Consider the following 72089-nt stretch of genomic DNA (forward strand, 5'->3'; position numbering starts at 1 on the left):
TTTTTTTTGAATTCTTATTTCTTCATTCTATTTCAGTCAAATATTTATTTCTTCCTTTTAATCCAAATTGTTCACTTGAATCCCAATTTCCTTCCCTTCATTGTTAGTTCTCTGTATATTTTTCTTTATTTCACTTTGCATAGCCTTCACTTCTTCCTTTATTTTGTGACCATACTCAATTATTTCTCTGAGCATCCTGATTACTATTGTTTTGAACTCTGCATCTGATAGGTTGGCTTCCTCTGTTTCATTTAGTTCTTTTTCTGGAGTTTTGATCTGTTCTCTTATTGGGTCATATTTCTTTGTCTTGGTGCACCTATTACATTGTAAGGGGCAGAGCCTTAGGTGCTTGCCAGGGCAGGGCAACTGGCTTTACTGCTTATGACACTGTATGTGGGAGAGGGGTCAGAGAGGGAACAATGCTGCTTGATGACTCTTGTGCTTTCAGTCACTTTTCTCACTTCCTGCATTCAATTGGTGTCCTTCCAGTTGCTGCCCTGGTGCTGATTCCCCAAGTGAGTGGGCTTGCATACATTCACCCTCCTGAGAGACTATCAGTTTCTACCACTGCTGTAACTGCCACAGGTTTTTACAGCCAGAGGTTATGAGGAGTGGTCAGAGAGGCAACCATGCTACTTGCTCTTGTTCCACTTTCAGTCACTTCCCCTGCTTTCCACAAGCAAATGATGCCCTTCCAGATGCTGCCCTGGTGCTGATTCCCAGATGGGTGGTCTTGTGTACATTCTAGGACCCCTTGGGAGCCTCCAATTGACTCTCCTGAGAGACTAGTGGTTTCTTCCACTGCTACAACCACCACATGTTTTTACAGCCAGAGGTTATGAGGCTTTAATTTTCCCAGTGCTAGAACCCTGGTTTGTGCAGTCTGTCCTATGCTGGGATTGCTTGTTCCTCAATTGTGCCTCCTGGTTTTTATATCCACACAAATGTAGGACTACCCAGTCTGCCAGCTGCTGCCCTGCCAAGTGTCATCTCTGCCCTGGCTGCCTGTCTCCACTCTTGCTACCAGTTTGGATGAATGTTTTTTCTTTAACTCTTTGGTTGTCAGACTTCCATACAGTTTGGTTTTATGGCAGTTCCTGGTTGTGTTTTGCTTTTAAATTAATTGCTATCCTATTTTGGTTATCCAAGAAGGTAAAGTGTATCTACCTATGCCTACATCTTGGCCAAAAGTTCTTGCCACATAGTCATTTAAAAGTTTCAAATTTGGAGATGGCTCAAGCTGCCAGGGTGTAGTACAATGTCTCCTCTGGCTTCTACTACTACCATTCCACCTCATTGTGGTGCCTCTTATATGCTTTCATATACCTGTTGTCTGTTTACAGTGCATACTTTTGACTTTCTTACCTTGATGAAACCTAGTTTCCTTCTATCCATCTCTTACTCAGTCTCCATTTGGTTATTAAATTTCTTTATAATACATTCAAAAGAGTTATCATTCAGCCACTCTTTTGCCATTTCTCTATCCCTAACCCCCACAAAAAAATTAAATAAAAACATGTACATGAAAGAGGAAGTGGTATTGGAATTCTCTAAGTCCCATCATCTTTTTCAAATTTCTATTTTTACAGCCTTATCCAAATTCTCTCCCCCTTTAAGTCTTATGCCATCCTGCTGCACCATTTTCTTCTTTCTCACAAAATCCTACCAATCCTCAAGTCTAGTATTGGCTCACATTCTCTACATCCCATCTCCTAACATCAACTTAATAGATTTTATTATGCCTGCAAGTAATACATTTAATAATTTCTTATCAAAATTTCTGGAGCTTCTGCACTCAAAAGGCCTTATTCCACCATCCCACTTACTGCTGTAGTAACTTTGGATTTTGTTATTACTTATGTCTGTCACACCTCTGAAATATTTTATTCCAATATTCTACTCTGGTCATGACCTGTCTCTTCCAATTTTCTCAATTCCTTACTTTCACTTTGCCTGCTCACAATTCACTAAGACATAAATTTTGAACCTCTATTTTTTCTCAGTCTCTCGTCCTTCACAACCTCTAGTTTCATGTGTTTTCCTCTAGACATCACATTCTATCATAATACCTTTATCACCAAATGTTATTTTGCTGCATCTGCCACAAAACCTCACTCTAGAATCAATCCAAGTATTTACTTTGCGGGGGATGGGCACCAACAACAGTCTCTGTAAGAATGAAACCAGTAATGAGAAGACTGGGATTTGGGGAGCAGAAGATATAGTGAGCATATTATTTTTTCTCTTACCAATTATTTCTTCATTCCCCAAGTTTGTCAATGGTAGCACCATTTTATTAATAACTTAGGTGGTGAATTCAGATTCACTATTGACTCCATAATTTTTTCTATTAAATTAAATGGTTTCACATGACAATCAATATTAACATTTATTGATTCATTTTTGTTTTTCTTGTTATCACTGAAATTTGTTTCTATCATTTAATATCTAAATTATCTCAAAATATACTAATTCACTGCTTTTTCTTGCCTCTTGCTACATTAAATCTCTTAAAGAAATACCTTATTCATAGTGCTATAAAATTCCAAAGTCTATTATGGATTTATTTTGCATTTAGAATAAATTTCATAATCCTTAGCCTCACATTAAGGAGCTCCATAGTCTACTCAATATCTACATTCCAAGCTGTACTTGTGCATTATGCTCTTATGTATTACCTATAGCTTTATTATCGTAAGTTTTTAATCATTCCACAACATGCTTTTCATTTATTTTTCTGACCTTCAAATCCTTACCTATGCCTTTTTGCTACTTGAATTGCTCACTTCACCTCCTCCTCCTCATTTCTGACTTGTAAATTCTACCTATCATTCAAGGACCCTTCCAAATGCGCTTCTTTTTTAAGTTGCTCCCACACTTGAACTCTTCCTCTAACCTCTGTATCCCTATAACTATTGCTACCCAAACTGTACTCCTTGAACCAGCATCATCAAAATCATCTTAGAGCTTATTAGATTGCAATTTCTCAGGGCAAATCCCAGAACTACTGAATCATATTTTGAATTAAAAGAAAATTCCTGGGTGATTCATAGGTACACTAAAGTGTGAGAGGCACTGCTATAGTACAACTCCTATATGCCAGCAATTACAATGTTGACTTGCATTGTTTTGCATATATAATTTTATAAAAATTGTTAGGGCCTTGAGGTTCCAAAATTCATCACCCAGCTTGACTCCGCCTACCTGTATTATCTTTTTGGGGAAATTGCTTAATTTTACCAAATCTCATTTTCCCCTATAAAAATGAAGAAAATAATACACAAATGGAAAAGGTTTTTGAGAGTTGAATGACATTACCATTGTAGAAGCACATTGCACAGGCTCTGGTACATAAGTTTAATCAAAGTTGATTTGATATCTTCCTTTCCTTCTTGCTAGTGTAAAATTTGTTGGGGAGGGAGAATTGTGTCTTATACATTCTTCAGTTTCCTTAGTGACTTGGGACAGTGTCAGGACCCTATCAGAAAACCAGCTCCAGGAAATCAGGAAGCTTGTCTTCTTGTTTGCTATTTATTTCCCACCTACAATATTCTCTATAAATAAATGAATATATATGTATATATGTATATGTATATACATATATACACACACACGCAATAATAATCTGCCCAGAAAAAAAATCCAGCCATTATTAATATAATGAGAATGGTTAGCGCAACATTAATATAATCTGGTGGACAAGGAGAGTGAACTGGAATGCACATGTGTGAACAATCACGACTTCACTGTATTAGTCAGTGGGGGTGGTAGACCCCATTGAGCAAGCATGTGTACTGTGTAGTTGTCACATTCAAAATGACTGAGTGAGTAGGGCAATAAATCTGCATCAAATTTTGTGTTAAGCTTGAACATTCTTTTGCAGAGACTATTCAGGTGATTCAGAGGTCCACAGTTACAGGCAATTGGTGATTGGAGGCTTCATCACAACAATGTGCCCACTCATGCATAACATGTCCTGCAGTTTTTGGAGAAATATCAGATCACCCAGGTGACTCAGCCCCACTACAGCCCTGATTTGGTGGCCTCCGGCTTCTGACTTTTCCCAAAACTAAAATCACCTTTGAAATGGAAGAGATTTCAGACTATCAGTGAGATTCAGGAAGACACAATAGGGCAGTTGATAGTGATTGGGAGAACTGTGTGAGGTCCTAAGGTGCCTATTTTGAAGGGGACTGAGGCATTATTGTCCTATGTACAATGTGTCTTGTACCTTGTGTCTTCTTCAGCAAATGTCTCTATGTTTCATAGTAGATGGCTGGATACTTTCTGGACATACATATATTATATAGAGGGAAATTGGTGTGCTTTATTGTAAGTGATTATTATTAGAGAAAGTCATTGCAATATAATCCTATAAAAAAGTTTAGAATCATAGATTAGTTCATCTGCAAAAGAAAAGCATAGGACAACTTGAAAAAAATTAATTCTAACATAGTTATTAAATAAAGAAGAATTGTTATTTCTCATGAAGTATATCATAAAACTACACATTTTTGAACTGTTACAGCCATAATATAAGCACTTATGTTTTTTTTTTAAAAAAAGAGGATTCACACAAAACTATAGTAATAGGTTAAAAGTATGGCATTGCTTCTGTGGCACTTTCTGTTACCTAAATGTAACTCTGGAGATGGAGCTGAGTTGAAGTTACCCATGAGGTCAAGAGAAGATGGGAGGGATTTGTTTTTCTAAGGAATTTCCTTAGAAGAATAAGTAATTCCCTACACACTAAATTTTTCCATTGAAAGAATTATTCAATGTCTCCTAATTTTGACCAAGTAACTCTTCAAAATAAAATCAAAATAGCTGAATGATGATAAACCCCTATTACATAAAAAACTAATTTTAATAAGGGTTGTTTAAAAAGAGGTCACAATAAAAAGTTGTGGTATTTTCTTTCCTGAGGATATTTGTTACCAGGACTTTGACAGATACAGAATTGCTGTTAAGACTTAAATCCAGCAGGACTACTCTGCAGACATTTAAAAACATACAAATAAATAAGTTGGTTCCCTTATTTTTGTGCCCCCATACAACAGACACCAGTAATCAACTTCATTCTTATTCTCTAAAAGTTTACTAAATTTCATGACTGTGAAAGTTCGCATCACATCCACTGTCCTAAGCATATCCTTAACCCCAAATCAGTGTATTTTCTCCTATAGTCCACTGGGGTTTGATATGTCATTTTATGCAATATAATTTTAGATACACCATAAATGACCTTTAATGCTCCAGTGACTGCATCAAATGTTATGGTAAGCTTTTTAATGAATTAATAACTTGGGGACCACTGTAGAAATATAAAATAATAAAATGATGTGAGAGGAAAAAATGAGTTAAAAGGCTTTTTTCTCCTTGTGGCTGTGAAGCCTGTCTGTATCTTCCTAACCTCAATTTTACCTGTCTTTTCAGCATTTACTATCACATAATATACAAAAAGCAAACTGCCTGGACATCTATATCTTCTCATTATCACCCACTCCCCAGATTCCACTAATTCAATTCTAAAACTTGAAGAATGATGTAGAGCTTTATCACAGATTTTCCTGGAGGGGAAAGCAGGGTTTACAGAAAGAACTGAGCCTTTCTAAACCAAATGTGCTGAGCACATCATCAGTCCAAGCTCCAAGTCCCCGCAAGGCTGCTCTGAAATCACTGCCCCCTTGTAAGCACAGCCTCTCTCTCTCCTGCAGCCTCTTGCTGCCCTCTCTTTCGCTTCCACCATGCCCCGCCCCCACACACTGGGGGTCCTCTTTGCTGACCCAACCCTCTGTGAATGTAGTGGTGCTTACACTCTGACTCCTCCCTATCAAGGACCAGTTTCCTGAAGAGCTGGAAAATACCCTTTTGGTACATTTCAATTTAATTAAAAAAACTAGGAACATTTATGTGTAGTCTGTGTTCAAGGGCCGGGGCTAAGTGCTAGGAAAATCAGTTGAGGAACAAAGATATCTGTAAAATTTTGGCCCTCTAAGAGTGTTAAGGACTACATGTTTGTGTTCCCCCCAAATTCATATATGTTGAACCCCTAATCACGCTATGGGATTGTTTTAGGAGGCGGGGCCTTGGGGTTGTAAATAGGTTTACATGAGGTAGTGAGGGTTTAGCCCCAATGATGAGATTAGTGCCCTTGTTACAAGAGAAAGTGACTAAAGTTCTGTGTTTCTGTCATCTAAAAATACAGTGAAAAAGCAGCTGTCTATAAACCGGAAACAATAAGAAACAAATGTTTGTTGTTTAAATTACTCAGCCCACAATTTTTTGTATAGCAGCCCAAAGACAAAGCTCACTGACAAAATGCAATATGGTTAAAGTAAAACAAGAGAGAAGAAAAAAGTGCTAAAGATACAATTAAATCTGTAGAAGTGATGTGAAAGAAACAATAAATTCTTAGAAGGGGGACTAGAAAATGAATATCTGAGACCAAGGTATTTAAGCTATGGGCATAATTTCAATGTGCATCAAATGCATTTCAGACTGAAGAAAGATGGTAAAAGTAGGCAGATAAATGTGAAAACATCTTATGTGCTTGAGAGATATTGACATTAAGATAATTGGAAAACAAAGAGAATTAGGGGGATGGAAGAAAGGTAGAAAATAAATCTGGAAATTGACTTTGAGCCCACTCAGTCTTTAAACAAAAAATATTTGGTCACCTACAGTGTGGGAAGCATGAAATGCTAGGTGGTGGGGTAGAGGTACGTAAAGGTACTCACATAGTCCCTACTCTCATGTGATTATATCATAACATAGTATCATAAATAAATAAGAATAAAAACTGTGACTTGCAAATGAAGGAGTAGTTAACAGTATGAAGGCATATCTCCCTGGGGGCCTGAAGGCTTCCTTGAAGAGGGATACTAGGGTGAAGAGCCAAAGGATTATGTTGCACTCAAAAAAGAGGTGACAGGACAAGAACATTCTGGATTAAAAAAATAGCACCTTCAAAGGACACAATATGAGGATAAAAATTGAAAGCTAAATCTGGAGAGGTAAACAAGAAGCGAACTATGCATGGCCCAAAGTCCATCATCAGAAAGTTAGGAAATCATCGGAGGTAAGGGGTAGTATTGATCTGAAAAAGAAACTTTTCCTGGACCAGGGAAGTCTATTAAGCTAAGATCTTGGCATGTGAAGGATATCCTATTGAGCATACTGGATGCAGTTCTAGAAATGGGACAACTGAATCGGCAATAACTGAATAGTCCTAACAGAGATATATGCTTTCAGCATCATCTAGACAAACAGAGAGATAAAGTCATTCTCTTGTCCTCTCCAAATTTCCTGAAATCATGGCATGCCTCCAGCTATATGTGTTTGCAACTACAGTTCGTATAATGGATGGTCAATACTCCCATGCTGTGCTGATGCTTTTGATGGCCTTTGTAAAATCAAAGCACCAGTCCTTAATTGCCTATCATCTCTATCTGGCACTCCCTACCATTTCATTAACTTCCTTCAGCAACTTGCAAAAATTAATCTTTATGTTTGGAAATACAGCTTTTACTTGATTTGGGGGGGTAGGCAGATCCATCACATTTTCTGGCAGCCATCCTGAGTCAAAATTATTCTGAGTTATATAATAATGGCAAAAAGAAACACTGAAATTGAGAGTATTTGCTGTATGGTACACTGACACTGATTGGCTGAGACAGCAAGTCTAGCACAGAATGTCACACTAGTGCTTATTGGCTGAGAGACTCTGCTGCACACAAAGCATAGACAGCTATATCCAGACAGTTGATGGTTGATCATATATGAATGTGTGTGCGTCTAGGTTATTTTTAGAAAATATATTTAGAGATAAATAGCATTATAATATGCTAAGCCCTTATAACAAACTGGGACACTAAATTGAGCTTATCTATATTTGGATGGGAATTTTGTAATGATACAATCATTTAGGGGTTTTTATGATTGGCAATATTTTGTGTAATGTTAGTAGAAATGTTAGTAACTAACCTAGTGCATTTACGAGCACATTTTTGTGCACAAAATATATTAAGGAAGGTAAGCTAGAAAAGGAAGATACTATATTCCGCAACCACAAAAATGACAGCTTCACATTGAGAAAGGTTCTTGCTGGAAAGAACTGCACAGTGTCACTCTTGGTAACTTCTGTTACAAGGTCTGTTCCTCCAGCTAATAACATTGTAATGAGCAAACACATATGCAAATGTGGTAACTAATAATCAGAGGAAAAGTAACATGTGGTCTTGTGAGATTCACATTGCAGGGGGGAGTGTGGTTAAGATGTAAGGACTTTGGATAAAAAGAGGACAAACACTAAGATTACAAAACAGGGAATGTTTTGAGTGATAAATATAGATGAATTCACAGAACCTGCATTCTTGAGAACTTTGGGGGGGTTTTTTACACAGAATACTAGTTTGTTCACTTTCAGTAAATGGACATATGCTAGACAGAAAGACAATGAAATTCATTCGATCACTCACTTTTTGTTAACCAGCTTAAATTATAGCAACTGTGGCATTTTCTCTTTTGAATGTTCCCCTTGCCCACTGATATCTCCAAAGAAGACTGATCCAGGCTAGGAGAACTAGCATAAGAAAGTGAAGGAGAGAACATTAATACAGTGATATGTGTTTTGAAAAAAAATCTAGCTTTAGTGTAGAAGGGATTTAGGAGAAGGCAAGAATGGATTAAAGGAGACCAGTAAAAAGATTAATTCAACCACATAACCCCCCCCCAAAAAAACATGGTTGCTTAGACTAGATCATTTCCCTTCATTAGAATCAGTTCTAGGCTTATTCTGTTTTCTCTGATCAGTCATTTTGAAGCTCCAGTGCACGGCAAACACAGAACAATTTCTTCTTGACTCAGCATAAGGTCATGAGAAACATCTGCTTCTTTTCCCCACTCCATACTGTTCCAACGCATTGCCCTCTGATATTTCTAGCAGCATGTAGAATCACATTCTCCCCCACCATTTCATTACATACTTCCAGATCTGCCTAGCAGATCTCTAGCTCCAAAACCAGTCCTGGACAGCTTTCAGGGCTCAGGTTCATGACCGTTTTTACAGTAGGTGTCAAGCAACAAGCGATTATAAAATGCCTGTGTGTACCTTGCATTGCAGAGTGCTATTTCAGGCATTTTCTCAGTAACTCTTTAAAGAAAGCCATATGCCCACTTCCTAGATGAAAAAAAAAAAAGGACTCTTGAGGGAGTAAAAAGACCAGTGTCAAAGTCACACACAATTAGTCACTGACCAGGCTGATTTGAACCCAGGTCTTCGCTGACCTCGAAGTCAAGACATTGTACTGCCTCCTAGTGGAACAATGGCCTTTGACCGACTTCTGCACTATTGCTCAGTACCAAATGGGTTAACACTATTTTTGAAGTGTTTTAAAAATAAAAAGACTATTGATATCCAGCTCCCTGTATAGGATATACTATAGAGCTTAAAAGATGATTTACTTTTTCCTTAGATTTTCAGTCATTTATCATTGCCAACAGAGGGTTGATCAATAAGCTGTCTACATCATGCCTTACAGTTAGTTTTTGTGGGAAATAGCACATAATTTTTTACAGTTCTAAAAGACTGTGTTACCACTGGTGATCACAGCAGCAAATATAATATATCATATGGAGATCACTGGACATGGCTTTAAAAAATGAGCATAGGACAGTAGATATTCAATAAACACTGGATGAAGGAAGGAACAGAAGCTCGAAATAGCAGTGTTACTGAAATAACGGTAACAATACCACCTACTCTCTGCCAGCAGTGTTTGAGTCACTTTTCAGACTTGAGTCCTTTAACCTCCTATGAGAGGGAGGCATTGCTATTTTATAAGGAGAAAACTGAGGCTTAGAGACATCGAGTACCCTGAGTACCCTGTCCGAGGATGCACTGCACACCAGTGGAGAAGCCAGATTCACGGTTCAGGGATGACTTCCCTCCAGACGCTTGCTTTTTCCACTGTGTAACCCTATCTCTCTGCTTAGAAATCTGTCTGGGATAAATTAAGGAAGAATTTTAATTTATTTATGTAAAGCACTGTGAGGAAAAACAAAGATATACAAGACAAAAATAAATTATGGTGTCTCCCCTCCAAAAGCTCACCACCCAGTAAGAAACCTCTAAAATATTTATTCAGCCTTTCCGATAGTTCAGTGGTCTAACCATACCTTTAAAAATCTATTTCCCGTATGCCAGTAAAGTGTACTTTCCTTTTTATGTACTTTCCATTTTAAGTTGAACAAGCCACCTGTTCAAAATAGTGATCAATATTTTAACTTAACCTTTCTAGCCATGTATCTATGTATAGATAGGTGTATCTATAAGTACTGCTATATATAAACATATACATTAGACAAAATCTAAAACCTTTTAAAAATGTATTAATTACACAAATTGGGAAACTGAGCTACACAGCTGCTTTTGTTTTGATATAGTCAGATGAATACATTCAATGCTGTTAGCATATAAAGCATTTTCAGTATTTTCTTACTTTTCATTCAGTTTTCTAGTCACTGAATCATATGTCACTCAGAAATATGCACAAGTTAATCTGATATATCCTATTTTTTAAAAAATTAACAAGATGCTAGAACATTCTCACACATGATTCCATCACAGACTAGATCCTTTTTTCAAAGTGATTAGGTAGGGAGAAAACAAAAATGATGGCTTCTATATCCCAATTATGCTGCATATATAAGTAGTAATTTTGATTACTGAAGACAGATGGGAACTGAAAATAAGACCAAGATGATTACTCATTGGACCTTGACCACCAAATGTCAGCCAACAGACACCGACCAGTACTCATCAGTGACTAGTCCTGGATTTGAACTGGTGACCTGAAAGTAATTTCCCTTTCTTCAAACCAATCCCTAAATACATATAGTCCCCCTAGTCTGACATCCTCAGATTAGTAACAGAACATATAACAAAGCAACAGATGGCCTTTAGACTTCCAAACATGTAAAGTTGAAATGTTCGGTGTTTTCATTAGGGTCTTTCTTTGCTTTTCTAGTTTGACAATTTTGAAAAAAATTTCTGTAGCACTCTGTTTAGATGTTCTAAGCTGACTTTTGCACAACCAACCATCAAACATGTTTCAGACAGAGGAGAAATGAATCCTTTCTGGAGAGTCTTTGCTGAGTAATGCAATCCCCAGAGAGCCAGAGCAGCACTCAGAGACAGATGCTCAGTGAACTAACTGTCTCCTAACTGCAGGGGTGGCCTACCTCCTCTATAAATGTAAAGCTCCATGAAAACTAAAAATAAATGGGAACATAGGGAAGTAATGTAATGTGCTCACCATTTTGGGCTTCAGAAATGCACGGCAAGATTTCCCCTTGGGATCACTTGGCTTTGTAGTTTGTTTCTCTCTATGTCCTACGTCATTACCTTCTTGCAGACACCTGAACTATTCATGTTTCCTTAACTGGAGCTCTGCTCTTAAAAGCAACCCCCCAAATCCTTCATTGCCAAGAAGGTCATTACATAGTAGATAGAAATCTTAAGAGGAAAAATCCTATATCAACTGGTGGTATAATCCCCAAGGGGAAACAGACTTTAGTTGAACAATCAGAAACCTGGCCTGCTTTATGGTGTTTACACTGCTGCTTGCTAATGGATCACCATAAAGGAAGCAAAAGGGCTCTTACACCATTGAGTAGGCTATCATGGGAGTCTTCTGAGTGTGCCTTTTTTATTTGCTGCAGTCAGGTTAATGAGCTCACCAGCCCACTTGATGTTGAGGACTTTGTAACAAAGCAATCTCTCATTAAATGCTGCCTGGCACCACTCTCTTGAAGCAAAGGGACATTCAGATTATTGAATGCCTTTGTACTCCTCATTCCTACCAGGCTGTGGAGTCCAGCAGTGGCATCAGTCCCACACACTTCCTGGCAGGCATCCAGTCATCTGCCTGCCCTCTTCAAACGGCATGGGCATTTGCCAATCTAAGCAGCACTGGTAGGCAAACAAGCATGGCACACGACTCCTTTGGCTGAGAGCCAAATATGCAGCTGAACAATCTAATTTGTTTCCACTCTAGAGGGAAACATTCTTCCCCATTCTTTCCTATTCAGTTGAATTTACATGTAAAAGTTTTGTTATGGTACAAAGGAATGTGCATTTATCTACATTTCCTTTCTGCTTTTACACCTTTTTAGTCTCAACAGTGCAGGTCATGATTTTGTCTGTGGCTTTATTTTAAGTACCTCCTGGCTGACAGTTTCTTCAATGAAATGACCCCAGAGTGTTATCAGCTAGCTAGCAGGTGTGTCTCTATTCAGAATCTTGCAGACACAAGTGCATCCTGGGTAAAGAGCAATCTATGCACAATCCAGCTTTTTGCAACAGTACTCATGAGATTTAATGGTTCACTGCCATATAAAACATGAAAAAGTTTTTTTAATTTGATTTTTAGAATGTTAATAATGCCCTAAGATACTGACCTAAATTGGATCACACAATTATTTTTAAAATGCATTTTATTATAATTCTATAAACAGTTAACTTTTGCCATTAATAAGTGGTCTTTCCAAGCTATAACATGCTCACTTGAAAATTTTGGGAGGCCACAGAGAACCAATGCTCATAAAGTAAGTGTAATCTTGGCCCTGGTATTATATTTAGACATGGGTAAACATGTAGTGGTATTTTTAGATAAACAAAGTCATCATAATAGTTACACATTCTAATTCTATTCAGTTTTTAAATAAAATCTCCACACAACTTTTCTCACTATTCTAGGATGACTCTTGGAAAAACTAATTTAAATTATAATAACCTGAAAAAGCCAGAACATTTTGCAGGTTTTCACATATGTAGAAAGAAGCTTATGTATCAAATCAAGTAAAAATAGTCCACCTATATTCTTAAATTTGTTCGAGAACATAAATAAGACAAATGCAAATTCAAAGCTGCTTTTGAAAAAACTGAAATAACTCAAGTTTAAAACCAGAGTAAAATCAAATAAAAATGTATAGTTTGAATACAGCACATAGCTCTAATAAAGAAATCTTAAAACTAGCACATTCTTCTCTCATGATTTCAAATACTGCAGTGGGAGGGAGGATAGTGATATGACAATACTAATTGACTTTTTTTCACACTTGCATGCTATATCATATTTCCATTTACCTCATAAGATATGCAGCTTAAGAAATAGTAGTGTGGAGTATAAATTTACAACCTTGCCCTATAAGTAAATCATTTATGCAGTTTATTGCATAGTTTGCTTGTACATGTTTGTAGTTTGCTTAAATAATATCATTTTAAATACTTTTGAAAGTATTAGCTGTGTTCAGGTAACTGTTTCAAATCTACTGGTTTTTATATTTCATTTTATAATGATCTTTCAAAAAACATTGTCACTTTAGGCCTCTATATATGGATGAATTTTGTGTCTGGTTCTAGGTATTATCTGCTTATGTAATAAAGTAAATCTTAGTAAAAACAAATCTAGCTCTCATTTCAGTTATTAATTTAATTTAGTACCATTTGTTATATAGTCTTTATAAATTGTCAATTAAAGAAAAACATGGAGCAGGAAAAAACACTAATTGTCTAGGATATCTATATTTATTATTGTAAGAAAAAAATAGATTTGAATGAAATTTATATTTTCTACTATAATTTTTCTTAAAGAAGGTGATAAAGGTTTTTAAAAACACAAACTGCTGCCAGCAAAACAAAACAAAAAACTAAAACTAGTAAAATGAGCTGGTGCATAGATTGAGCTTTTCTTACTAGATGTGTGTTCTTCATTGTTCTTAAGGTTGCTTCAAACTGATAGAAGCTTATTCTATTTTTTAGGTACCAATATATATTCATTCTTAGCTCACTTTGGGTATTTAAAGTCTTACAAACAAAGCATCCATTTGATCCTCTAACTAGATCGAATGAGCTAACCACATATTTTGGTAGTCTGGACACAGGCCGCCTACAAAATTTCTAGGGAGTCTACATTGCCCATTCGAGGTAGTGAAATTCTTTATTATTCTGATCTGAATAACTTGCTATTGTCTTTACCAGTACAAAATCTATGAAAAACTGAGAAATGGGTTAAGCACAAAACATTACAATTTTAGCATTAGTCTAGTATAAACAGTTTGCAGTTTCAGAGTATTTGTAGAGAAACTCATTTGAAAATATAACTATCTTTGAGAAGATTGTACAGCAAAACGTTAGAATGATTGATTAATTGAGATATGACTTTAAAAAATGCACTTAAATTCTTTCTTTATTCTTTTCAAATATCCATCTCTTTGTTATTGCCCCAGCAGATTTTTAAAAGCTTACAATATTATATATAATTTGAGATAGTCATCTTGTCTGATATATCATTTGTTTACTAAATTTTTATTCCTAAAATAATAAATTAAATAAGAAATCTATAGAAATGTGAGTATGTATGATCAGATGTTAGGACATAGCCTATCTCATTAGATGCTGACCAATGTCTACTCAATTTTTAAAAAGGGTCACCTTTTAAAATAATCAAGATATAATAATGGCATATATAGGCATATTTTATATGAATGCCAAAAAGATTCTGCTATTAAAATAAGAAATTACAATGCAAAACGTAAATAATAACAAGATTTTATAAACCAGAATCGTAACCCATCTTAACCAATGCAGATAAGCAGATTGGCTGGCTAAATGCTCTGCAAGTAGTCTTCAATTTTTTATCTAGCTATTTATAGAAAGCTGCAGAAACAGCTGAGCTGACTGAAGTGATGTCACATTTGCTGATGGAATGGTTTGTTCCAGAGCACGCTCAGAGGCTGCATGAGTCTACTTATGGCTTGGTACGCAACCCTAAGCATAGCGAAGGTGTAAACATGGGCATTTTTCAGCCCCACCAATCAATATTGCATTGATGACTTTCTCCTGACCTTTAACCTCTCAAGGAATACCAATAGCACCATACTGAATCTTCCTATCTTCAAGGGCTGCCTAGCATAAGCTACCAATTTTACAATCGATCAGAAGTCATCTCTCTGAATAAGGCTTGAGATTTCAGGCAACAGCAAGCAATTTTTGAAAGGTCAGGGCTGGGTTTTTATTTGCTTGACCTGTGCTTTCAACTTGTATCATAGTTCTTTATAACCACTAAAAGTAGTAAGAAAATTTCAGATTTTTTCCCCATGTATTTTTAGTAAGCCTTTGGGCATTTTCACTGTCCCTAAAAGAATATGGTTGCATGGCAACCTTCACAGTTGCTATGGAGACTCCATGTGTAAGCAGCTGCTGCAATCAGCATTAACTCCAGGCTTGCAGGTTTGTCATTCCAATACATAGGGAGGAGGAAACAAATAGGACAGCACATTGCCGTAAAGGGGAAGTCACCTAGATAATGTCACTCACAAACATATGTTCCACAATTATTCTTTCCACTGTTTTATTGCTGCAATTATAGCTAAACTAAGATTACAAAATTATATGGTTTTAATTTGCCTCTATTGACTATGTTTCACTTCCATTAAAACTAAGTCTGAACCCATTTATGTAGAAAACTGTGGGCTTTCTAGAAAAATTTTTTTTTTGCTTTCTCATTTAATGTCAACAGGAAAAAAGAAAATGAATGCCCATAGAAACCTTTGTATGAAACAAGCAACTTAGCCAAAATATGTTAGCCTAACAGGAAAGGCATGGTCCCTATCCCAGAGTTCCATATGTATTTTTAATATTTTCAGTTGTGCGGGAATAGACTACAAAGGTGCCTCAGATGACACTGATCCAGGTCTTGAAAAGGTAAGCAGAAATGCCAGTTAAGCCATCTTAAGCCTCTCTCCTTAACCCATCCCATAAAGCTTAAGTATTGCAGCAGGTGACCCAGTATCTAAGTCCTTAAAAAGGAAAGCAAACTGAAGAACAGAGATGTTGGGAAAATCATCACTGATACTTCTTTGAAACTAATTTTTAATCTAACCCTTGTGAGCCTGGGTATTGCAATACTCTTGATACCACGATATCTGATCATTTTTTTCCATAAAAGACAGAATTTCTTAATGCACAGACTCACTAGTATAAACACGGAAATCATTTACAATATAGCATTTATTTCACATATTTGTGCAAATAAAGGTTTAATATTTCCAAAAATAATAATCGTTTACTATTTTTATTGTAGTATTTTAATGTCTTATTTGGAGATAAAATACTTCTTCATGGAATGCTAAGAACCATCTCTAATAATCAGTATTTTACTTAAGGGCAATGCAACCCTTTGCCTTCTCATTTATATGATGTAATACTCACTGGCAGACGAGCAAATGAGTCAGTTTTATTGTATTTAATTACACTCGAATGGCAGCACAGTATTTTTGCTTTACAATATAGAATGACTACCTTTTTATTGTTTTTAATCTCTTAAAAATAATCATGAATCCACAAAATACAAAACTTACCAAATGCATGACTGCTCTTATATATAAACTTCTAAAATGGAGCCATTAAAATGAAGGGCTTCATTTCAAGTTTAAGGTAGACATAGGTGTTAAAGACAGTTAATCAGTGTTAGAGACAGTTAATCAGTTTTAATATTTATATAGAAAATAATCATTGTTTTTATTATGTATCACTTAGAAGTTTATATCCAGACATGACAGGGAAGATATTTCTTGAATGAAATGGTAGTATATAAAATCGCTGTGTGTGTATCTGTATCTCTCTCTCATATATAATATACACACATAAAATATTAGTGGCATTATCTTTATACTAGGAGAATAGTACATGATAGTAAAACATAATTGCCTATTCTTAAAAGCTTTACTTAGACACATTTAAAAGGTGAAATTTAACAATAGTTAAAAGGTAGCACTTTAATATGTTCATGATTAAAATATAACACAAAAAAAATTCAGAAACTTATAATTACCATTTTAATGTATCTTTAAGTGGATATCTAATTGCAGAATTCGTATAACCTTTTTCAAAAGAACCAAATGTTGACTTATCGAATGTTAGGACAATTTTGGTAACCGGATGTTTTCATTTTTTCTCTTAGCATATATTAAAGCAAACATTTATTTTTAATTGGAGTACACAATGAAACTATGCATCCTCCCACAGACTTCATTCACTGCTGTTTGGACAGAAGCTTATTTAGGTTTAGAAAAGCAAGATACAGTCTACAAACCCTGAAAATGAAAACACTGCTGGACCCTTAAGCATAGCAGTGTTAGCAGGTGTGGCTGCAATACACAAATCCAGATAACATTAAGTGACCTATATTTAAAGCCTGTCCAAGAAAAGTGACATCAAGAAATTGAATTCTTTGCCCTTTACTTTAATAGTTCCTTGTCATGCAATCTTCAAATCAGGAAGTGTGATCACCGTGAAACAAATCCCCAACCTGATACACACAACAGGGACACCTTGTGCAGGTCTGTAGACTGGTACTTATGGCCTATTCATTACAGCCTGCACTTTCCTGGAATGTAGGGCAGAGAATTCACCCTCAAGTAAACACAGACTTACCAACCACGATTTATAACCAGGTCTTCTAGATACTAAGTAATATAAATCATATCGGGTTGTTTTAAATACTGATCATTGCTAAAGACATTCTATATTAAAGATATAAGATTTCAATTTGTATAATAATGAAAATTTTAGTTTGCACAATGTAAAATAAATAAATTTACCATTGCAAAACTAATTAAAGTATGATGATAAAAATAGAATTCATCCCAATTAATACTGTAAAGGATATACCTGTGATTGGAGATACAAAATACACTTTAAAATGGTTTTCTGATGAATGAGCCATAAGAGCTATTTTCTGTAAAAATGACATGAATCCACGAAGCAATTATTTGGATAATTTGAGTATGAATCCCCATGACTGAGAATAAGATTTTATTTGGCTTGAATAATAGGAATTAGCTGTGTGTATTAAATATAGTATACCAGTTTCAACTATATCACTTTTATAGCTCACTAAAATAAGACAAAAGTGTAATCTTTTTCTAACTTATTAGAGAATTTTCATAGCTATAGAAAATTTGCAATAGCATAATAAATCCGTTTAATAAATCCACTTAATAAAACAATTGTTAACATATTCACCACATTTGCTTTTTCTCAGTCAAAAATTGTTGAATATTTGAAGTATCATGTTTCAATCTAAAACATATAATTTTATGCTGAACTGATTTAGCTAAAGCTACAGCATCATGACATTCTCCCCTCCACACTTTAGCATGTGCTTCCAAAGAGCAAGGGCATTCTGCTACCTAAACCACAATGCCACTATCATCCCCAGTTTAACATTGTTACAGTAGTATTATCTATCATTAAATACTTATCTAAAATTTCTCTGGTTCTCTTAATAATGTCCTCTATAACTTATTTGGGTTGAGGGGGCCTAGAATCCAATCAAGAATTATGCACTATGTGTTTTAGTTATGTTACTTTTTAGTCACCTTTAATCTAGAACCGCTCCTCAATATTTGTCTTTCACTGACATTTTTGAAAAATCCATGTCAGTCCTTTAAATGTTTCACAATTTAAATTTCTTCTAATTGTTTTTTTAATTAGATCAAGGTAAAGTGTTTTTGGCAAAAGTACCACTAAGGTAATGTTATGTCTGGCCATAGAAGATTACCTCTTATAAAGGACTATACCCAGCCTTTATCCTGGGTGTGTTCATTTTTCTACTACTAATTTGAATGAATTGCTAGGAAAGCACAGTCATTTGCTTCTGTCACTGAAAGTATGAAAACCTACAACTCATTTAAAATAATTTGGTTTATTATAGCTTGGGTCTAGATCCCTCAGCCATCTTACTCATGTGACTTATAATGAAAATTTGGGGTGGTGAACACTTTGTGATTAAATTCCCTTCCCCCAAACCTCCACCTTCTGACAGCTGATAGAATGTCCAGATTAGAAATAAAGGAGTTTCATAGCACTCTGTGTTCTAAGACCTAGCACAATGGATTCTTCTCCCAGCATTGTTACATGTATATTATATTTAATATACCAGCATTGCATCTTTGGACTACCCAGAACAAAAACAAAAAACAGAAAACATTTGCAAAAAATAATTCCAGAGATCATATCAAAAGACTAAATATAATTGTTCACATTTAAAAATTTTAAATAATTCTATAGTTTTAAAATAGTATTAAATAAACCAATATCAAACAATTTCATTGATTAGAAAAATTCAGGGAAAAATGTATTTGATAGAAATTAAAGAAATTCCAAAAACTATCAACAACATACAGTATCTATCTGTTTTCAATCCATCTAGCAATTTACATGTATGAATGGAGTTTTGTCATTTTTTTAGAACAAGAAATCTTGGGATCCTTGTTATTTCCTTCATCACCCCATTCAGTCACACAAAATCTGGTGCTTGGTTCTGATTTGCAAATAAAGAACTACATTTGAAACACGTGTGTCCAATAGGCCACTTATATGAAAGATAAGGGTCTTACAGCCTGTTCAAAGCCTCTCTATGAAAAGCTTGTCAACCTATCAAGTTTGGAAATACCCCAAATGTGATCTAATTCATTTGCTTCTTAAACATTTTAGAATTTGTTTGTTTTGTTAGAATTTGTGAGCTTAGAATCCTTTATATCAGGATCCTTTGCAACCTTTAAATCTTTTTAACAAATGCTAGGATAGGAAGGCCAAGTGGATTCCTACAGACAAGGATGAAAACACACTTACTAGTGGCACGACATTTGGCAAGTCACTTAACCTCTCTGAGCCTCAATTTCCCTTATAAAATGAGGGTAAGAACAGCTATTATTTAGGAGTAAATGTGTGAAAAGTACATGGCATGGAGTAGTGTTAAGTGGTAACTATTTGTAATCTTTTAAAAATCATGATCATAGTTGTAATTTCATATACTATGCTACTAATAATAGACTTGCTAGGTATGTAACATACATCTAGTGTAACCTTTCTTAGATAAAGGTCTTCCTCCTTGGAAACCTATGACTAATTTAGGTACATATATGTGTGTCACAATTGTGCATATATGTATACACACAATTACACATGTGTCAATGGGAAAATTTGGTGTAACAAAAGTTTTGCAATAAAATAGGGATGTGATTGACCTCAGGGGAAAAGAAATAGCCTTCTGCTTTGTTTTCCAGAATCCCAGCGTACCTGGGTTTGATGACCCATAAAAAAATAGACAGTGAAGCCCTGGCTGGCATAGCTCAGTCGACTGAGCTTGGGCTGTGAACCAAAGCATCGCAGGTTCAATTCCCAGTCAGGGCACATGCCTGGGTTGCAGGCCACAGCCCCCAGCAACAGCACATTGATGTTTCTCTCTCTCTCTCTTTCTCCCTCCCTTCCCTCTCTAAAAATACATAAATAAAATCTTTTTCAAAAATAGACGATGAATGTTGGAAAATGTAGTATATCCCTACAGTGAAAAATTTTGCCCAAGAACATATATATTATTTGTGCTGTTAACATGCTCATCAAACCAAATGGGAATGATCTAGAATGCAGCAAAGCCTGCCATTAGTTCTGTATAAGTAATACATAGCAATAATCCATACTGTTTAAGAAGAGCTTTCTTGTACTGTTAATTTTTTTCTTCTTATCACTGTGTCTTCTTATTTTTAATTCAATTTTTACTTTTACTTGTATCATTCAGAATAGTCAGGCAGTGATGTTTTTGCCTTCCAATTTGGTTGAATATCCTTCTTTTAAACAGACACCATAAGATTTTTCTCTAAAGGGAAAAAAATGTTTCAAATGCTTACTTTCCTAGTGGACCTATGTTTAATACATAAAAAGTAAGTTATATATAAGTTACCTAGTGCAACCTATATAATAAGCACATGTTTTCTAAAATAAAAAAATTTAAAAAAATTCATAACAATTAAGAAAAAAAGAAACTGAAATTATTTGTAGGCATTTGTGTGCATTCTCATAATTTCTATATAGTTAACTGAAATACTAGTGCATAATAAAATAAAAAATACAGTATTCTTACATAAAGCATTAAAAAATTCTTATTTAATAAATGTTAATGAAAGCTAAACCACTTATAAGACTAAGCTCTCTGAATATAAATGTATGACTCTCACTGGTTTAGTTTATATTTGGAAAGAAAATTGCTCATCTGAGAGCCTTCTTTTATAATCTTTAATGTCAGACTTTCTAAAGTTACTACTAACAGTGCAATGTTATAAACTAAATAAATTTAGTATAGTGTTTAGCAACAGGAAAACATAAGCCAATTTATAATGGCACAAAATCTCCATATTTCAGGGGAAATATACAGTGTTTTATATTATATTTTTAAATCAAAATAAATATTTATTTATTTATAGTTGTATAGAATCAAGCATTTAAAAGCCGCAATTTTTTAAAACAAAATTGTAAACATCCTTCTACAATTGTTATCACCTCTAAGGTCTGAGTTAAATGTATCAGGACTCACAGTATGTGTTCTAACCCAATACTATTGCAGTGGACTCTGTGAATGATTATACAAAATATGATTTATTATGGACAAGCCTACATTTATGGTTGTGAAACATGACAGTATTTGCATTTTAAAATATATTATTTGTTTATTCTAGTGTTCAACTTGCAGGCCCTATTCACATTCTATCTTCTTTCTTAATAAGACAGATAGGTTTGGACAGAGATAAGTCAAATGACTTAACAAATTTTTTAAGTAGAATAGCCTGCAGTAAGGACTTAGGAAAGTTTTTTCAAAAAAATACATTTTTTCTCTTCTACTTTCTTTTACAGCTAAATTTTTCCAGGATGGGGAGGGGAATGTTTACTTTATCACCTACCATAGCTATAAAAATTTACCAAATTCTCATAGCCTTTTCTAATAACATAGTTCCCCATTACTGTCATTTTGGCCTTTTGTGTTTTACAGAGAAAAATCTCTCTAGTCCTAAAGACTATAATGCCCACTCCCATTCATGTACAATTCCTTTATTATAGAGACTGGTACAAATTAAATCAGTGAACAGAGGTGTAATACTGACCCAAAACCGTCAAAATTTTCATGGAAAGAGGATAATCACATTCCAGGCCACTTTTGTGGGCTTTCATGGGAAATTCCTTTCAACCAAAAATGATATAAAAATAATATTCACACAGCAAGGATAAAAACAGCAACTAAAGGTTTGAAAAGCCCACCAGGAGAGAAAATTCAACCCACTTATGATAAATCAACTGCTATATATTTCTCTAGGTTTAGTACCAAAAAAAGATGGTATGAATTCATTTTTCTGTTCAGATTCTCTTTAATCCTACAGATGAAAACTGCCCTACTGTTTCCAAGTGCTTTTTCATTCTAATGGTTAAAATAGCTACCAAAGAGATGGGATTTCACTGTGTGTCTCATATCAAATATATGCTACTGCAAAGTATAAAATATTGAATATATACATAGCTTTTTTATCATCAATAATTATTTCCTTGTATTGTTAAGCCTGAAATATTTTCATAATACCATTAGTTATATTATCAATATTCCCTCAATAGTAAAACCTCAAATACCAATATAGCATCCAAGAATTACAGTTTAAATAGATTTTATGCACATGACACTTTTAAAGCAATGTAGTTCTCACAACGAATACCAAGAAATTGAATTTGTTTGGCAAACTATTAACCTAACTAATTTCAAATTCTTACTCCTTAAAAGCATGATATAGAGTACTCATACCCTTAGTAAAATGCAACAAAGAAAGAGTCTTTTGACAGACTAATCAAATTGACTTATAATAATCCCTCTATTTGGGAGGATAAGAAAATTATGATAAAAGATTTTAAAACAAAGTACTGATATTAAATGCCATATTCTACTTGTATTAATTGCTCTAAACAGGAACTTGGAAAAAATGCAATTATATCATCCATCTAATATCCCATAACTGTCAAAGCATTACTCTATTTTGTAGCTCACATTTTTTCTTGAATATACTTGATTTTTAAATATTTGTTCAAAAATGTAACTAACAAAATTTATTCTCTTACTAGGCTTGTTTTATTTATTATACTGTAAAAGAATGACTCATGCTGATACTTCAGAAAGAAGTTTATTTTGACAAACACAATACACATAGAAATCTTACAAAACATATTTTTCCTTAAGGCGCTGAAGGTGATACTTGTAAAGCTGGTTCTCTAACATGTTAATTTCTCCTTCTACTTAAACTCCTGTAACCATTTTGTTTTGACTCTGACATTCACTTTGTTACTCACGTGCACATTTATCATTTCTAAATTATGAAGATGTACTTTTGAAACTTTGCACAATCACCATGGAAATTAAAAGCTATAAATGGGAAAGTAGAATTCCTCCTTCATAATATTTTTAAATACTTTACGATAATCTAAATTGCCAATTCCTAATATTGACCAGTTCTTACCTTTTAATTCTTAATTCAGTCAACTATGATAGACTTTAATCTATTTTTAAAAGTAAAATGATTACATCACTTTTTGATACCCCAAATCATAATTATTAATAGTCAGGTATTACTTTCTTTTCATAATTTACCTTATCAGCCAGCTCCAGCTGTTTTTCTAAATTGAAAGAAAATACTGATTATTAATTATGCCATTGTGCATCACTCACATACATGGGCTTTCTGACTATATTGCATCTGAATAGGTTAAAATAGGTAACAATTTTCAATATAATTTTAAATATATGTACTCTAAAAGTTAAAATCCAAAGAAGGCTATGGAACTATAATATTTTAACCATTCTCTAAGCATAAAGCCAAATCTCCCTTCATAATTAGCCAATGTTTATACTCAATTCTTTTTACTGCTACAGTGCAGGAGAAAATTTGGAGAATTGAAATTATGAGATAAAACTTTCAAGTTAAGTTTTAAAAAAAATGTGGATGTATTGAACCATGTCACTTACTGCCCGTGAACATTAGGTATCTTTCTCTCCTGGTGTGTCAGTAAAGCCACACACATTCCCTCCTGCTACAAATCTGTAAAACTGAAAAGAAGTAAAGAACATGAATAGAAAATCTTTTTATAGAATAAAAAAGCATGGGGTGTTATTAAGAAGAACTATAAACGCTGTGCTATTCATAGTAATTATAGGATCAGCTCAGGTTAATGTGGAGACCTAGGTCAATAAAGTGCTGTAGGTTCACTGCTTTAATCTCTCTCAGTCTATGGTCTGCAGTGCCGACTGCTCTGCTTGACTCACCAGATCACTGAAGGTAACGTGGATGTCATGGGAATTTTTTGGCAGAATGGAGATTTATATATTCAGTCAGTCTCAAGTTTCAGAAGATGAAAAAAAAACCTAATTCTCAGAATAATTTGGCAAGTTTTTCTCTCTCAACTCAAATAATAAAGGGCAAGTTTCATTTCCAGGTAATGCTATTGTTAGCCATCTTTCCACAATAAAATCTGTTTCCTTATTAAATTTTTCTCACGCTCATCATTCACAGAAGATATTACACATTCTTGATAAACATATAAATGAGAACTAAAATAGATTAGAATTTGGCCTATGCACCTTGAGAAAATCCCTTTCGTTCTCCTATAATTTGCTCTAAAATTTCTGTGAAGGAAGAATAACTGAATATTTGAGACTTGATATCTTGTACCCAGAGATAATTTTTAAGTTTTTTCAGATTGTATTTCCCTCTTATATTGTGAAATTTTTCCACCAGTAAAATATTCAATGTTTTTGTTGTAATTGGTGTATTTAATATTGCAATTTGTTTGGGGTTATGATTGTTCTTTTGCTTTTTCATTTTTTTTAAGGTTTATTGTTGGGAAAAAATTAAAGACTCTGCTAAATATTCAATTTTATAAACAACTGTCTCATTGTATGGTGACTCATGTAGTGTATATTAAAAATGAGAGACACTAAAATTTTGAAAATGTAATTACTCCTTTGAGTTTAATGCCTATGAATGAAATATACATTGTATTCATCGCCCACCCCAGGTAAATAGTACTTTAGTGATTTTTATTTTCTTCAGGAACTTGGTAACTGCTTTTGCCACTGTTTGCTTTTTAATTATCAGTCAATATAAAATAGCTCGTATCCAAAGCCTTCACACTAGACCCTTGAAGTAGCTCATTGGAAGAGACCTTTGATTTTGCATATTTCACAATTTTGTTTCACTTTCCCTTCAGATAAGTACTGATGAACAAAACAGAAAGAATCACAATGAATGAGGAAATGTCAAAATATCCCAAGAGGCTACTAAGGTATTATTATTAGAATGCCTACTCTGAGCCCTGGTCATCTATATTTTCACTTTTTAATCGGTTAGCTTTTCTATAGATTGTTAGGTAATTATGTCTAATGTGTGTCTATGAGTGCTTATTACATCAATATTAAAGTAGATTTGACACTTGTCCTCTTCTCCCCATTAGTATGCAAGCACCTTGAAGGTAGGAACTGTGTCTCCTATTTTCCTTCAAAGTTACTGTGGACTTAATTAATTTAAGTCATGATTATTATTCACTATGGATTTCCCCAAAATTTAAACAAGTGAATATTTTAATTTACTTTAAATATTTATCACTCAAAATGAATAATTTATCTCATGAGCACAAAATAGTACTGAAAGCATAATTTTTTTCTTTTAAAGTTAAGTTTAAGAAACTGTTCAGTGGAACTGCCCATTTGATATAACAAAGAAAAATGTATTTTAAAGCAGAGGTCACTCCATAAAGTTTTTAGAAATGGTTAAAAAAAACAAACCTACCAAATATGTTACTACTTGAATGATGTGAATGAACTGTGGTAAACGCCAGCATGCAATATGGCAAAAACGAATCAATCAGTTCAGCTTAGTTCAGCCTCTGCAACTGGCCATCTGGCACAAAATCAACCGAATGTATCCCTGCATATTCATCTTCATTTCCACAAATACTCAAGAGAATGTCATTCTAGGGCAAAATAAAATTAAATCACCATAATTTTTAAGACATCTTTCCTTTCATACCCTCTTGAGAATACAGTGTTTATATGGGAATACTTATTGCTATAGGGTTGTTGTATAATTCTTACTTGAATGTATTCTCTTTTCTAAAGATTGAAAAAAGTATATTTAATTACCAGAGTTTCAATTTTTCAAGGAATATTCTCTTGGAAGAGAGAAACTTCTATAAGTAGGTTCATTTACTTTTAGTCAAGTCAATACTAGATCAAATGACCAAAGCCACATTCATAGAACTTAATAATTTCATAATTGTACTGATCTTGAATGAAGTTGGCCTACCAGATGATTAGCTGTTATTCAACATATTCAAAACAATAACACATCAGTTCATACTTCAGTTTCTCTTTACATGATATTAGAAACTCAACTTTCATTTGATCAAATAAAAATCTTAAATAAAATTCACATTATTTAAAATCAGTCAGCCAAACACTTTATCAAATCCTAGAGACATTTATAATGCTCGATGTCACTGCTTTGTTTTCTAACAGTTTTGAAATTCTATTAAATATTTGCTTTTCAGGTAGAAAAGAAATTATAGTTTTACTTAGACTTCTTTAGTCATTTTGAATTAAAATAGGAAAGTAGTCTTATTCCTTTTTTAAGATTAGTCCTGAATAAAGGACTGAATCAAGTTTATTATTGGTTTTATCCATTCATTTTTGTCCTAGAACTGAACTACTACACTCTAAGGTTTGACTCTGTAAATAAAGCAAATAAATTTTAATTGAGACACATTAAAACACACTAAATAAATCACAGTTGCGAGCAAACTTGTTTCCAAAATTATGTTTGTAAGTATAAAAAGACCTTTATAAAACATTTAATTAAATAAATAATATTTAAATTCTGCTCATTATTTTGCTTGTTAAAAATACTTTGTTACAACTTTTTAATTTTAAAAGAATGGGAGATACAACTTAGATTTCTCCTTTTCTTTTTTTCAAAGATTTTATTTATTTTTCAAGAGGGAGGGAAGAAGAAAGAGAGGGAGAAAAACACTGATGTGAGGGAGATACATGGATCAGTTGCCTCCCACACATGCTTCAGTTGGGACCAAACTGCAGCCAGGAGCTCCAATGGAGACTGAACCGAACCCCACATGTGCCCTGACGGAATCAAAACAGTGACCCTTCGCCCTGCGGGAAAATGCTCAACCAACTGAGCCACACCAGTCAGGGCCTTAGATTTCTTCCCATACATTGATTTTTTTTATTACACAAAAGGTTAAATTGCTAATAATAGTTTGTTCTATATTTGAGACAGGAATCTTGTCACAAATTATTTCTAAGCCCAATGTATTCTAAAATGTTTCTTTTGAGAATTATATACCAATCTACATCAATCACAGTTTTGTTTTGTTTTGTTTTTCATTTTTTTATCCTGTAGACTTTTGTGTTTCAAAATTACATTGTACCTCCGGCAATAGTTCCTGAAACAATTTCAGCCTAGAACCAGCTAATGGCTTAGAGTCACTTCTATAGATCTTGGTTTGCCTTTTTTGTGCCTGTGTGGCCTTCAGAGATGTTACAGTTTGCTGTTTTGTAAATTGACACACAGTTTGAAAGCAGCCTTTTGTTATTAAACACATATGCAAAGGGAGACTCTCTTCAGGCAGAATGAACCATGAGATTAAATGGACAAAACTTGGAACCACCATCAGTATTAAAATTCCTGAACCCATCACCTTCAACCTACTCAGGCTGGAAAAAAATTAGAGTCAGGTTTACTGTAACTCATCTTTCTGTCACATCATCAGTGTAGAAATGTTGCCAAGTGCCCCAGCTGATGTAGCTCACTGGATTGAGCACCGGCCTTTGAACCAAAGGGTTGCCAGTTCAATTCCCAGTCAGGGCACATGCCTGAGTTGCAGGCCAGGCCCCCAGTTGTGGACACATGAGGGCAGCCACACATTGATGTTTCTCTCCCTCTCTTTCTCCCTCCCTTCTCGTCTCTCTAAATAAATAAAATCTTTAAAAAAAAAGAAATGTTGCCAAGTATATGCAAATATAAAATAAAATAAACTTGGTTCTAAAAGATTTTGTATCTATTTATTTACTTTGTGAATCACTGTACCCATGATCATGGAGCCCTTTTAAGGCTTGGAACTTTTTGTTCATGAATCCTACAGCTTTTAATTTCTGAATATTAAGTTTGTATCCTAGTAAAACCAGCAGTTATTGCTGAATAGCTAACACTCATGTACCTTTTATATTTCTTTCAATAATACATATATTACTTCACTTTATCCTCATGATAACTTGCAAAGGAGGAAAAGTGCTTTTCCTCTTATTTAAAAAAATAGAGTCCCAGAAGTTATACAGCTTGCTCATGGTCACCTGTGAGTTAGTGGGGGAGGTAGGTTTACAACTGACATATCTAGACCACTAGAATTTCTGTTGTACCACATCATCAATTCCTTCTAAAAGGCCAACTTCCCTCCCCTGCAAAAAGCTACTTAAGCTCTAGCATCTGCAGTCATTCACCTGCTTCTTCTGCAAATCTCTGACCGGGCTACAAAACGAATGAGCCAGTATTATTAGAGTCATCTTCCCATTCAACTACCATCACCACTACTTCTTGCCTTTTCTAACCAAAATTTTTGAAAAAGAAGTTTAAACATACTACCTTCTTTCTCTAGTATAATCACTCCTCAATTTCCCTCAATCTGACATCAGCCCACAACCTCAGACTTGCATCCTTATCCCCTCCCTGTGCTCAGTTCTAAAACACACGTCTTCATGACATATCTATTTCCACCACCACACTACGTTCTTCCAGATAAAGACCTCAGTGTCTTAAATTCTATTTTCACCATACCTAGCACAGGGCCTATCACATCGCAACCTGAAAAATATTTGTTTAATGAAGGAATGAATGAAAGAAGAATAATGAGCTTTAAAAAGCACTATTTTAAGAAAGGAATGGCCTTTGATTGGTAAGATATCTCATGAGCTATTTGAAGTAAAAAGTGAGAGCTGAAGGCACGGATCAAAAAGCACGCACAGAGAACAAGAACAGTTCAATTGTTTTCCACCAAATGTAGAAGAATCTGGGTTTTGCAAAAGCATTAAGAAAGAACAATTAGAGAAAAGGAGCACAGAAAGATGGCGAAAAGAATCATAGAAATGGACATGTTAGAGTCCCCTGGTGTTTGTAGGTGCCTTTCAAAGCTGTGTGTACTGCTGTAATAAAAATCCCTCCATGCCTCCCATCCTTACCCTCCCACCCCTGTTTCAGTAAATTACCCACACTCACAATTATTGTGTGGTAGGCTGTGAAATTTGTGAGAGGACCTGAATTTTGTATCTGGGCTGACTTGATGCAGAGAAGAGATAATAGTCACTAACACTGAGGATTCAGTTATTCATGAGAGCAAAAGCCTACCAGAAATGCAATGAAATTCCCAAGTGAACTTTGAATTTCTAGAAACAGAAATGTAGACTCAAGCCAATCTTATGTTCATCTTAAAGAGATAAGCTACTCAAGCTGACATGTAAATTTCATAGTAAACTAATGAATGCAATGAGGCAATAGAAATGGAAAAGAGAAGTTTAATTTATTTATTCACCCAAACATTCATTCATACAGTTGACCCTCATTAAGCACTACTATATCTCAGTTGCTAGAAATATAGATATAAAACAGACATGGTTCACCCCTTATAGATTGTATGATGTAGGGGAAACTTAGATAAGCTTGAACATTGCTGCAATAGATGGTGGTATAGAATGTTATGGATGCATTAGGAATAGCACCTAAACCCAACCCAAGTTTTGGGAATAGCTTTGAGTAAATAATGCCTAAATAGCAAACTAAGAGCTCAACTAAAAGATTGATAAAATTATTTCAGGTATAGGAAACAGCTTATGTAAAGTCCCAGAATGGAGAGGGAGCTGGGCATGTTGGGGACTTGGAAGTAGTGCTGGAAGGCTGGAGCCTAGACAGAGAGCTCTGATTAGTCTCTAATTAGAGATTGGGGTGATAAGCAGGGGACAAGTAATGAAGGACTTGTAAGCTGTGTTGAGGAGCTTGTGCTTTATTCTGAAACTAATGTGAAGTCATTAGATCTTTGAGAAAGATCACTGGCCACAGTGTTGAGGCAGGATTAAAGCAAGGCAGCCAGGAGGCGGGGCATCCACTTGGATTCATTGGTATTTCCAGTGAGAGCATGATAATTGAAGTAGGAAAGGGATCTTGTTTCTGGGGAGAATCTGAATGATTTAGAGATATTTAGAGACAAGATTCACAGCACTGGGTGATTAGCTCAATATGTACATGGAAGTAGAGAGAGGCATCCTAGGAAAACACACAGGGCTAAACAACTGAGTGCTGCCACTCCCTGTTATAAATCACAGGAAAAGAAGCATGCTGGGAGAAAAAGCTAGTAATTTTTTGGAGACATGTAGAGTTTGATGTTTATATAAGAAACTGAAGTGAAGGTGTCCAGAAGGTCATTGGGTACCAAGAGAACTTCAGAAGTAAAATCTGGGGCAAGGATTTGAGGGTTATAATCAATTAGGTGGCACTGCAAGGCCAAAGAGTGAATGAGATAATCTGGGACACTTATGGCCATGAGCAGATGACAGGGCCTTGGAATGACTTCTAGGAAAATGAATCTTGAAGGAAAGGAGGAGAAAGAAGTGTCTGCAAACCAGACTGAGAGGAAGAATCCAAAGGAATTAGGGGGAAACCAAGAGAGAGAATTGTCCAAAGAGCCAAGGGAAAAGTTTTTGAAGAATCAAGAAATATCCACAACTCTAAATGTCTCCAGATCAATACCATAAACTCTGAAAGGTATCCACAGAATTATTCTATAAAGAAACTCATTTCTTATTTTTAAGGAGTTTCAGCATAAAGAATAAAAGAAATATAAAGATATATAAAATAACAGAAGTACTTAAAACATAAAAGATATTTAGCCATAATAAGAATACCATAGACTAAGGAGAATGTGAATAATTTTAATATATGAAAGATTGGAGCCTTTTTAAATGCTGATAGGCAGGAGCTAGTAGAAAAGGAAGATGGAAAAGAGAGACACAGTGTAAAGATCTTCCTAGTTAGACAGGAAAAGATACAAGAACCAGTCTCAGAAAAGGAGGGAGAACTAGGAGAGATGAGGGCCTCCTGCCCAAAAATTTATAATCTTTCTGTGGAACAAGAACCAGGAGTTATCTGCTGGAATGAGAGATAGCAAGGGATAAAGAAAAGAGAGAAAAGAGGATTTGGTGGGGTCAAAACTTTGAAACAATGCTGAAGCTTGAAATAACATTGGTGGAAAATGAGAGTAAGCTGAGGGAGAAAGACAGGTGTGCTACATAGTGATGTCAAAAGCACAGGAAAAGCAGACACCGTAAATGTGTGGATTACTCTAGTCAGTTTATTTTCTCTGGTGATATTAAGTGGCTTAGAGGGAGGTATTGAAAAGGCAGATACATAAATTAATTGGGCAAGATGGGTGCTATTCATTCCCATGTGAATGCAGTGGAAGGAAAACAGAACAAAATCATTCAAGGTACTGGCCAGAAGGTGGGTTGTGTGCAGTGGTGTGCCTCATCAGAACCAGATATACGAGCATCCGGCCTTCAGTGGGCTTCAAGGAAAGCAGGAGACCTGATGTCAAGATCCTCCTGATGCCACACACTATGCATTTGGAAACAACATTAAATTGCAAGGGCATTTATATTTTGAGGGAAAAAATATCGTCTTGAACATATTTCCCAAATAAATGGCATCTGTATGATTGTAGAATTTGGTTCTACTTGTTTAGGAAATAGATAATAAAGAAATTCCAGTTATCAATTTCCTCTTAGTCCATGGAACCAGGTAATCAAATGCGTGTCCATAGGCCTTTCAGTATACCACCTGCTCAGCATTGTTCAACCAAAATAAATGTAAAAAATTGGACTCTCTTATGAAAACAAAATTGCATTTTAAAAACATTTTTAGACCGATAACACTAATGATACGAGTTAGTACTAAAGACTTTGAGGATAATTATAATTGTTGGGTTTATGATTTCAACCTGATTTATTCATTAATTGAACAAATGCATAATTGAACAAATGCATTGGCCTTGTTGCTGGGAACACAAAGATGAAAAACAGTGTCTGCTCTCAAAGTGCTCACAGAAGGGACAAAGATAAACAAATAATTCCAATAACAGCACTAATGTTATGAACGAGGTATGAATAGGACAAGGGAGAGGAGCCTGATGTTGCCTCATTAGTGGAATCAAAGAAAGCTTTCAATGTGGTTCTAAATGCACTGGATAGTTAAACTTATTTTTAGTTATACAAATAGATATAGACACATTACAGGGATGAGTTGAAGTCACATTCTGATTCTCTCACAATGGTATATATTGATAAATCTAAACCTACAATTTCAATACCACAATACTCTATTTTTATAAGTCTATGACACCATAAATCAATCACCTGAGCTTAACCTTAAATAAGTTTGCAAAACCTTAACACTGTATTCAAAAACCAAAATTAATCTTGCTCTGTAATATTACTGTTTGATTACAGTCAGCCATCTGGTATTTTTGAGTTATGGAGGATCATAGTGTTGCCGGGAGTGGGCAGAACCCATAACAAATCCACCCTTGCAGAACACTACATACTAGGATTGCAAAGTGCTGTACATATGAAAAAAATGCAAACAACAGAACTAAGAACAATTAAATAGGATTTTTTTTGCAATCTTTATTTTAAAGGTTATGTTCTAATCTTGTAGGTCAAGGAAGGTACTGAATATACATTTCTCTGTCCATTGTTATTTCATACTTTTTAAAGCTCATCCATAACACGTTTATTAAAAAGTACAAGGGAGATATGAAATGAGCTGGTAGAGCAAATATTATATTGGAAAACATTTATTAAATACAGCATGTTATCAAGACAGTTGAAAATACATTAAGTCAGATTCTGTCGAGTGCTTAGAGTACGTAGAGTACTAGTAGAAAAATTGGCACTTTATGTAGTACATTAACTCTTTCAACAAGAGTACATGGGTCCCGCACATGTGTGGAAGACCATGTAAAGACCTATAACTCATCCAGAAAGCAGACATATTTTGCCCTTCCCCTTCCTCTTCATGCTTTCTGGGATATAGACATGATGGCTGGACTCCAGTAGCCACTTTGGACCATGACATGATCTTGAGAATAGAAGTCATTGCTAGATTGATGATGGAGAAAGGCAGAAGGAGCTTGGGTTCACCATGGAGCCATCACCTCATCCCTGGACTATTTACTCCCAAACTTCCTTTGGATGACAGAAAAATAAACTTCTACATAGTTTAAGCCACTAAAAATTACATTTAGAGAGTTATTTCATCAGTCCTTGTGCATAAGTGAATATGCCTCACAAACTGGCTTCTTCCTGAGAGAATAAACCCTCTCATCCATTAGTAGTTATGATTCTGGGAAAATAGTGGCCCAGGTTCCTTGAATATTTAAGATTTTGTGTTCCTTTAACTCAGCTTTTCTTTTTCTTTTTCAGAAAGCATGTTTTAAAATTCTATTGAATTTATTAGTGTGACATTGGTTAATAAAATTATATAGGTTTTAGGTATATAATTCTATAGCACAGTATTATTTGTTTACCACCCCAAGTAATGTCTCCTCCATCACCATTTATCCCCCCTTCACCCTCCTTACCTCACCCCACCCCCTTTTCCTCTGGTAGTTACCACACTGTTGTCTGTGTCTATGAATTTTTATTTTGCTTAGTTACTTCACCTTTTTCAGCCAGCCTTTCAACCTCCCTTCCCTCTGACAGCTGTCAGTCTATTCTCTATTTCTAAAAGTCTATTTCTATTTTGTTTATTAGTTGACTAGTTTATTAGATTCCACATATAAGTGAAATCATACGGTATTCGTCTTTTTCTGATTGGCTTACTTCATGTAGCATAATACTCTTCAGGTCCATCCATGCAAAAAGCAAGATGTCTCTTTTTTTACAGCAAGTATTATTCCATTGAATAAATATACTACTGTTTTTTTAATCCACTCATCTATTGATGAGAACCTGGGGTGTTTCTAAATCTTGGCTATTGTAAATAATGCTACAAAAACATAATTAGCATTTTGCATATCTTCAGATATATTCCCAGAAGTGGAATTGCTGGGTCATGTGGCAGTTTACTTTTTAATTTTTTGAGGAAATTCCATACCTTTTTGCACAGTGGCAGCACCAGTCTGCATTCCCACCAGCAGTACACAAAGTTTCCCTTTTCTCCACATTCTTGTCAGCACTTATTGCTTGTGATTTATTAATAGTCATTTTGAGAGGTGTGAGGTGATGTCTTGTTGTGGTTTTAATTTGCATCTGTCTGATCAATAGTGACATTGAGCATCTCTTCATATGCCTATTGGTCATCTATAAGTCCTCATGGAAGAAATGTCTAACCAGGCCCTTCACTCATTTTTTAATGGAATTGTTTTTGTTTATTTGTTGTTTTTTGGGTGGAGGAGGGCATTGAGTTGTATAAGGTCTTTATGAATTTTAAATATTAACCTTTTATCAGCTGTATCATTGGCAAATATATACTCCACTCAGTGAGTTGTCTTTTTATTTTGTTGATGAATTCCTTCGCTGTGAAAAAACTTTTTAGTTTGATGTAGTTCCTTTTGTTTATTTTTCTTCTGTTGCCTTTGCCCAATGAGATACATCAGAAAAAATATTGTCATACAAGAAATGTCCAAAATTGTACTGCCTATGTTTTCTTCTAGGATAATTATGGTTCCTTGTCTAACATTTAACTATTTAATCCATTTTGAGTTTATCCTTGTATATGGTGTATGCAATTTGTCTAGTTTCTTTTCATTTTTTGCATTATCTGTCTCATTTTCCTAACACCATTTATTGAATAAACTATTGTAACCTCATTATATGTTCTTGCCTCCTTTGCCAAATATTAATTGACCATAAAGGCATGAGTTTATTTCTGGGCTCTCTATTCTGTTCTATTGAGCTATGTGTCTGTTTGTATGACAATATCATGCTGTTTTGATTACTATGGGCTTGAAGTGTGGTTTGATATCAGGTAACATGATTCCTCCAACTTTGTTTTTTGTTCTCAAGATTTTGTTCATGCTATTCAGGGTCTTTTGTGGTTCCATGTAAATTTATGGAAAATTTATTCTAGTTCTGTGGAATATACCATTGATATCTTGATGGAAATTGTGTGGAATATATAGATTGCTTTATGGACATTTTAATGACATTAATTCTTCCTATCCATGATCATAGTATATGTGGGCATCCCTGTTTTGCTCCTGATCTTAAGGGAAATGCTTTTAGTTTTTGCCTATTGAGTATGATGTTGGCTGTGGGTTCGCCATATATGGCCTTTATTAGGTTGAGGTATGTTCCCTCTATTCTCACTTTGCTGAGAGTTTTTATCATAAATGGGTGCTGAATTTCATCAAATGCTTTCCTGCATCTATTAATATGATCATGTGGTTTTTATCCTTCATTTTATTTATGTCATATATCACATTTACTGATTTTCAGACATTGTGAAATCTTGCATCCCCTGAATAAATTTCATTTGATTGTGGTGTTTAATCTTTTTAATGTATTGCTGGACCCAGTTTGCTAATAACTTATTGAAGATTTTTGCACCTATGTTGCTCAATGATACATATGCCTATAATTTTCTTTCTTTGCAGTGTCTTTATCTGGTTTTTTAATTAGGATAATGCTGAAGTCATAAAATGAGCTTGGGATTCTTCCCTCCTCTTAAATTTTCTGGAATAATTTGAGAACAATATGTGCTAGTTCTTTTAATGTTTGGTAAACTTCGCCTCTAAAGCCATCTGTTCCAGGATTTCTGTTTGTTGGGAGTTTTTTGTATTTTTTTTAATTACTGCTTCAATTTCATTAGTTTTGATCAGTCTCTTCAGGTTTTCTGATTCTTTCTGATTCAGTTTTGGGAGATTATACATTTCTAGGAATTTATCCATTTCATCCACGGTGTCCAGTTTATTAACATACAGTTGTTTGTAATATTTTCTTACAATACTTAGTATTTCTTTGGTGTCACTTGCTACTTCTCCTCTTTCATTTCTGATTTTATTTATTTGGGTACTCTCTTTTTCTTTTTAAAAATATTTATTGTTGTTCATTTGCAGCTGCCCCACCTTTTCCCCCATTGTTCAGCCCTACCCTGCCACCACTGACTCCCACAGTGAATCCCCCCATTGTCTGTGCCCATGAGTCCTTTATTCCTGTCTTTTTGCTTGCTCCTTACTCTTCTTTCCCCCATGATCCTCCTCCCCACTCCCACCTGGTTACTGTCAGTTAGTTCTTTATTTCCAAGTCTCTGTTTCTATTTTACTCATTTGCGTGTTTTGTTGATTAGGTTCTACTTATAGGTGAGATCATATGATATTTGTCTTTCTCCACCTGGATTATTTCACTTAGCATAATGCTCTCCAGTGCTATCCATGATGTCACAAAGGAGTTCCTTCTTTCTTTCTGCTGCATAGTATTTCTTTGTGTAAATGCACCACAGTTTTTTGACCCACTCATTTACTGATGAGCACTTAGGTTGTTTCCAGCACTTGGTTATTGTATACAATGCTGCTACGAACATTGGGGATGCACAGGTTCTTTCGAATTGGTGACTCAGGATTCTTAGGGTATAGTTCCAGCAGTGAGATCACTGGATAGGAGGGCAGTTCATTTTTAGTTTTTTGAGGAAATTCCATACTGTTTTCCATACTGGTTGCAACAGTCTCCATTCCCATCAACAGTGTACTAGGGTTCCCTTTCCTCCACAACCTCTCCAACACTTGTTGTTTGTTGATTTATTAATGATGGCCATTCTGACCAGTGTGAAGTGATATCTCATTGTGGTTTTAATTTGCATCTCTCTAATGGCTAGTGACATAGTAACATTGAGCATCCTTTCATTTGTCTCTGGGCACTCTGTATGTGTCCTCCTTGGAGAAGTGTCTGTTCAGGTCCTTTGCCCATTTTTTAATTGGATTGCTTACATTCCTGGTGTGGAGTCTTGTTAGTTCTTTATATATTTTGGAGATCAAACTCATGTCTGAGGTATCATTGGAAAATACATTTTTCCCATACAGTTGCTTCCCTTTCCATTTTGTTGATGTTTTCTTTAGCTGTGCAGAAGCTTTTTAGTTTGATGTAGTCTCATTTGTTTATTCTTTTCTTTATATCCCTTGCCCTAATTCAGAAAAGATATTTGATATAATTTCAATCTTCTTAAATTTATTGAGACTTATTCTGTGTCCTAACATGTGGTCTCTCTTAGAACATGTTCCATATGCACTTGAAAGAATATATAGTCTGCTGCTTTGGGGTGAAATGCTCTGAAGATATCAATTAAATCTATCTAATCTAAAGTGTCATTTAAAGCTGCCATTTCTTTGTTGATTTTCTCTCTGGAAGATCTATCCATTGATGTCAATGGTGTGTTAAAATTTCCTACTATGACTGTATTACTGTCAATCTTTTACTTTATGTCTATCAAGATTTGCTTTACATATTAAAGTGCTTCTGTGTCAAGTTCATTAATGTTCACAAGGGTTATATCATGTTGTTTCATTGCTCCCTTTATCATTATGAAGTTTTCTTCTCTGTCTCTTATGATAGCCTTTGTATTAAAGACTATTCTGTCAGACAGAATTATTGCTACCCCAACTTTTTTTACATTTCCACTTGCATAAAATATATTTTCCATGGTTTACGTGTGCATCTTTCATTCTGAGGTGGGTCTCTTATAGACGGCATTTACATAAGTCTTGTTCTCTTAGCTATTCAGCTACCCTATGTCTTTTGATTGGAACATTTAAGACTTTTACATTTACAGTGATTACTGATAGAGTACATATTTATTGCCATTTTATTATTTTAGCTATGTTCCTCCACTCCCCCCTTCTTTTCTTAAAGAAGTCCCTTTAACATTTCTTATAATTCTGGTTTGGTAGTAACAAATGCATTTAGCTTTACCTTGTCAGGAAGCTCTTTATTTCTCCTTCAATTTTCAGTGATAGCCTTGCTGGATAAAGTAGTTTTGATTGCAGGTCTTTGTTTTTTATCATTTTAAATATTTCATGTGAATCCCTTCTGGCCTGAAATGTTTCAGTTGAGAAATCAGTCAACAGTTTTATGGGAGATCACTTGTAGGTAACTAACCGTCTTTCTTTTTCTACCTTTAAGATTCTCTCTTTGTCTTTAACCTTTGTCATTTTCATTATGATGTATCTTGGTGTGAACCTCTTTGGATTCATCTTGTTTGGAATTCTCTGTGCTTCCTAGACTTGTGGGAATTCCTTTACCAGATTAGGGAAATTTTCATTCTTCCTTTACCAGATTAGGGAAGTTTTCATTCATTATTTCTTCAAACAGGTTCTTAATCTCTTGCTCTCTCTTTTGTCCTTCTGGTACCCCTATGATTTGAATATGGTTACACTTCATGTTGTCCCATAGGTCTTTTAAGCTATCTTGATTTTTTAATTCTTTTTTTCCTGCTGCTCTGATTGTGTGTTTTCTGCTACCTTATGTTTCAAATCACTGATTCAATTCACTGCTTCGTACCAACCTATTGTTAATTCCTTCTAGTGTACTCTTCAATTCGGGTATTATATTCTTCATCCTGTTTGTTTTTATGGCTTCTGTGTCCTTTTTCATACTGTTGTAGTTTTCACTAAGGTCCTTGAGCCTTCTTATAACCATCTTTTGCTTGTTTTCATTTCATTTAGCTCTTTTTTTCTAGAGATTATTCTCACTCAAATTTCTAACACTGGTAAAAAGTATAATCATGCAGTTGTATAAATCTGTGCACAAATGAATTCATAGCCTTTGACCAGAGTTGGGTTCTCAGCCTTTCCTGGTAATATTTCCATCTGCTTAATCAGCTTTTTTGACCATTAGCTATAATAACTAATTTTTATTAAACATAATAACATACAACAAGTTATATGGAGGAGAACCCCCCAGAATTATCTTCTGCAGGGTAGACCCCTTGTGTAGTACAGCCTTCTTCCACTGAGTGCATGTTCTAGGAACCCATCTGTATCAGTGTACCAGCTGACATTGTAAAAGGCTATGTTTGGTTTCAGTGAATTTTTATGAAGACTCTTTCAATACATCTGCCCATTTCATGATGGGTGATTTATGAGCACACCTGCCCACACCCCACTGAGTGTTCAGCAGTTTTTGACCAAAAATGTCATGACCTCTGTGCTCCACCCTCCTTATTTACCTGATCTTAGTTCAAGTGACTTTTTTTCTTTACCCAATGAAAAAAAAGTCCTCAAAGGGAAACATTTTGCCAATGTGAAAGGGTGAAACAAAAAATGGTAGAAGCACTAAAAGACATCAAAATTAATGAGTTCAAAAACTGTTTTGAGCAATGGAAAAAAGTCTTGATAGGTACATTGCATCAAATGGAAAGTACTTTGAAGGTGACTGAAACTTAAACATGTAAGAATAAATGCACAATTTTTTTACAAATAAATTCCAGGATTTGGGGGGTGCCCTCATACATATTTAAAGTGTACAATTTTATAACTTTTGGCATATCTAAACACATGTAATATTATTACACATTCGAGATAATACACATGCAGACCCTCCCCCCAAGTTACATTATGGCCCATGGTAATTTATTTCTCCAGCCCCTTCATTCCCAAGCAACCACTGACTTGCTTTACTTCATTATAGATAACTTCAACTTTTCAAGTTTCATGTAAGAGGTTCACATAGTATATTTACATATTTTTTATATTTGGTTTCCTTCACTCAGAATAATTATTATGACATTCAATTTTGTTGTTCTGAGTATCAATGACTCATTTCTTATCATTTCTGAGTATTTCATTTTGTGAATAAACCACCACTTATTATTTCTTAACCTGTTGATGGACATTTGGATTTTTCAAGTTGTTCACTATTGCAAATATAGCTGCTATGAATATTCATGTAGAAGTCTTTTTATAGACACATGCTTTTATTTTCTTGCATAAATACCTAGGAGTAGGATGTCTGGATCATATGATAAGTGTATATTTAGCTTTTAAAGAAACCGTCAAACTGTTTTACAAAGTAGTTTTATCATTTTAAATTCCTACAGGCTATTTTTTATTACTGTTAGCATAGTATATCTTTTTCCATCTTTTTATTCTTAATCTATTTGTGTCTATATATTTAAAGTGGACTTCTTGTAGCAAGTAGTTGAGTCTTTCTTTTTTATTCAGTCTGAGAATCTCTGCTTTTTACTTGTTTGTGTGTTTAAACAATTTATATTTAAAGTGATTATTGATATGGTTCTATAAAATCTACCTTTTTACTGTAGGTTTGCCATCTGTCTGATCTGTTCTTTATTCATTTTTTTCTGCATTATTTGGATTGATGCAATATTTTTCTAATTAATACTTTATACCTATTCCATCCATACTGGAGAGCATTATGCTAAGTGAAATAAGCAGGCTGTGAAAGACAAATACCATACGATCTCACCTATAATGGAATATAATCAACAAACCAAACAAATGAGCAAAATAGACCAGAGACACAGAAATCAAGAACAAGAAGACAGTAACTGGAGGGGAGTGGGGAGATGGGTAATGGGGAAGGGGAAGGGTCAAGTCAAGGAACTTATATAAAGGACCCATGGACAAAGATAATGGAGAGGATTGAATGTGGGAGGTTGGGGGGTAGGGCAGGGGATAGTAATAGGGGAAAATGGGTACAACTGTAACTGAACAACAATAAAAAAAACTATGCAAAAGAACAAAAAAAAGCTTTATTCTCTTTTTTGGCTTATTGGTTATAACTCTGCATGTGCATGTGTGTGTGTTTCTGTACCAACTGCTTTTGGTTTCCAGTATACATTCTTAACTACTCACCATCTACCTTCAATTAATGTTATAAAACTTTACATATAATAGAAGGATCTTACAATAATATGCTTGCATATATGCCCTCACAACCATTGGGCTATTGTTTCAAACATACTTTTAGATGTATTATAAACCTCACACCAGTTTATCACTACTTTTGCTTCCAATAGTCAATAATATTTTAAAGAGATTTTTAAAATAAGATCTGTATTGACTTACATATTACCATTTCCAGTGCTTTTTATTCCTTTTTGTAAATCTAGATTTCCATCTGGTATAGTCTATCTTAAAACTGAAGTACTTTTATTATTTCTTGTCATGCAGATCTGCTGGTCATTATCTCTATTACCTTTGTTTGCCTGAAAAGGGTTTTATTTTACCTTAATACTAAAAGATATTTTCAGTGATGATTTTTCTTTCTTTCAATACTTTAAAATGCTACTTCACAGATTTGCAGTGCAATGCTCCATTGCACTGTTTCTAACAAGAAGTCTGTTGTCATTTTTATCTTTTTTCTTCTCTACCTAATGTGTTCTCTCTTTTTTGAGTTCATAAAGATTTTTCTTTAAAACTAGTTTTAAATAATTTTATTGTGATGTACTTTGATGAAGTTTTCTCCAAGAATTTTGTGCTGGGTTTTTATATTTCTCCTCAAATTTTGAAAAAATTCAGCCACTATTTCTGGAAATACAGGGTGAAACAAAAGTAGGTTTATAGTTATGAGTACATGAAACAGAGACTTAATTATTGTATTATTTTTCATAAGAACAACTGTAAACCTAATTTTGCCTCACCCTGTATTTTTCTGACCCTTCCTTCAGAAATTTCAGTTTCACATGTTAGCAGCTTTATATTGTTCCACTGCTCATTAATAATTTACCTTCCAGTCACTTTTATTTTTATATATCATTTTAGATAGTTTAATTTGCTTTGTATTCAAGTTCATTACTCTTCTGCAGTTTCTAAAACACCAGGGTGTTTTTTTATTTCAAAGAACATTTTTATTTTTTGAAGTTTGACTTGAGTCTTTTTGTATGTTCAATCCTTCTTCTTTATTCCTGAAAATGCAGGATATGGATATAATAACTATTTTGGCTATAATATCTTTGTCTAGTGAATCAATTATCTGTGTTACTTCTGGGTCTGCTTCTAATGATTGACTTTTCCCTTTATTATGCATCATATCTGGCTGCCTCTTGCATGTCTGTGAACTTTTTATTGAATACCAGACATTGTAAGTTTTACCTTGTTGTACACAGAATATTTTGTATTCCTATAAATGTTCCTGAGTGCTATTTTTGCATACCTATAAAGAGTCTTAAATTTTTTCTGAGCTATAGTCAAGCTAGTTGAAACAATCTGATTCCTTTGAAAATTCATTTTGTAGTGAAAACCAGAGTAGTCTTTAGCCTAGGGCAGATTTTGACTCACTACCATAGCAATAGTAGTGAGAACTCTACTAATGTCCCCTCAGTTACAAACTTTCCACTAAGGTCAGACGAAAGAGGCACTTTTCTTCATCCTGGGTGAATTCCAGTAATTGTTTACCTCTGTTACTTTTAAGTGGTTCTTTTTACAGCCTTAGAAAATTCCCTCACATGAATATAATGGTCAGTTCTCAGTTTAAGAATTAAAGAAACTCTGAAGATATCCAGAGCTGTTTCACACGCTATTCATATTCTCCCTCTTCCCCTCCCTTTCTCTCTGCCTCCCTCCTACTTTTTTTTTCTCTCTCTCCCCATCTCTCTTTGCCCCTCTGCACCCACCCTCCCTCTTCCAGTACTCTACTCTGTAGCCTCTAGTTATTTTGTTCTCCCTGAATCCCCACTTTTGTTTCTTTAACTCCATGGCTTTGTTTAGCTTCATACAGGTTTCACTTCCCTGCATTGTGACTGGAAACCCTCCATGGTTGGGCTAGCTAGGGCAATCACAAAGATCACTTCATTTTTCCCCCTCTCTCAGTGAAGAGATTACTGTTCTTCTTTATCTCATACCTAGTGACTGAAAACCATATGTCTTATGTTTTGTTAAGATTTTTAAAAATTTTAAGCAAGAGGTTTGATCTGGTCTCTATTACCTTATCTTAGAACAACAATAAAAATGCAAAAATGCAAAAAATGCAAAACAACAACAACAACAAGAAGTAGAAGTCCACAAGAAGTGTACTAACGCTTTAGCATTCTCTTTAAGTTTCCTACCCCACATTCTTCCTCCCAATGCTTTTCTTGGGGGCAACAAACCTACTCAAAGCCTTGTGTGTAATTTATTAACTTCCTGTCTCAATACTTTATAATTTATCTAACTCCATAACCACTTTTTAATTCCATCCCTCCATTCCTTTAAACCCACTTTCTCAGCTCCAGGAGTCCTCAATTTCCAGTTATCATCCCTTCACTTTATATCTTCAGTATTTCCCTCTGTGCTTACTCTTCACTTGACTGCTCTTTCTCAAAACTACCTCTTCTTCTTTAGGTAAGTTTAATTCTCCAGAGTTCTGCCTTTAGTTGTCTTTTCTTGTAACCCTACAGAATCTTCCTGACTGTATGAGTCTGCTAGGGTTTCTGTAATGGTATACAACAGACTAGGCGACTTAATAAAAAGGAATTTATTCTCTCACAGTTCTAGAGACTAGAAGTCTAAGATCAAAGTGTTGGCAGTGTTGGTATCTGGTAAGGCCTTTCTCCCACGGCCTTTTGTCTGTGTATACATTCCTGGTGTTTCTTCCTCTTCTTGTAAGGACACCAGTTCTATTGGATTATGTCTCCATCTTTATGACATCATTTAATGTCATGTTCACCTTAAAAGAACTATCTCCAACTACAGTCACATTAAAGGTTATGGCTTCAGCATGTGAATTTCACAGGGACACATTTCATTCCATAGCACTGACTTACTTCATGCTTTCCCATTACTTCAACTGCTGACTGTTACCAAATCCAAATCTCCACCCCAACTTCATTCCTGAGCTCCTGCCCATTTGCTTAAAGCCTTATTGAACATTCCTATGTGGATACTGTACTTACACTTTAATCAATATATTCAAAATTAAACCTCGTTATCTATGTCCTCCACATCAAGTTTCTTTAGTTCACTGTCTCAGTAAATGATGCCACCTTTCACCAATCTATCTGCCAGAAAAGGTGGGAGTCATTCCTCACTCTCATGCCTCTCATTTACCCACTACATCCAATTGTTAGCAAAGCCTTATCAAATTCTTCTCCTTAATATCTTTGGAATATGCCACTTCCTCTTTATTTCCACTGCCATCACCTTAGCTCAAAAGCTCATACATTCTGTTTGGGTTGTAGTATATCTTTCCCCCCAGTTAATCTCCTTCTAATCATACTCCTCACTGCTGTCATGATAATATCTTTAAGACAAACAGGAAAATATTATCTGCATGTTATCACTCTTCAAAGATTTCAGATGATTATTGACATCAAGATAAACATGCCTGTTCATGTCCTAATTACTGAATGCCTCTCTTTTTTCTGTACCTCCTTTCTTTCCCAACCCTAACAACTATACCCTGTATTCTGCAGTTAACTGTTTATAATATGTCAAATGCAGCTTGTTATAGTAGGTCTTCATGATTTTGTCCATGTTGCTTTCTCTGAAGTATTCTTCTCTTGGTTAACTGTTTTGTTCATTGAAACTCAACACAGAGGTTATTGACTCTCAATAATAGTTACTAAGATGGACTTTTTCATTCTTCCTAGTCTGCATTTGGTGCTCCCATACAAGCTTCCATGATATTTCTTTATTATATCTCTATTCTATTTAGCACTTATTTTTCTCATCTTCTATTAGAAATAGCCTTCTGGAGAGCATACATTTTACCCTTTATTTCTCTATAACCAGCAACCAATATGGTAGCAGTTACAAAAAGAATTTTGATGAAGAGATTCCTTAATAAATAGAAGGATGTATTTGATACCATTGAAAAAAAGATTCATTGCATAAAACTACAAAAGGTCTGGAATACATCTCATATATTATAAACAAATTTGTACTTTATATTTCTATATTAGAAAACAGCTACATTAGAAAATGTATTGTTGAAACACTATCACTAAAGCTTTAATCAACTAGAGAGAGTATCCAGCAACTTCACCCTCATGTAGGGAATTTTTTTAATCTTAAAATGCAGGTTTGAGAGTTATTTATAAGAGTAGATAGTTATAAAGACATTCACGTTGACATGGTGCATTTTGACATAATAGTCATTCATTTAAAAGGCTATTCATACAGGTTTCATTTCCAAGTCAGCTGGCTCATTACTTGATCCTCACACTTCAAATAATACTGTTCTTTGTAAAGCCTCAAACTGCCTTAGAATCTCAGCTCCAAATTAAGATTTCACTGTCATTCAATCCAAACTCGATGATACTTTTCCTACCATTTTTTTTAAATCAAGTAGCTCTTCCTTGAAAAATGCTGCCCAGATGCTTTCTAGACTCAACAGCTTCCTCTCCTTTTCCACAGCTTTCCAGATATTCACAGCCAACATGGGTATTTCTCTATCCATCTGTGCTGTCTTTGTCTTTAGCCTTCTCACTTTTTTTGAATTCCTTCCTCAAGCTACTCCAATTTTCACATTACCTGCCAACTCCAAGTGTAAAGTTGCTCCCCCCAGGTAAAAACATTACTATTGCATACGCTGCCAAAATAGAAGAGAACACTGACATTCTGAAATCTAAATAATAATCTAAATGTCCCTGTCCAGGAAAACTCTCAATCCCTATTCAAATATTACAGGAGGACATTTTTAATACACATTTCAGTTTGAATGTGTGAGTCACAGAGAAAGTCAATGCCAACTTTAACTCTGTGCAAGTCCTCCCTGGTCAACTTCCCTCATAAGTCAGAATCACTTGAAGATTTATTCAGCATTGCATCCCTTTTCTTATTCTAGCAGCTAGGATAAGTTTCATTATTTAGTCTGCTCTCAGTCCAGGACCAAACCCAGACCTTGAACTGCAACAGAAAACTACCTTTGTTACCTCTCTGACCTAGACCCTGAGCCTCACTTATGATGTTTGAGTGTGTGGTTTGATAATGGACCTCGGTCTGACTTATACCTTACAGTGATAGTTAATTTTGTATCTCAGCTTGACTAGGTCATGGGTGCTCAGATTTTTGGTTAAACATTATTTCTAGACATGTCAGTGAGAGTTTCTAGACAGTTTTTCTTTCCATCAAATGGATACTCTCATAGATCTGTAACTCTGCCAAGGCATCTTTGTCTCTTCTCATCTATAATAATATAATTTAGGAGCCAGTAACTATCCAATTCTCAATAGTTAAGTAACTTATTTCAACACAAGTAGCCAACTCAAACCTTTTAAATAAACATCATTTTAAACTCTAAGAGATGTCAGTGTAATATTGTTCTTGAAAATGAAGTACAAGGTATAACAGTTTGCTCAGTGTAGTGTATAGTTCAAAACACCAATCAAAATTTTAACTTTTTAGATCCAAGATGGTGGAGGAATAAGTGGAAGCTTCCACTTATACCAATAAACTCCTCCCAAGACCAATCAGAATTACAACTAAACTTATAGAGAAATCATCCTGAATAATCAACTGAACACTAGCTGGAGAGAGAAGCCTTATAACCAAGGACAGACAGAAGAAATGACTTCACCACAATGAGACAGGTAGGGAATGCAGAGCAGATGTGAAAGGGCTTGCTGGGCTTCCACAGGTGACAGCTTAAGTTTCAGAGGGAAATTTCAGGAATCAGGGTTCACTCTGAGAAGTGTGGGTTCTAAACTATAACGTGGGCTCCCCAGCTTACAGCACCAGAGCCAGAAAGTAACTGAGATAACATTCAGCTGTGACAAGCAGCTGGGTTTCTGTTTGCCAAAGAGAAACACTAAAAATGCAGAGAGCCTCTTAAAGGGCCAACACACAAAATTTCATTTGCAGCCACTTACCCCAGGGTCTGGCAGATGGAGGGCAGAGTAGACTAGAGATGATTGAGGAGAGTTTGGGGTTGGTGGTGCTGGGGAGAGAACTGAAGAACAGCTACCAGGATCCCTATGCTGAGTCATTTCCCATAGTGCAGAAGCCATCTTTCTCAGGCAAAGCACTCCTCCTTAAGTGACATCAACCTGAGGGGAAGCAATAGATCTACCCACTGGAATTACCCTGCCCTACCCTGTGGTGCTTAAGCCAGGTTTCTGATTAAAGCTTAAGATTTATCATTGATTAGTTTAACAACTAAGGGAGAAAATACAAAGAAGCAGCCAAAATGGGAAGGCACAGAAACAGACCCCAAATGAAAGAACAACACAATTCTCCCAAAGAACTAGATGAAATGGAGGCAAAGAATTTATCACATAGAGAGTTAGAGTGATGATTATAAGGATACTCAACAGTATCAAAAAATAAATAGAAACCATAAAAAATGACCAGTCAGAAATGAAGAATGCAATAGCTGAAATAAAAATGAACTAGAAGGAATAAACAGTGGGTTAGATGAAACAGGATCAAATCAGTGATTTGGAAGACAAGGTAGAAAAAAACAATCAAACAGAGAAACAAAAAGAAAAAAGAATTTAAAAAAATTAGGAGAGCTTAAAAAACATTTTGGACAACATGAAGTGCAACAACTTTCACATTGTGGGAATACTAGAAGGAGAAGAAAGTCAGCCCATGATCAAGAACATACTTGAAGAAATAATGACCAAAAACTGTCCTAATCTGATAAAGGAATAGGATATACAAGTCCAGAAGCTCAGAGTCCCAAAGAAGTTGGACTCAAAGAGGCCTACACCAAGACACATCATAATTAAAATGCCAAGGCTTAAAAAAGACAAGGAAATAATCCTAAAAGCCATAGAAAAAAAAAAAGGTAGTTACATACAAGGGAGCACCAATTAGACTGTCACCTGATTTTACCACAGAAACATTTCAGACCAAAGGGAGTGCTCAGAAATAAAAACTGAATACCCATAACCAAGGCTACTTTACCCAGCATGACTATCATTTATAACTGAAGAAGAAATAAGGAGCTTCCCAAATAAGAACAAGCTAAAGGAGTTTGTTAACACCAAACCAATAATAAAACAAATGCTAAAGGGTTTGCTTTAAAAAGAAGAAGAAAAAGAGAAAGAAAGAAAGAAAGAAAGAAAGAAAGAAAGAAAGAAAGAAAGAAAAGGAAAACAGTCCAAAAATAAAATGGCACTACATATATATCTATCAATAATCACCTTAAATGTAAAAATGGCTTAAATGCTTCAACCAAAAGACAAAAGATAGCTGAATGGATAAGAAAACAAGACCCATATATACGCTGCCTTTAAAGACCCATCTCAGATCGAAAGATACATACAGACTAAAAGTAAAGGGATGGAAAAATATATTTCAAACAAAATGGAAGGGGGAAAAAGGCTGGGGTAGTAGTACTTATATGCAACAAAATAGACTTTAAAACCAAAACTACAGTAAGAGACAAAGAAGGACACTATATAATAATAAAGGGGGCAATCCAACAAGAGGATATAACCCCAGTAAACATTTACAGACCCAACATAGAAGCATCTAAATATGTGAAGCAAATCCTGATGGACATAAAGGGAGAGATAAACAGAAATACAGTCATAGTCAGGGATTTTAACACCCCACTGACTTCAGTGGACAGAAATTTCAACAGAAAATCAACAAGGAGATAGCAACCTTATATGACACACTAGATCAAGTGGATTTAATTGATATCTACAGAGCAGCAGAATATACTTTTCAAGTATACACTGAACATTTTCTAGGATAGACCACATGTCTATAAATTTAAGAAGACTGAAATTATATCAAGCACCTTATCTGACTACAAAACTAAGAAACTAGAAATCAATCACAAGAAGAACACTGAAAAAATATGCAAAGACATGGAAGCTAAATAATATGTTATTAAACAATGAATGGGTCAAAAAGGAGATCAAGGAAGAAATCTCTTGTAAGATACCTTGAAACAAATGAAAATGAGGACCCAACAATCCGAAATCTGTGGGACACTTGGAAAGCAATCCTAAGAGGGAAATGTATAGCATTTCAGGCTTATCTCAAAAAAAAAAAAAAAAAAAAAAAAAAAACAAGAAGAAGCTCAAATAAATAATCTAACTTCACACTTAAAGGAACTTGAAAAGGAAGAACAAACAAAGCTGAAAGTGAGTAGAAGGAAGGAAATAATTAGACCCTTAATTATTGGATCTAAATGAAATTGAGTCTAAAAAATTATACAAAAAAATCAATGAATCCAAGAGCTGATTCTTGGAAAAGATGAGCAAGATTGACAAATCTTTAACCAGACTCATCAAGAAAAAAAGAGAAAGGAACCAAATAAATAAAATCAGAAATTAAAGAGGAGAAATAACAACTGACACCAAACAAATACAAATGATTGTAAGAAAATATTGTGAGCTTTTAAACACCAATAAACTGGACAGTCTGGATGAAATGGAAAAATTCCTAGAAATATATAATCCTCTGGATATAAATCAGAAAGAATCAGAGAATCTGAATAGACAAGTTACACCTAATGAAATTGAAGCAATAATCAAAACTCCTCAACAAATAAAACCCCTGGACTGGATGACTTCACATGTGAATTTTACCACACATTCCAAGAAGAATTAACACCTATTATTCTCAAACTACTTCATAAAACTCAAGGAGACAGAAGCCTCCCAAATGCATTTTAGGGGGCCAGCTTTATCCTAATTCCAAAACCGGATAAAGACACTACAAAGAAAGAAAATTATAAGCCAATATTCCTGATGAACATAGACTCTAAAATCGTCAACAAAATATTAGCAAACTGAATACAGCCATTTATCAAACAGATCATACACCATGATGAAATGGGATTTATTCCAGAAATGCAAGGTTAGCACAACATTCACAAATCAAAAAATGTGATTAACCACATAGACAAAATAAAGAATAAAACCATATGATTATATCAATAGAAGCAGGAAAAGCATTTGATAAAATCCAGCACTCATTTCTGATAAAAAAAAAAAAACTCTCAGCAAAATAGTATGACAGGGAGTATACCTAACACAATAAAGGCCATATACAATAAACCCACTGTCAGGATCACACTCAATGGGGAAAAACTACAAGCATTCCCTTGAAACTGGAAACAAGACAGGGATGTCTGCTTTCACCTCTCTTATTCAACTTAGTACTGGAAGTCCTAGCCACAGCAATCACTCAAGAAGAAGAAATAAAAGGCATCTAAGTTGGGAAAGAAGTAAAACTATCTTTATTTGCAGATGACATGAGACTCTACACAGAGAACCACAAATTTTCCACTAAGAAACTACTAGAACTGATAAATGAATTCAGAAAAGTAGCAGGAGACAATTAATATACAGAAATCAACTGCATTTTTATATGCCAATAACAAATTAACAGAAAGGGAAATTAATAAAACAATCCCATTCACAATTGCTACAAAAAGAATAAAATACCTAGGGATAAAAATAACCAAGAATGTAAAACATCTGTACTCAGAAAATTATAAGACACCAAGGAAATTGAAGATACAAGTAAGTGGAAGTACATACCATGTTCATGGATAGGAAGAATTAGCGTCATTAAAAATATCCATACTATACCAATGACATGTTTCACAGAACTAGAACAAACATTCCAAAAATGTATATGCACCCATAATAGCCACAATGACCCAGAATACCTGCAGCAGTTTTGAGAGAGAAGAACAAAGTGGGAAGGATCATAATAACAGATAAAACTGTATTACAATGCCGCTGTAATCAAAAAAAGTCTGGTACTGGCACAAAAACAAACATAGATCAATGGAACAGAATATAGAGCCCAGAAATAAAACCAAGTGTCTATGGTCAATTAATATTCAACAAAGGGGGCAGAAGCATAAAATGGAGTAAAAATAGCCTCTTCAAGAAATGGTGTTGGGAGACCTGGACAGCTACATGCAAAAAAAATGAAACTCTACTGCCAACTTATACCATACACAAAAATAAACTCAAGATGGATAAAAGACTTAAATATAAGTCTTGATACCATAAAAGTCCTAGAGGAGAACATAGGCAGGAAAATCTCAGATATTCCATGCAGTAATATTTTCACCAATATGTCCCCTAGAGCAAGGGACATAAAGGAAAGAATAAACAAATGGGAATGCAGACTGGTGGAGCCACTGTGGAAAACAGTACTGAATTTTCTCAAGAAACTAAAGATGGAATTGCCTTTTGGCTCAGTAGTTCCACTGCTGATATTATACCCTAAGAATCCTGAAGTACCAATTCAAAAGAACCTATGCACCCCAATGTCCATAGCAACACAAATTACAATAGCCAAGTGCTAGAAGCAACCTAAGTGCCTATCAGTAAATGAGTGGATCAGAAAACCATGGTGCATTTACACAATGGAAAACTACACAGTAGAAAGAAAGAAAGAGCCCCTACCCTTCACAACAGCATGTATGGAACTGGAGAGCACTATGCTGAGTGAAATACGCTGGGTGGTAAAAGACACATATCTTATGATCTCACCTATAAGTGGAACCTAACCAACAAAACAAACAAGCAAGCAAAATATAACAAGAAACATGGAAATAAAGAGTAAACTTGCCCTCGTTTGGTGTGGTTCAGTGGACTGAGTGCTGTACTGTGAACCAAAGGGCTGCTGGTTAGATTCCCAGTCAGGGCACATGCCTGGGTTGTAGGCAAGGTCCCCAGTTGGGGGCACATGAGAGGCAACCATACATTGATATTTCTCTCCCTCCCTTCCCCTCTCTCTAAAAATAAATAAATAAAATCTTTAAAATAAAAAAAGAACAAACTGAGAGTAACCAGAAGGTAGTGGAGTAGGGGAAATGGGAGGAAAAGGGGCAGGGTTGTCAAGGAACACATATAAAGGACCAATGGACAAAACCAAAGGGGGCTAGGATTTAGGGTGGGAGGTGGGGGTCAGTGGGTTGAGGGAGATTGGTGGGGGGCAAATGAAAATAACTGTATTTGAACAACAATAAATAAAAATAAAAATACCCATACTAGCTAGAGCAATCTGTAGATTCAACTCAATTCCTATCAAGAATCCAATGACGCATCTCACAGAACTAGATCAAATATTTCAAAACTTTATATGGAACCATGAAAGGTCCCACATAGCAACCGCAATCTTGAGAAAGAAGAACAAAGTTGGAAAAATATGTTGCCTATATACCAAACTATATTATAAAGCCATAGTATACAAAACAGCATGTTACTGGCATAAAAACAGACACATAAGTCAACAGAACAGAGAGCCCAAAAATAAACCCACACTTTAATAGTCAATTAATATTCAACAGAGGAAGCAAACACAAGGTGCTAAAGATAGTTTATTCAATAAATTGTGTTGGAAAAATTGGATAGATATATACAGAAAAAAATGAAACTAGACCATCTTCTCACACCACACATAAGAATAAACTCAAAATGGACCAAAGACTTAAATGTTAGACCCGAAACTATAAAAATCATAGAAGAAAACATAGGCAGCAAAATCTTGGACATTGCTCATAACAGTATTTTATTAGATATATCTCCCCAAGCACAGGAAACCAAAGAATGAATAAATGACTGGGACTATATCACACTAAAAAAATTTTGCAAAACAAAGGAAATTATCAACAAAACAAAAAGAGAACCCACAGAATGGAAGAACATATTTACCAATGCATCTGATAAAGGCTTAATATACAGAACTTATAGAGATTTACAAAACTCAATACCAAAAAAACAAACAACCCTAAAAAGTGGGCAAAGGACATGAATAGACACTTCTCCAAAGAGGACATATAGATGGCCATAAACATGAAAAGATGTTCAATGGCATTAATCATTAGAGAAACACAAATTAAACCACAATATCATTTCACACTTGTCAGAATGGCTATCATCAATAAATCAACAAACAACAAGAGCTGACAAGGATTTGGAGAAAGGAAAACACTTTTGCACTGTTGGTGGGAATGCAGATTGGTGCAGCCACTATGGAAAGCGGTATGGAGATTCCTCAAAAAGTTAAAAATGGATCTGCCTTTTGACCCAGTGATCCTACTTCTGGTATTATATCTGAAGGAATGTAAAACACTAATTGGAAAGAAAAGCACACCTATGTTCATTACAGCATTATTTACAATTGCCAAGATATGGAAGCAGCCCCAGAGTCTAACAGCAGATGAGTGGATATAACAATATTAGACATTTTCACAATGGAATATTACTTGGTGATTAAAAAAAAAAAGAAAATTTTACCCTTTCAGACAATATATATGAACCCAGGGAACATTATGCTAAGTGAAATAAGCCAGTCAGAGAAAGACAAATACCATATGGTTTCACTCGTATGTGGAATCTAATGAACAGACTGAACCAACAAGGAAAATGGGGACAGACTCATTAGATGGAGAGCAGAAGGACAGCAAGTGGAAGAGGTGAGGGGATGGAGGGATTGAATGAAATGGAAAAAAGGACCCATGGACATAGACAACAGTGTGGTGATTGCTGGGGGGCAAGAAGTATAAGGGGACTAAAGGGTAGTGGAAAAAATATGATAAAGATTAAATCAAAAAATAAATTTATAAATCTATTTAATTTTTCTTAATTATATTACTTAGTGCTTTGGGGTTTGTTGTTTGTTTTGTACTTCTAAGCAATACAAAATGAGAAACAAGCCCTAAAATAAACAGTTAATTACCAATGGTAAACAGTGCTATTGAAAACAATTTCATTTCAGTTCATGAATACATATAAAGTGATTTATGACTATATATACTTACAACTAATCTAGTACCTTTGACATGTTATTTTCTCTATCGGTAATATGGTTTTGTATATATGCCACTTATTTAATAAATTTTACATCACATGATATCTTGGACTTTACTAAACACAAAAGTTCTGATTGAATTAAAAAACACAAAATAATATTAATCAAAAAAGTAAATTGCATTAAATAATTTAGTATAAATTATTTTCTATGACATAAAAATGTTGATATGCAAAGATAATGACTGAATACCAGTCTTCTGACTTCACTTCTACCTTCACAGATTTGGGGCTCCTTCCTGCATTCTAGTGTCAGAGATATGCAGTCCTCTATCAGTTTGCAGAATCTTTCTCAAAAGAACTTCCCAACTGCTCTAAACACTAAGGCTGAATTTTCCTGAATGTTTAATTTCAGGAATAAATAAACAATGTGAGAGTGTGGGTGAAGAGGCAGAAAGAGAAGAGACATGGGAGGGAATTATTATTTAATGAAAGCCTACCACATATCAGGCACTGTGTTGATTATTTTACTTAATTCACAAAACTATTTTAGCACTTATTATATCCATTTTGTAGACAAGGAAACTGAAGCCTAGAGAAATAAGCTCGCTTCCCCCAAGTGACATGGTTAGAGAGTGACAGAAGCCAAAGCATAAACCCAGCTCTCTCGACTGCTCAGTAAAGGCTGTATCCTTAATGGATATCCATATATAATTCCAGTGCATGTTACATATACTTATGTATATCCAATAAACATGCCTAATTAATTTTTATTGGAAACAAGATGTCTAGTACTGCCAAAATGATAGATAAGTGTTGCTTATTGATACTATCCTTTATTTAACACTTATTTCTCTGTCAGTTATTATTGTATTGTGCTCACACCTAAAGATACAGAAAGAATTCCTTGACCTCAAAAAGCTAGTCATCTAGGGGAGTAGAAAAGAACTAAACCCACAATTTCAATACAATATGATAAGTACTAAGGTGAGGTACATACAGACTACTAGAGAAACGTCAACCAAATAGTCTGTACATGAGGACAAGGTCAAGGAAGGACAGAAAGTCTTAGAGGGCTTCCTGGAGGTGTTATCCCAAGGAACAGGTAGAAATTACTGAAGTGGAGAAAGAATGGGAGAACACACAGGATCAGAGCACAACATGTGAGAAGAAAAGGAGCCTGACTAGTTGGTCAAATGTAGGTTGGTTGATATGGCAGATGTGACTGCTCCAGAAAAGGGAGGAGTGTGGGAGGACTTCACTCTACTGATTTGAGTGACTGGGTAGATTACAGTGCCATTTTTTGGATACAAAATTGATTATGTCACCTTTCCACTACAAACTCTTTAATGACTTACGTTGTTACAAAATAAAGCCTAAATTCCTAAGCATGACCTGTAACACTTCTGCCAACATCACCGGCCTCCTCCTTAATGATGTTCCCAATCTTACAAGACACCCCTTTTCTGCCCAGATCACGGTATTACACCCACTAATCCTTTTCCTTGGAGCAATCTCTCACTACTCCTTCACACTCACTCCTCAGCCTAAATGTGACTTACTCAGAAAGGCTTTCTCTGGCCTCCAGATTGCATATTATCATAGTACATCTTCTCATGTCACACTCAACTTTTACTTGATAGCTTTTTCTACAACTGAAATTATATACTTATTTTGATTAGTATACAATGAATACCTGTCTCTCTCAACATAATGATCTCTTTTGGTCACTCTTTATCTATAAGGCTTAACCCAATATCAATTATTTATGAGGTGGGTTCTGAAAGGAACACAGAAAGAGTTTCATAGTTGAAAGAGAGTGTGGAGATGAACGAAAGTATAAGACATTTGTGAAACAACCATGTGGAAATTCCCATAGCAATTTCCCATAGCAATTCCCAAGGCAATTTTTCTTTTAGGATTTATGTTTTACTGTTTGGGCAAAAGTTGTGAGCAGAACATAAATCTAAGAGTAATTAGTAAATAGAGAGTATCAGAATCAGTAAAGTAAGTTAAAGAAGAGAATAAACTGAAGGCAGGAAGATGTCATGATTGGGTACAAATGCATGTAAGGGGCAGAGAGAGAAATGAGACCTAATGGCAACAGCCAGAGAAGAAGGGAGAAACTGACAAGTAGCCAAGGAAAGAAAACTTTCTAATAAGACTGTAATGTAAGAATATGTAACTTTCAACAAGTTAAGTAATAAGGTCTGAATATAGAGTATTGAATGTTGTAGGGGTTTTTTCTTAATTCTTCCAGCTTTATTGAGATACAATTGTGTGCAATATATTTATTTGATATTATAGTGTTGGAGTTTGCAATTCTAAGGATCACTGACTACCTAGGGGAGCCACTCTCACAAAGCGATAGGAGGAAAGCCTAGATTGCATTAACCATGTATTCAATCAATTACTCATTCTCAATGAATGTTGCTAAGCACCAGGGCCTGTACTTGTTGCAAATGACACAATAGTAAACAAAAAGACAATGCTTCCTCACTTCAGGAAATTTAATGCATTAAGACCAGGGCATCAATTTAGTTTTGTTGCAATACAAGCAGATTAATTCTTAGTTTTTTACACCCAGAAGCTATGAGCATTTACGTTACCAGCTTGGTCTCTATAGAAATGGCTTTCTGACTCCAGAAATGCTATAAAAAGTGGCATAAACACTTATAGTTAGATAGGCCTTTCAATAGTACATAAAAGGACCATTCCAGTTATGAAGGTCAAGGGAGGCTATCCCCAAAATGTAGCAAGTCAGAAAAGTTAGAAGTGACAGCAATATATGAAGCTATCAAAACATCTAAAAAATGTTACTATAACTAAAATAGAAAAATTCTTAAAATTTAGTGGATTTTAACTGAAGTGCACACACATGAAAGGAGAAAAAGGGAAAGTAAACATTAGCCCCCACCTCCATCTCTGACTTGAAGATAGAAGGAACATTAGCAATACTGGGTAGTAAAGTTTAATATGTTTTTGTATATTAATAAAGAAACTGTTTTTCTCCCCAGTCACCTTCACCCATATCCTAATTCCTTAGGGTGGATTCCTCTGGGCCTGCTGAGAACTGAGTGGGCCTTTGTGAGGCCACTTGTTGAACCAAAGCCATGGATACTCCTTTGAAGGAACAACAGAACTGAGAGGAACACCCTTGGCGCTGTCCTCAGCTTTGCTCTTAACTATTATTTCTAACTTCTGTCCTAATCAGTTACAGAATGTAAGTAAAACAATTATATTTTATCATCACTGTCCTCAAATTTTTGCCACCTGGCCCGCCTGCACTCCCTGAGACTAAACAATCTCAGGACTCTAAACAGTAGTTTCTTGAAATTTGTTTCCCAAATTCAGTCCTTGGTGATATACTTTCTTATTATAAAATATGGAATTCCTTTTGCCTACCTTTTTGTTTTATTTCTACAAAGTTTATTATTTGAAATAACACAACATTTTTGAGATGGTAAACCAGGATACTTATTTAGGGAATTTCATCTAGTGCCAAGTTACTCGTCAGTGGAAAGGTGACAAACATTGTTATTTGTGAGTTGTTATTTGTTATTAAAGAGGAAATATATTATGTATGATGCTTTGAGTAGCCATTAGACAAAAAATAGTTATGTTTATCTTATCATAAAGTTATCTTTTAAAGTTTTAAAAATGGGATTGTCAAACTACTTGATTATTTAGATTCTACAACTGTTTAGCATTTGATATGAAAAGTGATAGTATTTAGGTCCGGACTTCCGGCAAGATGGAGGAATAGGTGGGCGCACCGTACCTCCTCGCACAACCAAGAACAGAACCACAATAATTTACAACAATGATTTGCAGTCATAATATCAGAACTGTCGGAGGATTTATCTAAATGGAAGTCGGACAGCCTAGAAGTTGAAGTAGACCCGTACATCCAGACCGGTAGGGGACTACAAGCCGAGCGAGCGGGCGCGGGGCTGGCGCGGGTCGCAGGCGCTCATAGTTCAGGGGAAATTTGGCGCAAAATCGGCGCGACAGCAATCCAGGGTGCAGGAGCGCAGCGGTGTAGCGGTGATCCCTGAGTACGAAAGCAGTGGCTGGGGGAATCAGTGGGGCAGCGACTGGGGACCAGGGCAGAGCTCACGGCCCAGAAGCCCAGGGAAGTGTCTGACTCCAGGAGAACGGAAGGGTCGCCATTGATCCCTCCTGTCCCTGCTCCCGCCCCTGCCCCCACATATAATGTCACAAGCTAGCGACTGGGGCGCCCAGCACCAGTGAACACCTAAGGCTCCGCCCCCAACCGTAACAAGAGCGACCAGACCAGAGAAAAAATAAATAAATAAGTAAAATAATAGGAGAGATAGGGAAAGATGTAAGACATGTTTCCAGCAGAACAGATCAGACCCCCAGGACTCATCCTTTTGAGTGACCAAGAAATAGCCAATCTATCAGATGCACAGTTCAAAACACTGGTGATCAGGAAGCTCACGGAACTGGTGGATTTTGGATCCAAATTACATGAAAAAATGCAGATTACCATAAAGGGGATGCAGGAAGACACACGGAGAAGAGCCAGTTGTGAAAGGAAGGAATCTGAGTCTCAAAACAATACAGTGGACCAGAAGGAAGATAGAATCAACCAAGCAGGAGAACATGATGAAATAAGAATTCAAAAAATCGAAGAGAAGCTTAAGACCATCGAGGACACCTTTAAACGTTCCAACATCCAAATTATAGGGGTACCAGAAGGGGAAGACCAACAAGTGGAAAAGTTATTTGAACAAATAATAAAGGAGAACTTCCCCAAACTGGCAAAGGGAACAGTCTTCCAAGAAATCCAAGGAGCGCAGAGAGCCCCAAAGAAGTTGGACCCAAGAAGAAACACACCAAGGCACATCATAATTACATTAGCCAAGGTAAAAATGAAGGAGAGAATCCTAGAAGCAGCAAGAGATAAGGGGACAGTAACCTACAAAGGAGTTCCCATCAGACTGTCAGCTGATTTCTCCAAAGAGACCTTACAGGCAAGAAGGGGCTGGAAAGAAATATTCCAAGTCATGAAAGACAAGGACCTACATCCCAGATTGCTCTATCCAGCAAAGCTCTCATTTAGAATGGAAGAGAAGATAAAGTGCTTTTCAGATAAGGTCAAATTAAAGGAGTTCATCATCACCAAGCCCTTACTTTATGAAATGCTAAAGGGACTTATCTAAGAAAAGAAGATAAAGAAAAGACATGTATAGTAAAAGGACAGCAAACTCACAATTATTAACAACCACACCTAAAGCAAAACCAAAAGAAACTAAGTAAACAACTAGAATAGGAACAGAACCACAGAAACAGAGGGCACAAGGGGGGGCTAGCAGTAGGGGTGGGAGGAGGAGAGAGGGGGAAAAGGTATAGAGAATAAGTAGCATGGAATGTAGGTTGAAAATAGATAGGGGGAGGGCAAGAATAGTACGGGAAATGTAGAAGCTAAAGAACTCATAAGTATGACATATGGACATGGACTAAAGGGGGGGAAGGTGGGTGGGAGAGGGGGCACAGGGTGGAGGGGAGTGAAGGGGGAAATGGGACAACTGTAATAGCATAATCAATAAAATATATTAAAAAAAAAGAAAAGTGATAGTATTTAAATTAAGAGCAAGAAATACTATTAAAAGCAGAAGGGAAGCAAGAGGGCAAGACTTTTTTAATCAGAAGCAAGTCACTAAAATATCATTTTTCTTTCAATGTATTTGTTCTTTTACCTTCTTTACTATCTTTCTTTTTTTCTGAGAAATTTTCCCTAATCATTCTTTAAAACCTGTCTTTTATTCTGTTTTGTCCCTAATCTTCAAGATAAGATTAATTAATAAAGCAAGAAAATTAAAATTTGGGTTTATATAAAATACATGTTTGTGTTTTACCTATATCTGGAATTATAGAATTTTCTTATAGATATTTTTTCTTCTTACAGTTGTTATTGGAGATGGAGAAAGGCTCTTCTTTTCTTACAGTGTTGATATCTGGCAAGCCAATGCTAAGCCAGATTTCCACAAAAATTTAAAAGAACCTTCCCAGAGAGACACAGTTAGCATATGCTTTTCCTAAAGAAAGTTGAAAGGACATGGAATATTTTTTTAATAAAAGGAAAAGGTAAAAGACTAGAGTAACTTCCAATAATTATCTCTTAGCAACAAGCTCAAGATTAGCAAGCATGCTTTTTAAGACCATCATGATATCCTCCATACTCAATATTTTCCAAATTACTTCCTCAGGAATCATGTCTGAATTTTAGGAAGAATCAGATGCAGAAAAATAGCTGGTAAACATTCAAATGTCTGTGACGTGGACTCACAATTACACACTGACACTGTGGGGCAGCACTCCGAGGTAGCCTACGTCATCACAGCGGGTCCCACCACTGGGAGAAGGCCTGTTTCTCCATTTGGATCCGAAGCTGAGCCCAGAATGGAAATAGTGGAATAAGCCAGGAACCAGATCCTCTCAAATCTACCTGGACTGGGAAGCATGGCAGGCTTCCACAAGGTCTAAACATAAGGAACAATGATGGCAGCAGACCCAGGAGAAACAACAGGAATTACGACCACAATGATCCAGAGGAGGTGCAGGCAACTGAACTGTGACTAAAAGGGTTAGTTCTTCAGGACACAAGAGCTACCTCTGTGTGCGGTTGAGCCAGGTGGGAGGAATGGGTGAAGTGTGTTGTTCTCATAGGGTAAACATAGTAGATCCACAGACACTAACTGGTTTGAACACAACTCTGTCTTTAACTCTGTAGTGGTGTGTCCATTGGAAACATGTTACATGATTTAGTTAAGGTTTGGCATTACTGGTTTTGTTAATCCTGTTGAGCATTAATGACATAGCAGCTAACATTTATAGAGCAACTACAGAACAGTTGTTTTCAAGCTACCCATTATTAACTTACGGTTGTACTTCAGGCACTGTAATAAGTTCATACCCATGATCTCATTTGTCCTTCACAACAACCCTATGAAGTAAGCATTAGTACTGTCTCTGATTTGTGAATTAGAAAAGAAAGGTTGAGGTATAAAGAGTTTAAGAAACTTGTACTAGTTACAGAGCTAATGTGTGACAGAGTCAAAATTCACATCTGGTCCCTTGGACTAAACTCTCTCTCAACCACTTTATTGCCCCAGTGGATTCTGGAAGCCGGAAACTGCCAGAATTGTTATGCACTTGGAAGCCATTTCAGTAGTAGGAGAAATCCAAGACATAAAGTGGAAGATCATTGCTTTAAAGAGGAAATGAAGGTGGGTTTATTCTTTAAACATTATAGTAGAAAAGAAAAATAGAACTTGAGAAAAGAACAAAAGAAAAGTTAATGTTGAAGACTTTCAATAGTCAAGTCCCATATCATTCCCTCTTTGCTTTTACCAAGATGCTGGTGATTTCTTCCTGAATCATGTGAAGCACAAACCACAGCACTCTTAATGTGACAACATAGCAAAGACATCAGTCTCTTGATCATCAAGTATTCACTGAATATTTATTATGCTTTCAATCTATCATATCAAATGTAAGGTGGGTATGACCATCAACATGCAATGAGTAGCAGACCTCTCCTCCTGGATGGGAAGCTCCTTGAGGGCTAGAATAGGCCTCCTGAGTTCAGAATCCAAGTTTTCACAAGCTGATTCCAGTCTATTTGCCCACCTACATGTCTTGTCATTCCTGCCTTCTGTACCTGGACATGATGTTTTTTTCCTACCTAGAAAGCTTTTTTTTTCTCATTTTTACTTGGCAAAGTTCCTCTCTCACTTTGAAAGGCCAACACTGGTGTTGATTTTGAGGCAGTGACAGTGTCATGAGAACTTGGGCTTTCCCCAGTCACCCTCAGCAACCCTCTTGAATACAGCATCAGGACAAGATCATTGGGCCTTCTGCCTTATCCCCAGTCATCCTGCAAGCCTCAGCCTCTCACATGAGGAATGCCATAATGATAACTGTTTTCAGGTGCCTTTGCTCTGCTTTCAGGGGTGACTATATCTCCATCTCTGTTTTTACAGTTCTTTACATATGCCTCCATTACAGCATTATCACATCGTCCTTTAATCACCGTTGGCATGTCAATTTTTCTGTCTGTAGAGCAAGAATGAATACTATGATGGATTTAGCAGAGTATTTAGAACACAATAGTCCTTCAATAAAATGTAATTGACCTATTCAAAATTATATCTGTTCTTACACATGGCAATTTTTCATCTAATTATATCTGTTCAATATTACATACATAAACAGATAAACAAATAAGAAGTAACCATCATGAACCCCTGACTTATAAGTTTGCTTCCTCTTGTTTATAATCTTTCAGTTTATATATTTTCATTATCCCCTATTTCTCAGCAAATGGCACTGTCCTTCAGCTAAAAATCCATAAATCATCCTTCACTTCTCTATTTCCCTTATCCTCTAAGGCCAATCCATCTTCAAAATATATCAAATATATCTCAAGTCCACCCACTGCTCTCCATCACTACTACCCTCATTCTGGTCCTGTCCATCATCATCTCTTAGGTGGTTACAAAATACTAGGCCACTGAAATAGGTTTTAATATGTTTTCCTCTTTCTAAACTTACTTTTATAATCTAGTCTCTAGTGCAGCAGCTAGAGACATCCTTTTTAAAGTCTACTAAGATACTATCCTTAAAACACTTCAGTGATTTTCCATTGCCTTAAAATAAAATTCACTTATAGGTGAGATCATATGGTATTTGTTGTTCACCACCTGGTTTATTTCACTTTGCATAATGCTCTCCAGTTCCATACATGCCGTCACGAAGAGTAGGAGCTCCTTCTTTCTTTCTGCTGTGTACTACTCCATTGTGTAAATGTACCACAGTTTTTTGATCCACTTGTTTACTGATGGGCCCTTAGATTGCTTTCAACACTTAGCTATTGTAAATTGTGCAGCTATGAACACGGGTTCATATGTTCTTTCATATTGGTATTTCAGGATTCTTCGGGTATAATACCAGCAGTGGTATTGCTGGGTAACAAGGCAGTTCCATTTTTATTTTGCTGAAGAAATTTCATACTGTTTTCCACAGTGGCTGCACCAGTCTGCATTCCACCAACAGTGCACTAGGGTTCCCTTTTGTGCACAACATCTCCAACACTTATTGTTTGTTGATTTGTTTATGATAGAAGTGAAACCTAATCAACAAAACAGACAAGCAAGGAAAATACAACCAGAGACATAGAAATAAAGAACAAACTGACAGTTACCAAAGAAGAGGTGGGAGAGGGATAATAGGGGAGGGGCCATCAAGGAACACATATGAAGGACACTTGGACAAAGCCAAGGCGGGTAGTTTTGAGGGTGGGAAGCAGGGATGTGCGGGGCAGGGGGTGTGGTGGGGTAAAAATAGAGACAACTGTATTTGAACAACAATAAAAAATGAGAAAATAAAAAGAAAACAGAAAAAAATAATAATAAAATAAAATAATAAAATAAAATAAAATTCAGTCTGGCCTCCAGGATGTGATTCTTGCTTTTCAAACCAGCCTTTCATTCCTATCTCTCTCTCATTCATTCACTATGTTCAACTACATTGACCTTTTTGTTCCTCAAAAGATCAAGCTTGTTCCTGCTTTGAGCCTTTACACTTGCTCTTCTCTCCACCTCGTCTCTTCTGCCATCATTACCTCCCTCTCATCCTTCAGATTCCAGAAGAAATGACACCTCTACACACCAGTTTTTATAATCTGTAATTATCTTGTTTATTTGCTTTCTTGCTACTATTTGTCCTTTCCCACCCCAACCCTCCCCACACAATAAAATGGTAGGACTTTGTCTATTCTTATATACTCAACCTTCCAAAATCTAAAAAATATTAGACAGATTTCTTGAACAAATGGATGAATATATATTTAATATTTATCATATGACTTTACATTTACAGTAAACATTTTTTGGGCAAAGAACATGTCTTATTTGGAGAGAATTTGATATGGCATCCTGCAAAGTTCCATGTGACTATAGATGTATTAAATGTTGTTATAGATTCTGAAAGCTCTATCAAGACTATCATTTAAAGTGACTCCAGAGTCTCAGGTTTTATGTTGGGAAATCAAATCAAAGGAAAAACAACAAAAACTCCTGACGAATTGGTACATAAGAAAAGTAAATTATGAATCTGACATATATAGCTTTAAGTAATATTAGTATGATAAAGAATTTTTTTCTGAAAATTTTTTGAAAATCTGAAAACTTTTAATGCCATTTGCAAATAGCAGGTCTCTCCTTCATTTACCTCCCTGTATGCTCTCTAAGCACCCATAGATTTTAGCAGTTTCTTCTTAAGAGGCTTATAGTGCCTAGAGAATCACGTGATCAAGAGAATTAAGCTTACTAATTCCACAAGAAGAAAGTCCAATGGAGGTAATGTATCTGAATTTAGTACCTAAATTAAAAGTTTGAGACTCAGCTTTCCCAGAAGTAATTTCTTTTCTCATCAGGGAATGTAATGCTATAAATAAGATTATGTAGCACAAAAGCTAATTGTTTGAGAACACCTAATTGAAAGTTAAAGCTAATGAGAGGGTCGCATTAGTGACTTAATGTTAGTGGCCACATTAGAATCCTACATTTATACAAACCTAGTTATTTCCTCTTTCATAGATGGCATTAGTGGATAAGTAAATTACTCTGGAATAGCTATAACAGCTGATTCATGCTGGACCTAGATCAAAGGACATTAGAGAACATAACAAAGAAAGTGCCACTGCTAACTCACAGATTCCTAGAACTAAGGTGTAATTCTGTCTCAACTAAGAGAAATGAAGGGGTGCTGAAAGCATCCAACAAATAAGAGTGATTAGTAGAATCCATTGTTTTAAACTTCATGTTTAGGGAAAGCATGAACAAATAAGAAAGGTAGAAAATTAAAATGTTGACTTCTCCCACAGTCTCTGCATTATACTAATGTGTTCTGCACAGGGTGGGATCCAGGTTTAAAAATGAGAAAGTGTTTCCTTCCATCAACAAACCTGGCCTTGGAGAGAGACATACAAAACAGATTCACACATCACTGTCTGACAAGATGTTCACTGATAATTTTAGCAGTGCTGAAGAACTTATTGATACACTTTTCCCTCTTAAAAAGTATCTTAAGCTCATGGGGAGAAAATCAAGCACAAAAAGCAAATGGGGAATTTGAAACTTTGCAAGAAAGTGGGTGTCTGAAGTAGGATAACGTAAAAAGGTCAGACAATACAGTGTTGTTTATGAACAATTGCCTTATTATCAGCAATTTTATTCAAAGTTTTCAACATAAAAACTGTTAGATAAACTATTTGCAATGTGTTCACAACAGATTGACCTTATTTATTTTACAAATTACAGAATAAAATGACAAATGCTACAGCATTAGGTATATGGACACAGAGGATTCTCTGAGCAGAAGCATTACCTACTCCCTTTCCAGTAACTATGAGCACAAAGTTGGAGCCATTGGTGATGATTTAGGGTGAATTGCATTCATCGTAAAGAGCAGTTTTCATTATTGTCATATATTTACTAGTGCATACACTGATGAAAAAATAGATTTAAGTATCCAATTATTCTGGGTTTGGGGAATTTGGCTACCTGAAAACATATCTTTTTTGCATCAGAATTTTAAAAATATCTTAAAATGTTGATTTGTTCTCTAAGCCACTCATCTATTAGACACATATTCATTAAACGCAACTATGAAGAAGGGCATAGATACCCACAGAGGATGACTGGGTGTTATATTCCTATCGTTTCATTCTTTTCTTTTCAATCAAACTAAATCTAACTCTATTAGGAAAGTCAAGTGGGGAGCGGGGGGTGAAAGGTGGACAAGGATCCATGTACCTTTAATGAGAAAAAGGCTACAGTACTAGACACCCTATATAGGGCAACAAAATTATTTTCAGCACTTATCTGTGAGGACGAGGCTTCTAATTTATTATCAGATATCTTAGGCCTCTGGGGAAAGTAGGCTTGAGAGCAAGTGTTCTGGAAAATGACACAGCTAAGTGAAGCCAAGTAAATTAGAGATTTACAAGTTACTCTTGGTCCACTATTACATGAGACCTTGAGAGCCACTCCCATTTCTACCTAAAAGCTGCTAGTGGTGTTCATTACCACACTGGCAGTATTCATAAAAGAGCCTGAATGTCATAATGTTCAGAAAATTTTGAGGCGATAAAAATTGATCCTTCTCTTTCACATCTGAAAAATTATGAGCAAAATACATTGAATAAATAAATGCCTACCTCATCACATCATGAGGATTTTATTTTTACCTTTGAATATTCATGCTGGATTGTCATCATCTAGGTAGGACAGGCATGCTGCCTACAATATTTTGAAAAATATCTAAAAAATTCTATATACTATAAATTATATCATTGGTTTACCTCACTATGTAAATTAAATTGATGTTGAAATTTGTAGTTTTATACTGAATTAGAGCACATATAAATTTAAGAGTGTTTATGATTAAAGTGATATTATTATGAGGACTAACTTTTAAAATTAATATCTGAGTTTATATCAAAATGTATTCATGATTCTAAATGAAATACTAAGAGTTACAATATTTGATAAAGAAAAATAGCCCATAAATATAACCCTAATAACAAAGCTGGGGAAAAAAAAGCTATTCTACACATTCCAAGAGGGTTCCTATAACTAAGTACAGGTACAAAACCTATCACAAAGTTTCCTATGCTCCCAAATACCAATCCCCAACTAGGGAAAGAATTAGATTTCTATCATGTAAGCCAATAATAGTAAGATACAATCAAATCCCAAAATCTTAAACAGAGATACTCTTCTTTTTAATAGAATACAGGAAAATGCAGACCTACATTTTAGTAAAGTGGGTGATTAATTAAATAAACACATACTTAAGAGAATGTAAAACAAAGTACAGCATAACTATTTAGGTCAGCTATTCTTCTCTCTACTTCCGAATTAAAATCAGTAACACGAACATAGTTATTTCATACTAAAGCAGGCCAGACCCTTGATTGTCAAGCAAATTTAAAACTGGCACATAATATTCATATATACCATTATACAAAATATTATATTCTCTACTAGCTATGAACTGAATGTTTGTACTTGTCCCCAAGAAAAATCATATGTTGAAGACTAATCCCTAATGTGATAATAGTTGAGGTGGGGCCTTTGGAAGTAATTAGGTTATGAGGATAGAGCCCTCATTAATAGAATTAATGTCCTTACAAGAAGAGATGTGAGAAAGATCATCTGTCCCAATGTGAAGACACTGAAAGAAGATGAGGACATGGCTGTCTACAAACTAGGAAAATTGTTCTCACAAGACAGCAGATCTGCTCATGTATTGGCCTTGATTTTGGACTTCCCAGGCCCCAGAACTACATAAAATAAATGTTTGTTGTTAAAGTCACCAAGACTATGGTAATTTTTGTTGTAGCAACCCAAACAAAGACACCATCAAACTAATATATATTACTAGAACAAGTTAATGTTGATAAAATAGTTATGCATCTCTATTTCAAATGAACTATCATAGACTATATATAATGCAACCAATAAGGGTGTAGCATATTTAGATTACATAAACAGAAGTAGAGACCAATAGCAAACATAGCTAAATATAAGAATTTGAAGCCATAATTTTTTCTTGTGAACATAATGGATTCAATTCTCTTTACTATACCAGAAGAAAAAAATTCTGTGAATACACATAAGCATAACCTACTCTGATGTGTAGCTCTAGCACTGTGCTGTTTAGCACCTCTCTATTTTATAATTTCAGAGTATATGGCTAGATGCTACCTTTATTCAAACTTATATTATAAAATGTTTGCTGGCTCCCTCCTATGTTCCAGGTACCCATTCAGGAAGCTAACAAACATGGGAGTATAATCAACAGTTTTCTCTCCTTGTAGAATTTGCATAGCAAGGGGAGGGGAGATATTACACATGCAAAAAAAATAAAGATAATCACAGACTTATAAATTCCATAAAAGGACGCAAAAAAGAACTAATGTGATAAATGGTGACTTTAAATAATATGGTCAAAACAGGCCTTTTTTGGTAGGTAAAGAATAAGAAGGAGGCAGTTTGTAGAGACTAATGAGAAAAATCTTCTAAATCTTAATTCAAATGCCTTAAGGCCCTTTTGTCTTTGAAGAATTGTGAAAAGGCTAGAATGGCTGGAGAAAACCTCTACTCCTGATTTGTTCTTTCAGCAGTGCTACTTGCTTTCCTATGATAAACAACTAGAAACTGGACAAAATATTTGAAAAAACCCTACCTTTTTTCAGAAGATTGAAAAGACAAGCAGTGTGATACTGTGATCCCTAAGAGAGGGGAAATGGATGAGGTGAATTGTCCCATTGCCTCAGCTTTCTGCTTGAAATTTACAGACCATTTCTGGAGGAAGGAAGAACACAAACAAGCTGAGCATAGCAAGGTTCAAGGAGTATCAGGGAAAAGAGAACTATGTGTAAAAATATCTCCAGAAATCTGAATAGCAGTCTTTTTATGTCCTTGTTTGAATACAAAATTGCACTATGGGCAGGATAAAACTCTGTAATGCCAAATCATAAGATTTGGGGAGCTAAACAATTTTCAGAATTCATACTGAGTAGGGAGATATTTGAATTTCCACAGGCCAAATGTAAAGAACTTGCTAAATTGCTGGGGCATTCATTCAGTAAAGAAGGGTCATACCTTAGAAACAGTCCTAGAATAGAGGCCTCTCTAGATCCACACACACACACAAAAATTAAGTTACACTGCAAGTAAATTAATTAGCTGCAAAAACAAGATAATTGTTAAAAAATAATAATAACAGGCTGAGAACCAAGGCATTGCAGGATCGATCCCCAGCCAGGGCACATGCCTAGGTTGCAGGCCACGGCCCCCAGCAACCGCACATTAATGTTTCTCTCTCTCTCTCTTTCTCCCTCCCTTCGCTCTCTAAAAAAAAATAAATAAAAATCTTTAATAAAAAAAAAGTTTCTCCCAAATAAAACAGCATGTGAATTATAAAAATAAATAAATAAATAAAATAATAATAACAACACTCAAGACATATGAAGAAGCAGCAGATTTTAATCCACAGCCAGAAGTCAAATCAGTCAGTAGAAGCAGGCCTATAAATAACAGAGATGACAGAATTAGTAATAAGAATTTTAAAAGAGTTGTTATAAATATGCTTAAGATTTTAAAGAAATATCCAAGCATAATAAGGAGAGAAATAAAACTGTTATTGAATTTTAATAACTGAAAAACACAAGTTCTGAAACAAAAATTTAGTAGATGGGGACATCTGACACTGCAAAAAAAAACAGATCAGCAAATTTGAAAATATAACATTAGAAATAATCAAGTCCGAATGAAGCATAGAGCAATAAAATACTAGGCACAATTCCCAGGGAATAAAAATAATGCTCTTAATGACAAAAATCAAATTATCTAAGATACATGTAATTGGAGATAGATGCAGAGGAAAGCAGAAAAATATCTCAAGAAATTTGCTAAAATGTTCCAAGTTTGATGAAAACTAGAAAACACAGATACAATAAGCTCATCAAATTCCAATCAGAATAACACAAGGAAACATTCAAGAAGAAGCATTGTAATTAAATAGTTGAAATCCAGTGATAAAGACAAAATTTTAAAAGCAAGTAGACTACACATTGCATAGAGGAGAACAAAGATAAGAATAGTTCCCAATTTTTAACAAGAAACAGTGAAAGCAAGAAGACTATCAAGTGACATCTTTAATGTGCTGAAAGAAAATGTGTCAAGCTAAAATTCTATATTCAGCCAAAATACTTATAAAAATGGAAATGAAATAAAGATACTTCCAGACAATCAAAAGCTGAATCTAAAACTAGCATGTCTGTACCACAATTAGTGACAAAGAAAATTATTTGGGTTGAAGGAAAATAATATCAGATAGAAATTAGGATCTACTCAAGTAAATAGTATAAAAAAGAGTAATGTGTCAGTATATAAAAAGTCAGTTTTTTAAAGTCAGGTTTTTTCTCATTTTTTCAATTTCCTTAAAATACAGTTGACAATGTAAGACATCAATGTATTATCAGGTGTATATGTGTAGAAGTAAAACATATGTTAAAAATACATAGAGTCAACATAAGGAAAATAGAGGAATATTGTTATAAGGTTCATATATAGGGTCCAGCACAAATAATGACCCTTTTTTTATTATAAAATCTTTTATTACAAAATCATAAGCATGAAATTCTGTAACATAACTATCACACTCAATCATACCGTATGATATTTTAGGTGAAATGTTCAAATTAAAACTAGAAATTATTACACCTGTATTATTACCCTACCAACCACACTCAAGCAGGCCTTACTTCTGCTGGACCCCATATTTTACATGGAATAGTATAATAGATCGGTGTAGGCTATAATAAGTTAGATATGCATTATAAACCACAGGATAACCACTAAAAATAAAGGATGTAGTTAATAAACCCATGCTAAATATAATATAGAATACTAAAAATTACTCAAGTCAAAACTGTATAAGAATAAAGAATGAATAAATGAAATAAATAGAAAATAAATTGTAAGATAACAGACTAAACCTAACTGTAACAATAATTACATTATTAAATAGTATAAACATTTAATTAAAAGGTTGATTATCAGACTGTATAAAAAAGGAAGACAAAAAAAGTATATGCTGACTACAAGAAACTATTTTTTTAGGCATTTTTTAAATTTTTGTTCAAGTACAGTTGTCTTCATTTTCCCACCACCACTTCCCCTTCCCCACCCATCCTCACATCCCACCCTTGATCCTATTCCCCTTTGGCTTTGTCCATGTGTCCTTTATACACGTTCCTTGACAACCCCTCCACTTCTTTTCCCCATTATCCCCCTCCCCCATCCCCTCTGGTTACTGTCAGTTTGTTCTCTATTTTGATGTCTCTGGTTTTATTTTGCTGCTTTGTTTGTTTTTTTTATTATGTTCCACTTATAGGTGAGATTATATGGTATTTGTCTTTCACCTCCTGGTTTATTTCACTTAGCATAATGCTCTCTAGATCCATCCATTCCATCACAAAGGGTAGGAGCTCCTTCTTTCTTTCTGCTGCATAGTATTCCATTCTATAAATGTACCATAGGTTTTAGCAGTTCAATTTACAATAGTCAAGTGTTGGAAGCAACCTAAATGCCCATCAGTAAATGAGTAGATACAAGAGACTACTTTAAATGACAGAGACAGAAATGGACTAAAAGTTTGGAAAAGAATATGCCATGCAAACACTAACAGAAGAAAACTGAAACAGCTGTATTAATATCAGATAAAGACTATTACCAGACTTCAAGACAAGAGGTATTATTAAAGATAAAAAGACATATTATAATAATAAAAGGGTCAATTCATTCAGAATCCATAACAGTCCTATATGTGTGTGCTAATAATAAAGCCTCAAAATATATGCAACTAAAATTGACAGAACAGAAAAAAGACACACCCATAGTTACAGGTGACATCTTCAACTTCCTGTCAATCATTTATAGAACAAGCATACAGAAAGGTAGTAGCACAGTAGAGACTTAAACAATGTTTTCAATTCAAACAACTTTACCTAATTGGTATTTATAGCAGAAAACATTCAATAACTACAGAACACACATTCTGCTCACAGACACACAGGACATCCACCCAAATAGACCACATGCTGAGCCATAAATTTGAAAGGATTAAAGTCAAACATGAGGTGGTTATTTTTTTTACTACAACAGAATTAAACTGGAAATTAATATTGAAAAAATAACTGAATGATCCCCAAATATTTGAGAATTAAATAAAAGACTTATACCTCACCCATGAATCAAAGGAGAAACCAAAAGTACAATTGCAAGTATTTTGAATGAAAATAAACAATGACAAAAGCACAATATGCCAAAGTTTGTGCAATGCAGCTAAGAGGAAAATTGTTAGAGAATATTTAAATTTCCATCTAAAAAATTAGAAAGCAAGAGCAAATTAATCCATGAAGTAAATACCAGAAATACAATAGAGAAAATCTATAAAATGAAAAGTGATTCTTTGAGGGGGGACAATAAAATTGATAAACTGATGAAGAGAGAAAACACAATTTACTGATGTTAGGAATGAAAATGGAGGCAACACTACAGATCCTACAAACATTGGAAGAGTAAGGGAAAATTATGCATAATTTCATGCTAATAAATTCAACAACTTAGAAAAATAGAAAAAAATTTGAAAGATATTAATTATGAAAGTGAACATAACAGTAGGAAAACGGAATGGATGGAAGGTAGTGACTAAAGGAGAAACTCATGCAGAATGCAGTCAGTGAACAGGACAGGGATCAGATTACACAGAGTATTACAGGACAAGGCCAGGGGTTTAGACTTAATTCTTTTTTTTTTTTAAGATTTTATTTA

The 72089-nt window shown here is 35.1% G+C and overlaps 1 long non-coding RNA gene across 1 annotated transcript; it reads left to right on the top strand.

Annotated features, from left to right (window-relative positions):
• Positions 1–24133: 24133 nt before the first annotated feature.
• Positions 24134–26080, top strand: LOC118501716. The gene is made up of 2 exons (XR_004904360.1): positions 24134–24370; positions 25145–26080. It is a non-coding gene; the product is annotated as an uncharacterized LOC118501716 (long non-coding RNA).
• The last annotated feature ends 46009 nt before the right edge of the window (positions 26081–72089 follow it).

This window comes from Phyllostomus discolor, chromosome 7 (genome assembly GCF_004126475.2).
Source record: "Phyllostomus discolor isolate MPI-MPIP mPhyDis1 chromosome 7, mPhyDis1.pri.v3, whole genome shotgun sequence".
Taxonomy (NCBI): Eukaryota; Metazoa; Chordata; class Mammalia; order Chiroptera; family Phyllostomidae; genus Phyllostomus; species Phyllostomus discolor.